This window comes from Anolis carolinensis, chromosome 2 (assembly GCF_035594765.1).
Source record: "Anolis carolinensis isolate JA03-04 chromosome 2, rAnoCar3.1.pri, whole genome shotgun sequence".
Classification (NCBI taxonomy): domain Eukaryota; kingdom Metazoa; phylum Chordata; class Lepidosauria; order Squamata; family Dactyloidae; genus Anolis; species Anolis carolinensis.
The window spans coordinates 133,192,844-133,260,350 of NC_085842.1; the positions used below are offsets into that span (position 1 = coordinate 133,192,844).

Here is a 67,507-nt window from a genome sequence, read left to right on the forward strand (position 1 = left end):
TGCCTTTTGAGTTAACAACTTTTATTACTATTAGTAAAATGGAAAACACCCCCTGCAAATTAAGTGGTTAGGATGCTGTATTAGGATTTGAGTGATTCAGGTTTTACTAGCTACATATTTGTTTTCCTGAACACAATTCAGTGTGCTGCCCATGATCTTTAATTCTATACTAGTGATTCCCAAAGTGGGCGCTACCGCCCCCTGGTGGGCGCTGCAGTGATCCGGGGGGCAAGGGCGGTGATGGCACCTATTAGGACACGGGGGAGGGCCAGTGGAGGGGCAGGGCCTCCTTCCAACAGCCTGAGACAGGGCTGAGCCTCTATACCTCTCCTGAAAGGACTTTTAGGACTAAAGGGCATGGCTAGGGGTGGGACTAGGGGCCTCTTCCCAAGAAAGCAAGACAGGGCTAAGCCTCTGTATACTTCCCCTGAGGCACTTGTTAGAACACGGGGGTGGGATATAGAGGTTCAGCCCCGTCAGGCACTTGGGAAGAGGCCCCTCCCCCTCCCCTAGCCCCGCCCCCTGTGTTCTGGCAGGCGCCGCAGGACAGGGATAGAAGCCCAGCCCTGCCTCAGAGCTCATAACTCCACCCATCTCAGTCCTGGATGCCCATTTGTGGCCCCGCCCACCTCACCCTCCCAGCCCTGGATTAGGGGAGAGGCTCAGCCCCACCCTCTTGAGCAGGAGCCACGCCCACCCCTCTAAGCCACACACCCCTTTCCAGGGGGCGCTGAGTAATATTTTTTCTAGAAAGGGGGCAGTAGGCCAAATAAGTTTGGGAACCACTGCCCTATACTGTTTAGATTCAGACTCTCTGAAAGACCATATCTCCCTATGTAGACTTGCCAGAACTCCGAGATCTATGGGGGAAGGTTTTCCTTTGGCCTCAGCACCATCACAGGTTTACTTGCTGAAGGCACAAAAAAGGGCCTTCTCAGTGACTGCTTCCACCCCCTGGGAGGTCTTTTCTTGGGATGCTAGGTTGCCCCTCCCTGCTTTTATTTTGCTGGCAGGCAATATATTTCTATTCAAGCAGGTTTTTTAATGGGAAAGCAGGAGAGCATTTTATGGCCTACTTTATTCTTTTTTACATTGAGTCTGTTTTAAAAATATTTTATACTGTTTTATGTAGTCTTAATTGAAATAAATAAACAAAGCAAGCTCGTAATAAATAATTTCAATGATTTTACGTTTCAGGAAAGATGGTTGGACTATTCCTGAGAGACTGGTCTCTTGTCACTATGACAAGGAATTATATGTTGGTAATAGTTAATAGATGACATTAACAAAGTACAGTGATTAAACCATACATTTTCTTCCTACCTTTTCTTGAAAGTGGATCTCATGATAAGTGTGTTTTGGATGGACCTCCACAACCCTATAGAGCCCTGTCCCTTCAGCATCTGGAGGGCAGTCTAGATTAGTGTCCTCAACGTGGACATCCTCTATATTGTCAGTAGATGCCTGGGCAAAAGACAAGAAATGAACTGAATTTAGATAGCATATCAGAGCAATGAGCTAAAGTTTTAAAAAGAACCTGCACGGTGAAACTGGATCTTAAGTGAGAAAACATCTGGCCCATTGGCTGAAATACAACTTTACTCTCAAATCATACAGTATAAAGTAAGATATGAGCTCTGAAATGCATTTTTAGATTTGTTCCTATTTATACAACTTCATTGTGAAGCACAAAATGGTTGATATGCCTGGAACTCTAGAGTTCCATTGATCATCAGTTTTGTTAATGTGCCACTAAGAGCAAAATCTTGTAAGTGTAACTGCCAGTGTGGGTTAGAGTCTCAACAGCATTCAAAGTTACATCATTACTGCAACCATTTGTAATACACATACAGTAACAAACATCTAACACAAGCACCTTACAATTAATAAAGGGGATGAAACAATAGGAAGTGAGAGATATCTACCTATAGGAAGGGAAATTCACTTCTGAAAGAGTTACCATGAAGAAAAGCTTTATCACAGGCATGGCTAAAATTTTTCACATTGGGACTGCAGTGCAGGACAGGCTGTGAGGCGGGGAGCTGGAGAGATTTATTTATTTATTTATTTATTTATTACAATATTTATATCCCGCCCTTCTCACCCAACAGGGGACTCAGGGCGGCTTACAATAAAACAGACATATAAAAACAGTACAATACACTATAAATTAGTTAAAAAATTAACTTACATATAACATTCATAAAATGCATTTATAAAATATAGATAGGCGTGTACAAGTTTAAAAGACTGGGTCTGTCAATTGAGTTCCAGTATACATAATAGTAATTAATGCTGCTGATTCTTATTCGAAAGCCTGGCCCCACAACCAAGTTTTTACCTTCCTACGGAAGGATAGGAGGGAGGGAGCCTGCCTGACTTCAATGGGGAGGGCGTTCCATAGGCGGGGAGCCACTACTGAAAAGGCCCTGTCTCTCGTCCCCGCCAGCCGCACCTGTGAGGCTGACGGGACCGCGAGCAGGGCCTCATCCGACGATCTTAAGCTTCGAGGTGGGTCATAGCGGGAGACACGTTTGGATAGATAAGCTGGGCCGGAACCGTTTAGAGCTTTATAGGCTAAAGCCAGCACCTTGAATTGTGCTCGGTAACTAATCGGCAGCCAGTGGAGCTGACGTAACAGAGGAGTAGTACGCTCCCTGAACGCCGCTCCAGTTATTAACCTGGCAGCTTCCCGTTGGACTAATTGAAGCTTCCGAACAGTCTTCAAAGGCAGCCCCACGTAGAGTGCGTTGCAGTAGTCTAAACGGGATGTAACAAGGGCGTGGACCACCGTGGCCAAGTCTGGCTTCCCAAGGTACGGTCGCAGCTGGCGCACAAGTTTTAATTGTGCGAAGGCTCCCCTAGCCACCGCTGAGACCTGGGGCTCCAGGCTCAACGATGAGTCCAGGATCACCCCCAGACTGCGCACCTGCGCCTTCAGGGGGAGTGTGACCCCATCCAGCACAGGCTGTAACCCTATACCCTGTTCGGCCTTCCGACTGACCAGGAGGACCTCTGTCTTGTCTGGATTCAATTTCAATTTGTTGGCCCTCATCCAGTCCGACACAGCGGCCAAGCACCGGTTCAGGACCTGAACAGCCTCCTTAGTGACAGGTGGGAAGGAGTGACAGAGCTGGACATCATCTGCGTACAGATGACACCAGACCCCGAAACTCCTGATGATCTCTCCCAGCGGCTTCATGTAGATGTTAAACAACATGGGAGACAGTACAGAACCCTGCGGGACCCCAGGTGCAGTTGGTATGAAAAGGGGAATTCGTATGTTTGACCCCTACTTTAACTGCCATGGTTCAAGGCTAGGGAACCATGGGAATTGGAGTTTTTCAAGGTCTTTAGCCTTCTCTGCCAAAGAGTGCAGGTGACTGATATGTGGTTGCCCAGAATTCTCGGGGGAGCAACATTGTAAGAATCCTGGGACCATTTAAATTTTTCAGCCAGAGAACTCTTGTGTTTCCCCAAAATACAGTGGGCGCTACGACTGCTATGTTCTTTTGAGTGTAAAATTAATTACAAATAGGCTGAACCGAATAATTCAGAGATCTAACAAAATATTAAAGTATTCAGTGTACAGTACATGCTTCTTCTGAAGAGTTTTGAAACTTTTTGGAAACTGGTGTTCTGACTGTATGGTATGAAGGAATATAGTGATTTGTCTTACCATGACTGACATGTTGATTTCTTTTTTCCTTAGCAAACATACTCCTGAAATGGGGGCAGCAGACAGAAATTAGTAGGTCAAATGGTACACAGGCACAACAATTGGTCTGAACTCTAGATTAGGCTACTGGGAGACCCAGGTTCGAATTACAACTCAAACAATGAAACTCTTTGGGTGACTTTGAGCAAGTGACACTCTCTTAGCCTCAGAGGAAGGCAATGGCAAAATCTCCTCTGGGCCCCCTAATAAATTTACCTCAGGTGGCTATAAGGTGGAAATGACCTGAAAGCGCACAGTAATAGTAACATGTTAAGCAATTGAAGAAACACACATACACATGCCTGTGCTCAAGTAAAATTGTATTACATCTACTGGAACAAAATCTGACACCTGACATGGATATCCCCGTGTTGCTAAATGTCACTCAGGTCCCTTCTACACAATCATATAAAATCCAGATTATCTGCTTTTGAACTGGGTAGTCTGGTAATGTAGACTCATATGATCTGGTTCAAAACAGATAATGCGGATTATCTGATTTGATAATCTGGATTATATGGCAGTGTAGAAGGGGCCTCAGGCTCCTTTTAAGATTCAGAGACGCTGAGGGTATGTGAATATACATTTAAGTATTGCTTCTTTCTTACCCTGTATCAATGTATGTTTTCCCTCAAATGTCATATATTTGTAGACTATAGTATGTTAGCATTTATCAGGGGTTGTGTGGTTCTCACAATGACAAATATCAAGGGCAAAGGACCTTATTTCTCCTTTTTAAAAAGCCTGTTTCACTGTCACAAGTTTGAAATGTGTTTTTGCACATTTTTTTTCTATTATGAGTTGATAGTTCTTCCCACGATATTTCACTGGCAAGAGATTGTTTTTATATCTGCAAAACATTCTGTGTATATGGGCTGTAAGGAGAACAATAAAAACCTTAGAGCTATCAGTTTCTGACACTTTCTTCTATTGGTGGTTTTGTATCTTGCAGGTTTGGGAGTACTCTAAACCCTCTGAACATTAAATAAATATAAAAATGGATTAGAATTCGCCTCTGGTTTCCACGTTATTGATGGTGTGGGACTGTTAGGCATAGAGAACCTAGAGCCCTTCCACACAGCCCTATATCCCAGAATATCAAGGCAGAAAATCCCACAATATCTGCTTTGAACTGACTTATTTGAGTCCACACTACCATACATTCCAGTTCAAAGCAGATATTGTGGGATTTTCTCTTCAATAAACTATTTATTTTTATTTATTTATTTACATCACTTTTACTCCACCTTTCTCCCCGAGGGGACTCAAAGCAGCTTACAATAAATAGGCAAAAATTAGTTAGTAATACTGGACTCTTGTGCGGTGCAAAGAGTATAACAGCAGGCAAGTATTATTATTATTATTATTATTATTATGAACAGTAGTAGTATTGATTGTATTATTATATGTGTGTATGTGTGGGGTTAAAAACAACTGTGCACTGAGTCAGCTCTTTTGCAGTTAATAATAGACACAACAAATTCAATTAAAATACTTAATTTGAAGAGTTCATAAAGATGGAAAACTTACATTCAAAATATGTTTGGAAGTACAGAAAGCTTTGTAGAAAAAGTTTTTCTACAAACATTGTTTTGGCCTTCTCATCATTCTGGTGTGTGTTGGGACTACAGCAATCTATAGGTCTGGTCAATTAGCCTTAGGACTGGCCCATCACAAGATTTCTCTGCTTGAAATTATGTTTTCCTCCCCAACAGTGGCCCAAGTACCCAAGGCCAACCAATTCATCTTGGTAGCTTTTTAATCAGGAAATCCCAGAAACACTTATTTTCATCTTCCTGGCAGTGAAAATACAATAATGTTAATAACTTTTTTAAACGTTGCCCTTTAAATACTCCAAACCTATCTCATTCTGTTCAATGGTAGGATGATTTTTGGCACCCCTTCACGTACAGAAGGGAGGTTTACCAAAGATATCTCCAGCCTTCCTTACCATTGGTTATTCTGGCCAAAGCTAATGTGATCTGTAGTCCAACAGCCTCTGGCGGGCTACATGATTCCCTAGCAGTTATCTATCAAGCCATGAAGACGTGAGTCTTCTTTCTGCTTATTTAGAAATAGGTTGAAATGTTTCATTTAGGGTTTATTCTCAAAAAAATTGCTACCATTTAGCTAGATTTTGCTCTAGTTGAATTAGAACACTTATGTCCAATGGAAATTTCTTCTCACTAAATACACTGTTCCTTTTTACTTATTATTTTTGTGATGCTATGCAGAGAGAAATGTTTTAACTTACGGTACAGGGCATGTGCTTACCCAACTGAGAACTGGAGAGAGCTCCTATACCTTTAATGGCTCTGCAGAAAAGGGAATTTCAGCAGATAATGATTGTCATGCAGCCAGGTAACAAGCAACACCTGCTGAAATTGCTTCCATTTTACAACTATTAAAAGTACAGGAGCCTATTCCAGTTTTCACTCTGGCAACACCCTACAAGAAGAAGCAGTAACAATAAGATGACCCACCAACCTCCATGATATAGCACAAACAGTGCATTATTTTACCTGTCTTCTTTTTCCTGGACATTACCACCAACACCACAGCTGCAAGTAGCAGGAGAATAAACAGCAGCACAGTGCAATATATCAACATGTTGACATATGTTTTCCTAGGTGCCCTGAGAAAAAATAAATATACACAACCAGTCAGAATGCTTATTTGCATGTCTTCCTGTTTTATGAAATAATATAAGAGTTCTGCTTTTTTACATATTCCCTTTAAATAACTATTTAAGAAACACACAGTTCTTGCATCACAAGCACCTAAGATAACATAACATCCAAATAATACATGCATTGTGGCAATGATCAGTTTTAAACTGTATTGTACTATGATTTAGCAACGTACTGACCCTGGTTTATAAATGTCATTTCCTAATTGGTTCTATCATTAAAAATGCAAAAAGGTTTATTAAACTGCAAAAACTTTGTTTTTGTGGGACATCCTTCAGCACATTTTGCTATAATTTTTCAATCAACATCTCATAGAGTCTCAACCAATTCAATATAGTTTGTGGCAGCCACAAAAATGAAGTTTCTGGAGGATAACAACTACTTTCAAAGTAAGTACCACACAATTAAATGGGAATAACACTTTCAAACCAGGAACAAAACATTTTTCAAATTTTGTTACATAGTGTAATTAGTAGCTTTATGCAGAGAGGAGTGGCAGCATTTTATTATCTTTTTAAAAGAAGAGAAGAAAAAAAAACTCACTCTGTGGGAATAGGGCTGGAACTGGATTCATCTGTGTCCTCTGCAATGCGCCCAGGGTCTGATGTTTTAGTAGATGACAGCCTTTCATCTTGTTCAGTGTTTGATATCTTTTCTGGTTGCTCAGTGATTGTTGACTCTTCTTCTGGATCTGAGATGGTTGGGAATAACAAAAAATGGACAGAATCAACAAAAATATTGGTTTTCATTATTCTTGGTAGTAAAATAACATCCTGAATTAGATCTACAGATAAAGAGAGAGAGCTATATCCCTGTGGCTGCATCTTCCAGTGCAACCCCCATCCAAAACTGACCTTTTAAACCAGTAGTTCCCAAACTTATTTGAACTACTGCCCCCTTTCCAGAAAAAAATATTACTCAGCGCCCCCTGGAAATTATTTTTAAAAATTTTAATAGCAATTAAACAGAACGATATATGTATTAATGCATATGGCAAATGCACTTGTGGCCATCACTGCCCTCCTGGATCGCTGCAGCGCCCACCAGGGGGCGGTAGCGCCCACTTTGGGAATCACTATTTTAAACAGTGTTGCATCCACTCCCCAACAAAACCATTTCCATGTTTCCGGAGAGCAGAGAGGTGATTGTTGCCATCTACAGTATATTTGGTGATGCCCACTGCAGTGCATCCAACTACGGGGAAAGAGTTGGGCACATCCCTGCTGATTCCTCTGATTTCCAGCAAAACTGAAATAGCTGTTTGTGTGTGTTGTTCACACATTTTTGGGAGAATTTCGTTGATTTTAGTGCAAGTCTGGAAGAGAATTCTGATCATAACTGTAAAAGTGAACTACAGTGGCCTGAATCAAACAGCATTGTAATTCGTGAACAGGATGCCAGCCACCATGTGCTAGTACATGAATAAGTCAACTTCATTTATCCCTTACTACACTGGAGATTTTTAATTTTTCCACTTGCACAGAAATGTACATGCAATTGCATTTTTTAATCCTTGCCTTTTTATCACTATAATAAGAGAAGGACAAATGTTTACCTTGGTAGATAATCACTTTAATATTATGTGTGGAATCAGGAAAAATCCTGTGTGTTATACCACACTGATAAAGTCCAGCATCTTTTAATGTCAGGTTGTTCATATTCACTTTAAAACATAGGGTTTTTTTACTGTCTTGGATCGAGATTCTGCTATCCTCCACTTTTTTGTCCAATTCAGATCTTATTAATACAGCACAATAGAGTTCACTGAAGACTTTTAAAAATGTTTTGAATTTGCACCAATACTTAGACTGATTTTCATAGTCTTTGTCATAACAGCATTTTACTGAGAGTGATGCTCCTACATCACCATGGACTTCATTTGGACCACTGAGAGCCCAGTAACCTGCAGACAACAAAAGAAAGTGAAGTCAATGTTCATCCATCCTATGCCTTACAGTCACACCCCTGTTGCCTCTGATCATCTAGCTTGCTCCATCCCGGGTGATCAAAGTAAGACCAGGGAATGATGCCTTTATCTTGTGGCCTCAAGTCTCTTGGCAATGTACTTTCTCAATCATTGGGCAGTTCATACCAACTACTCAATGGAGTTTTTAAATGAATTCCTGCCTTGCCCCTTGTCATCATAATTTTCTCATCCCACTAGCTGACTCAACTATGTTTGAAATTAGGAAATCCAGAGTCTAATCCCTATGAAGACTAATAATTCATGATTCTGGATCAGGATCCTACTCCACAGGATGTTTTGAGCTGATAGGGGAGGAGGCAGAAACAATGTATAAATGCAACTAACAACAAGAAGTAAATTAATACCTGGAATTAACACCCAACTCAGAAGAGAAAACATCTTCACCAGTCTCATGGTTCTGCTGTCCATGTTTGAGGGCAGTTTCAGTGGTCCACAGTGTTGAATGTAGTCTGAATGATTTTGTAGTTCAAGAATCAGATCCAATATATCAGATGCAAAAGCTGAGTAACTTAACTTTCTTTAGAAATGGTGTAGGAAAAGAAGCACTTAAAAAATCTTGATCTCCTGCTGTTGTGGTTAGGATATTTCCTCTTTTTTATTTTGAGAATAGAAGGAAGAAACAATGCTGAAAACACCAGGGGATTCTGCACTATCTTCTCCAGAACAGCTGGCAAGATGCTCAAGGGAAGCTCAGAAATGAAATGAAAAATAGAATCAGCACTAGAGCTTTCCATCAGATAATTAAACACTCCCCACCAAACTACAAATCCCTGGATACAACAGGATAGAATTTTGACAAGCAAAAGAGTCTCGGTCTGCTACAGTAGAGGGATGTTAGTAAAAGGCAAGGAAGTAGAGGAAGTGATATCTTTCTACGTCAGCAAAAGTCCTGTTTCTTAATCTGTGGTCAGATCAGTCAGGCAGGGAGAAAAAAGAGGGTTTGCATGTTTGCTAAAAGGAAACATGACCCCCAAGCCCATAACTATAGTCTTCCCCTTTCTCACTGATTTGCCCTCTCAGCTTGTCTGGAGTCAGAGAGAGGTGACCTAACTCAAGATGTTGTAAGGGTTGCCAAGCTAAAGTGGTCCAAATACTGCTAATAACAGAATGAAATAATGTCTTTTCCAAAATGTCTTCCTTTTGAGAAAAGACCTGATTTTTGTTTTCAATAACGGGTTGGAGACTAATTGCCTCTGAACAAGTATAGAGTTTTCACCTTTGGAATTCATTTATTTCCTGTTTCAAAAGTCATTGAACAAAGTGATCCTTTGTGCTCCCATTTTATGTTCTCCATTTTCTCTAATTTATCCTATGCCTACAACTATGTCCTACATGTTATGGCTTAATATTAATTACTCAGAAGGAAGCACATGGATGTAGAATGAACTAGAGCCAGAAAAACACAATGGCTTTCCAAATAAACTTTCACCTGTCAGTCGCTGTGAGTCTAAACCTGTTCAGGTGGTGGTTGGTCCATGACAATGGAATGATGGAGAGTTCTTCCACACCGACACCGTCATCCCTAGCTGCATTGAAAACCAAGCCCAATGCATGTCGAGCCATATGAATGGGCCCAGATATAATTTGGGACAGCCTCATGGTTGTCATGGCGGCCATGAAGCGCTGAGCTCCTCCTGACAAGGTAGCCTCGACATGGAGGTTAAAGTCCCCCAGCACAATTAGGCCCAACCCTAACTCTAATCCAACTGTAACCTGAACCCTAACCTGACAGTAATCCTAACCCTAAACCGAACCCAACTGTAACCCTAACCCTAACACAACTGTAACTCTAACTCTTACATTAACCCAAGGGTAACCCTAACTCTAACCCACCTGTAATCTTGACCCTAACCCTAAACAAACTGTAACCCAAACCCTAACCCAAACCCCAACCCAACTGTAATCCTAACCCTAGGCCCTAACTCTAATCTTAAACCTAAACCTAACCCAACTGTAACCCTAACCCTAATCTGACTGTAACCCTGACCCTAAACCTAACCCAACTGTTGCCCTAACCTTAACCCTAACCCAACTGTAACTTTAACCCTAACACTGTAACACTAACCCTTACATTAACCGAACTGTAACACTAACCCTGACACTAACCCCAACCCGACTGTAACCCTAACCCTAACCCTAAACCAACTGTAACCTTAAACCTAACCCAACTGTAACTCTAACCCTAACCTGACTGTAATCCTAACCCTGAACCTAACCCAACTGTTAACCTAACCCTAACCCTAACCCAACTGTAACCCTAACACTAACCCTAAACCTAACCCAATCCTAACCCTAACGTTAACCCTAATCCAACTGTAACCCTAACCCTAACCTTAATCCAACTGTAACGCTAACCCTTACACTAATCCAACTCTAACCCCAACTCTAACCCTATCTCTAACCCAACTGTAACCATAATACTAACACTAACCCTCACACCAACCCTAACCCTAACACAACCCTAACCCTAATCCTAGACCAACTGTAACCCTAACCCTAACCCAACTGTAACCCTAACCCTAACCGGACTGTAACCCTAACCCTAACTGGACTGTAACCCTAACCCTAACCGGACTGTAATCCTAACCCTAAACCTAACCCAACTGTTAACCTAACCCTAACCCTAACCGTAACCGTAACCCTACCTCAACTGTAGCCCTAACCCTAATGCTAACACAACTGTATTCTTAACCCTAACCCTAAACAGACTGTAACCATAACACTAAACCAAACCCCAACCCAACTGTAACCCTAACCCTAACCCTAACGCAACTGTAACCCTAAACCTAACACCAACCCGACCCTAACCCTAACCCTAACCCTAACACAACTGTAACTCTAACCCTTACATTAACCCAACTGTAACCCTAACCCTAATGCTAACCCAACTGTAATCTTAACCCTAACCCTAAACCAGCTGTAACCGTAACCCTAACCCCCAACCCAACTGCTACCCTTACCCAGGCCTAAGAATAACCTGGCTGGCTCAGATAGGGAGACTGTTGGACAGCGGGATGGTCAGTACACAAGCAGAATCCCTATTCTGTCCCAGCTCCCCAGTCTGAGGTAGACACATTTGAACATGGGCAATTGCGGGATGGGGCACCGGATCAGGGAGCTGGATTCCCAATAGACTACTGTGATCAGGCCTCCTTGCCTTCCAGGTCTTGTCTGCTGATGCATCCCAAAACCTGTGGAACAAAACTGGGAGAGATTGACCTGTCCCAGTTCGTCTAGCCAGGTTTCGGACATGCAAGCTAGGTCCAATCGCTCATCCAAGATCAGATCCTGGATGGCTGTAGTTTTACCATTTATGGATCTAGCATTCAACAGCAAGACTTTTAACCTGGGGGCCTGTATTGCACCACTCAAACCACTGTATTATACTGGAGCTAGGGACTGAGTGACTACCCATTGTCATAGCAAATTTTTGGATTTTAAAAACTTCCAGATATAAGAAATCAATCAGCCTTTAATTTTGGCCTTCTGCAGAATTGAAAAAAAAAATCCTGAAAAATAGTTTCCAAGAGTTTTGTTTCTTCCACAGCATATAAACTTGAACAGGAATTTACAATCTTATGTATTTATATAAAACATCAATTGATTGGCTATGAAAAACAGTGTGAAAACAGCATTGCATAATTTAGAACAACCCAAAAAATTCCAGATAACAAGAAAAATTACATAAAATTAGGGATGAATATTTTTATGTAATGAAGAATTACATATCTATCTGTCTTTTCTTAGCTGGTTTGTGTCAGGCAGAGAAAGGAATGTAAGTCTTATGAGAGGTTCTTTCAAGTTCTCTTTCTCTTCATTGTCTCAGATAACATCACACACAATATGCCTCTCCCTTTTTCCTCAAGTAGAAGAAAACCCGAGGAGCTCCTATTCTCTATTTTAAGAAATCAAAAATGCAATCTGCAGCACCATCACCATGAACAAAATATTTAATTTGATGTGATTTAATATTGACCTATCACTGAAGAATGATTGTTCATGTGAAAGATCCCCAAAACCAGACCCCTAGCAGTCTGCCCAGGCTAGCTCAGGCACTGGTATAGATGAGCCTTCAGCAGAAGCAAATACTCCTCAGTATCCTGAAGCAAGTACATTTGAACAAGCTACAGATGGGTCAACCATACCCACACGTCTAGAGCATAGGACAGAACAGGCAGGGCATTACAGGGCTCAGAGATTAGCTGAGAAACAATCTGTACTCAAACAACAGCTAAAATCTTAAAATAAAAAGCCCTCAGTGTTGGGATTCTCTGCGGAGGACAATGTTGTTTCCACGGTTGAGCCCAATGCCTGTTTGCTCTCATCCTGGGACCTGCCTCTGCTGCTGTTGGTTTGCTACTTAAGGTCTTCCGCTTTGTCTTCTGATAATCTGACTGTTGGCTCTGGTATCTTTGCTTTAACTTGGTGCTTTTGACTCTAAACCAGACTTTTAACTATCCTGTTGCTTCCTAAGAACTCTGATAATCGGCATTTCTGCCCTGGACTGTTCACCTTGGATATTGCAATGGGCTTATTTGGACTTTGCTTCCACTCAGCAACTCCTTTTACAACACACTTAAACTATGAATTCAAAACTAAATGAGCATTTTGTAACAAAAATATTTTACTGTTGTGTTTATTTTGCAAGTGAGAGATAATATTTTTATTTTGAAAGCTTTTGCGTTGAAGCAGAGCCATATATGATGCCAATGCCTCGCAGGGAAAAAAACATTTAATTAAGAGCGGAAATTCATGTCAGAGGCTTGGTTCAGCCACAGAGCTATGAAGTTCCTTCATTTTAAATATATTTTCTTTTTAAAGGAAGTAATCAGGAATAATTAGGAGGAAAGAGTTAACTTTTTGTTTTGCATCAGAGCAGAAAATCCACAACATGCCCACAGCAGTAATCATTATCCTGTGTAAAGGTCCCGGGAGAGAACTCACCACTGTGGATTATCACAGGTTCCTAGAGATCTTGGTCCGGTGGTGGCATTCTTCCAGGCAAGTAAGAAGCAGAGATTTTCATGAAGATTTATTTTCTACCTCTGATAGCTTACCAAGGCATTTGTTTTTGACTCAAAAGTCAGAGGAGATAGGGGTCAGGAAAAATACCTGTCGCAGCATGGCAGCTGTGTTAACCCACAACAAAAAGGAAGGCCTTAATTGCCATTTTTAAGGAAGAAAGAAGATTTAAACTTGTGAGATTCACTCCTGGCTATTGGAAAATTATTCCCATTGGCAGTCAGCTCTATTGTTGGAAGACATGAGTAATCTAAATTTATTATCTGGAAATGAAATAGAGCTAGATACTGACACTGCTAACTCCTACACATTACTGATGGAGTTTAAACGAGAGTTATGTAATGCCACGTTGAATACATTTTGTGAGATAGATTGATTATAAACACTAATAGCATACATACATACATACATACATACATACATACCCATCAAAGGGTTAAAGTATTGTTTGTCTTTGAAGCCACACAAAAGAAGCTTCCCAGGACATAGATACCCGAAGTATATATTTGAACTTTGTGGAGTACAATTCTCCCTTTCTAGGGAAAGTTAGGACCCATCTAGACAAGCCAATATTTATTTATTTAGGTTATTTTTATCCTGCCTCTCCCCACTTAAGGGCCCAAGGTGGCTAACAGCATTATAAAACACAACAGTACAAACATTAAAACAGTACATATTAAAACCAAATATTTGACAGTGCTGCTAAGCATAAAACTTCAATATTAAAACCCAATAGCATCCTAAAATCAAGGGTACCTAGGAGTCATCTGAATGCCCACATGTGTTTATATCAGAAAAACCAGTCAATATGTTAAATATATATGTTTTAAGACTTTTTCTGAACCCGAGTAGGGTATGGGCAGATCTAATCTCCCTCAGGAGGGCATTCCACATTATAGGTGCAGCCCCAGAGAAGGAACCTTCCCTTGGGAACTTGAGATGTAAGTTGGAAGATCTATTGTTGACACCAGGTTCTCCTCACTGGATCTAAGAGATCTCCCAGGGATGTAACAGGGGACATGCTGTCTAAGGTAGCCTGGACTGAGGCCATGTAGGGCTTTAAAGGTCAAAACCAGCACCTTGAATTGGGTCTGGAAACTGATGGGCAGCCAGTAAAGTCGTTTCAGCAGTGGAGTAGTGTGATCTTTTACATCCACTCTTGTTAACATCCCATGACTTCTCACAGATTTATCTGAGGCATCTAAATGACGCCTCAGGTAAAACTGAATTAATCCAGAGAAAACAGGGATATCCAGAGAGAACTGGGATTTTGCGCCTCAGGAGAGCTCTCTGGAAGGGACTGCGCTGCCAGCTGGCCCAATAGGTAAGCCTTTTGGACGGGGGAAGGGATAGGGGTGGTGGATGGATGTACTCCCAAGTAAATATTCCTTAATTTTTAGAGGTAAACTGGGGTTTTTTAAATTTTAAACAGGATGGCATGCAGCCACCTTCCTGGGAAAGGCCAGGTTTTTGGAGGGAATGGGGATGGGAACCCATACCAAAGTGAGTTTTTTTTAACCCGCTTTGGCATGGATTTTTTAATCCCACTTTGACACAGATTTTTTAAACCCACTTTGGCACAGATTTTTAAAACCCACTGAGTAGATTTTTAAAACCCACTGAGTGGATTTTTAAAACCCACTTTGGTGCAGATTTTGGCACTGTCTAAAAGCGCCCTTAGTTGTGCTAAGCATCAACAAGCCAAAAAACAACTGAAGAAAATGTGTACTCTACTGCCACCTTGTGTTTAGCTACAATAATTTAATTCAAAATGAGAACAATTGAAATCTCCTTGAAATTGGATTCAGTTGGATCAAGCTAAATTTTGGGTGAATTGAGATTGCTGAGGAAATAATTAACAGCAGAAATCAAAGAAATCTGACTGGGAAGCCAGCTCAGGCAAATCAGAATTTGGTGAAACTGGAACTCAGAACTCAGTATGAGGTAGCATTGTTGGAGAAAACCCTTCTGGAAGCTTTAAATAAAGGAGTCAGCAAGGAAGTTGACAAGATTTTTCAACAGGTCTGTCTTTAGGAAAAGCAGAAAAAAAACAGCAGCTAACTTTGTAAGATGGCAAATTTGTGACTGGGCCATTCTGAGGGAGACTGATTGTGAAAACATTTATATACAGTGATACCTTGAGTTAAGATTATAATTCGTTCTGTGACCGAGCTCTTAACACTCTAATCTCAAAGTGGAATTACCTGTTGAAATGCATTGAAATGCAATTAATCAATTCCAGCCCCCTAACTTCTCCCTCATTTTTGTTATGTGTACATTCACATGCAACAATAAACAAAGAAATGTCAACTTTAAAATGGTAGAAGCACAAAGTTGTGGCAAGAAAGCACAAAGTAAGATGTGAAGAAGCAGAAGCATCATTTTCTTCATACTGTACTCATTCCAGCCTCCCTCCCTCTCTTGTTCTCTCTCCCTCTTTCTCTTCTTGAAGACAAACATATTAGGAACAAAAGCCATACAAATCAACTGACCCAAAATTCCTCAAAGCGGTCAGGAGCAAAGCAGACAGCAAACTCCCAAAGTGAATCCTTGGAGCTGTGAGGGAGACCACCTGCGCTCTGGACCCTTGCCCTTCCTGGCTAGTTAAATTGGCCAGTGGTGGGTTAGTTGATTGGTTTGTGACCATCATAAACACCTCGCTGGTCCAAGGGAAATTTCCAACTTGTCTTAAGCAGGCCATAGTACAACCTACATTGAAAAAGACCTCCCTTGATTCTTCTGTCTTAAACAACTACAGACCAATCTCTTACCTTCCATTTTTGGGCAAGGTGCTAGAGCGGGTAGTCGCCTCGCAGCTTCAGGGGTTCCTAGATGACACCGATTTTCTGGACCAGTCGCAGTCTGGCTTCAGGCCTAGGCACAGTACCGAGATGGCTTTGGTCGCCTTGGTGGATGACCTCCGCAGGGAACTGGACAGGGGGATGTGACCCTACTTGTTCTCTTGGATATCTCAGCAGCTTTCAATACCATTGACCATGGTATCCTTCTGGGACGGCTCTCTGGGATGGGCCTTGGGGGTACTGCTTGCAGTGGCTCCAGTTCCTGGAGGGTCGTTCCCAGTTGGTGAAGCTGGGGGACACCTGCTTGGACCCCTGGCCATTGACCTGTGGCGTCCCACAAGGTTCCATCCCCCCCCCATGCTTTTTAATATCTAACCGCTGGGAGAGGTCATCCGGAGTTTTGGAGTTCAGTGCCATCTCTATGCAGATGACACTCAGCTCTACTACTCCTTTCCACCTAACTCCAAGGAAGCCCCTCCGATTCTGGATCAGAGCCTGGCTGCTGTGCTGGGCTGGATGAGGATGAACAAGCTGAAGCTTAATCCTGACAAGACAGAGGTCCTCCAGGTCAGTCGTTCGGCTGATCGGGGCATAGGGTGGCAACCTGTGCTCGATGGGGTCGCACTCCCCTTAAGGCACAGGTCCGCAGTTTGGGGGTCCTTCCGCACTCAATGCTGACACTTGATGCTCAGGTGTCGGCAGTGGCCGGGAGGGCCTTTGCACAATTAAAACTTGTGCACCAACTGTGACCGTACCTCATGAAGTCTGACTTGGCCATGGTGGTCCACACCTTAGTTACCTCCAGAATGGATTATTGCAATGCACTCTACGTGGGACTGCCCTTGAAGACGGCCCGGAAATTACAACTAGTCCAGCGATTGGCAGCCAGACTGCTAACTGGAGCAACTTACAAGGAGAGGTCCACCCCCTTGTTTAAGGAGCTCTATCGGCTGCCGTTCACCATCCGGTCCCAATTCAAGGTGCAGGTAATCACCTACAAAACCCTACACGGTTCGGGACCCGCCTAACTTCGTGACCGCCTTTCCCCCTATGAGCCTGCACAATCTCTTTGATCTTCTGGGGTGGCTCTCCTCTCGTTCCCTTCATTATCACAGGTTTGGTTAGTGGGGACGAGGGAGAGAGCCTTCTCTGTGGTGTCCCCTCAGCTCTGGAACTCCCTCCCCAGGGAGATTAGGCTGGCCCCAACCCTGTCTGCTTTTATTAAACAACTTAAGACTTGGTTCTTTCAGCGTGCTTTCGATTAAACAAGAAACTATAGACCCCTAGACAACCATGCTGCCATCCTGCACTTTATCTCTGGACCCACCCCATCCTACCCCTAACGTTATCTTGGAAATTTTTTGGAATACTCAGTCAGGCACTTTATGGAATAACCCAGTTACTACGCATTTTACTTCGACCCCCTTTTATTCCTTTATCCCTTGGTGGTGAAATTGATATGGTTTTTAAACTTCTTATCATGTTTTATGTATTTATGTATAATTTGTGCTTGAATTCGTTTTTGATTTTATTCTGATTGTTATGTTTGGTTTTATATTTTAACTTGTTTATACTTTGTATTCACCATGTTAGCCGCCCCGAGTCCCTTCGGGGAGATGGTGGCAGGATACAAAAATAAAGTATTATTATTATTATTATTATTATTATTATTATTATTATATTGTTGTTGTTGTTGTTGTTGTTGTTGTTATTTTTATTATTATAGCAAAGAATTTTGGAGCGTGGTGCCATCTGTATGCAGATGACACTCAACTCTATCACTCCTTTTTTCCCTAATCCCAAGGAAATGGTTCCTGTGCTAAATCAGTGCCTGGCAGCTTTAATGGACTGGATGAGGGCAAACAAATTGAAGCTTGAGACAAGACAGAGGTGCTCCTAGTCAATCGTAAAACACATTTTGAAAATGCAGGTTTGCAGTTTGGGAGTATTCCTGGATTCAGCTCTGAATCATGCTCAGTATTTCCTTAAATTTCTTGAAGTCAGTGCTTCTGAAGTCTAGAATGCATGTCTGGCTTCCCTTAGTTTCTCCTTTTCTCTGTATCACAAATTCTAGGAGAACATGGTCACTCCCACCTAAGGATCCCACCACTTCCACTCCATTTATCAGGTCTTCAGTGTTGGCTAGGATCAGATTCATAATAGCTTATCCCTTTGCTGGAGCCTCTGGTGGCCTAGGGGATAAAAGGACCCTTTGGAGGTCCCTCAACCAATCCCAAGTGTGGCTTTCCCCTTCTTGGTTCCTAAATCAGTGCAAAGTCTTGACGGTTGGGTTGCTGACTTGAAAGCTGCCAGGTTCGAATCCCACCCAGGGAGAGTGTGGATGAGCTCCCTCTATCAGCTCCAGCTCCATGAGGGGACATGAGAGAAGCCTCCCACAAGGATGCTAAAACATTAAAACATCCGGGCGTCCCCTGGGCAACGTCCTTGCAGATGGCCAATTCTCTCACTCCAGAAGCAATTCCGGTTGCTCCTGACACGAAAAAAAAATCCCTTTGCTGCCACTTCCACCTAATGGACAATAAAATTGTCTGCAAAACAAGTGAGGAATTTGTTGGACTTTGTTTTCCAGCAATATCAAAATAGTTAGTAGCTGCGGTGGCGCAATGGGTTAAACCCTTGTGTTGGCTGAACTGCTGATCTAAAGACCTGATGGTCCAGCAGTTGAAATCCGTGAGATGGAGTGAGCTTCCATCTGTCAACCCCAGCTTTCCATGCGGGGACATGAGAGAAGCCTCCCACAGGATGATAACACATTCGGACTTCCCCTGAGCAATGTTTTTGTAGATGGCCATTTTTTTCACACCAGAAGCAACTTGTAGTATATTCTCAATTCACTTTTGACACGATAAAAAAATCAGAATAGTTGAAATCTTCCATTACTACTATGTCTCTTTTTTCTTCATGTTTTGTCATCTGTTCAAGGAAGGCTTCTTCCAGTTCTTCAGTCTGGCTTGGAGGTCTGTAGTAGACCCCCCCCCCCCCACAACTACATCTTTTTCAGTTCTTGTTCCCTTAATTCTTATCCGGATGCTCTCAAACTGGTTTCCAGAATTGAAGTCCTGCATCTCTTCACAGGTATAAACATCCTTAACATATACTGCTACTCCACCCCGCTCCTGTTTGGTCTATTTCTCAGAAATAAGTTTATACCCCTCCACTGCTACATTCCAATAAATATAGGACTTGTCACACCAGGTTTCAGTTATGCCCATTATGTTGTAACTGTTTTGTTGTGCTAAAAGTTCCAGTTCATTTTGTTTATTTCCCATGCTCTGCACATTTCTGTATGGACATCTGAATGGCTGATCTGGAACAATGCTTTCTAAGCAAATGTACCGAGAAACCTCGCCTCTACCTATGATTTTTTGATGACATCTTTGTGATTCTGCCATTTAGAAACAATCCCTTGAGAAGTTCAATCTGAATTTTGACAACTTCAAACCTGAGCCTGGAACAATCCACATAAAAATGATTTTCTTGACCCCACTGTGCAGCTGCACAATAGACTTCTAAGCACCATAGTCTATTGAAAACTCACAGATCAAAACCAACTGATTATCTTGACAATTATACTTGAGAGTGACAAGTTTTTAATAAGCAAAAAGTGTATAATGTTGAGCAAAAAAGAAAGAGAAAAATCAAACAGAATTGATGGGGGAGGGGGGGGGGGAGTAACTGGCTACAGAATTAAAAATAAGGTAAAATGTCATATTTTATCTGTCTTCTTTAAAGACAGAACCACCTGAAATGCCATGCAAAGAAAACTATTCCACCTGCTTTTCCCCCTTGCGGGATGAAGTCCTTAGTTCTTGGAGCTTCTTGATTTTGATAAGTTGTTCAGAATAGATGGGGCTGATTTATTGTTTTCTTGGGCTCTCATTAAGGTTTTTCAGAAGCCACATGATCAGATGATCCTCTGTTCTTTCTATGCATGCAGAACATTGCAAAGCCCAAACACAAAAGGAGGAGCGTTTTCAAGCCAATTGAAATCAGGATAGGCAAATAAATCCGGTAACTGAATGAAAGAAACAGAATGTTATTATTTCTGCAAAAGAGAGCAATGTTATTTCTTGGTTTCCCAATAGAAAAGCAAATCTACATACTATGCATATAGAAAAAAAAAATCTGCTGCAGGTTCCACTGCTTAGCCTCCAGAATTGAAAAATTACTGTGTGTACTGCATTCCTTATTTGATAACTTTCCAAAGCTAATGATTACTGATCATGAACCAATGGAATGTAGAATGATTAGGTGATTTTTTTACTAGTTGCTGATTGGCTACTATCCTTGATTTCTAGCATCATGATCATGGACAAAGCCTTTCTTAGAGCACAGGAATATATCTAGCCTATCTTTGCTAGATCCATAGACAGTTATATTTATGACATAATAAATAATGATGTTTGCCACCAGTTGTCACATTTTCTCTAGAAGCTGCCTATCTGACATGCTCAGTTCCTGATCAATGAAACCATAAATGATTTTATTCACTTAATAGTTAACAACATCCTAAGGTAAGTTCCTTCCACTAAAATCTAAAAATAAACATTGATGTAAGAAAAAACCCTGATTGAATATGTGTTGCATGTACAAGTTGCCCTATCGTTTTCATAAGGTTTTCTTAGACAAGGAATACTCAGAACTGATTTTTGCCAGGTCTCTCTTCTGAAATATAGCCTACAGTACTTAGTATTTTTTATGCAAGTTTCCAATTGTAAGTACCATTGAATAGGCCCTAAGAATTTATTATCCTAGATTATATGGCAGTGGAGATTTATATCCAGTTCAAAGCAGATAACATGGGATCAGATCCTGGGATATAAGGACAGTGTAAGATGTTTACTTCTTGGGGAGGAGAGCGATGACCTTGATAAAATTGTGAAGAGTAGATACTTCACAATGACATCAAAGGTCTGCATAGTTAAAGCAATGGTATTCTCCATAGTAACCTATGGATGCGACAGCTGGACCATAAGGAAGGCTGAGCAAAGGGAGATAGACGCTTTTGAACTGTGGTGTTGGAGGAAAGTCCTGAGAGTGCCTTGGATCACAAGAAGATCCAACCAGTCCATACTCCAAGAAATAATGCCCGGCTGCTCACTGGAGGGAAGGATATTAGAGGCAAAGATGAAGTATTTTGGCCACATCATGAGAAGACAGGAAGGCTTGGAGAAGAGAATAATGCTGGGGAAAATGGAAGAAAAAAGGAAAAGGTGTCAACCAAGGGCAATTGGATGATGGTATCCTTGAAGGAACTGGCTTGACCTTGAAGGAGCTGTAGGTAACTACAGCCGACAGGCAGCTTTGGCATGGGCTGGTCCATAAGGTCACGAAGAGTCGGAAGTGACTGAAGAAATAAACAATAAAAGGGGCCAAATACTATGTGCTGTAGGCTGTATTTCAGAAGAAATACATTTGCTGGTACTTCCGCATCCCAAGTACTAGTTTCATCAGAATATGGTGAAAACTGATCTTTTTATCTGGTCTACTTCTTACTACAGAATCTGGAATTGGGAGGATTCTCCTTATTGTTCTTACCTATATTTAAATGCTTTTCATGCCATTATCTAATTATTGTTATATTCATTTTAAAATGTTGATTCTTGTTTCTAAGTCTTCTTCCTTTGCTTTTGCACTTCTTTGCAGAACTCCTTCTGCAGTTGTAATCACAAAGATAAAGCAGCAGAACTCACAGTTGAATATCCTCATGAAGTGTGCTGAAGAAGAAAAAAAAAAGCACATACATATATTTTTACATACCTTAGGGAACTGGAATCCAGGCTGGGAAAGGAGTAATCGATGAGCTCAGTACTATTTGATTTTTCAGTGGTTACTGATGCAGGGAAGAAAAGGAAACAAAGGTCTGAAATCCATATAGTTCACAATAAGCTGACCTCACCATATGTGGCAAATTTCAGTGGCAACTCCAGTTTTACCACGGAGCATACCGCCTCCCACTACACATGGGAGAAGTAATTCCGGGACAAAACTGTGGTGGAACTGGAGGCATTGCTGAAAAAAAAGCCGGTGGCAGCAACATGGGAGGCTTCCGGTGTTACATTGCTCTCAATGAGGCAAGCTGGCCGGCAGATGCTTCCTCCCATGTGATGAGGGAGGGAGGAAGCCGGAATGGTGCGAGGCATGGGGCGATAGGTCCCCATGTCTCCTGGACGGGCACTGCCAGGATCGCCGGGATGTGCATGTGTAACAAGGTATTAGATAGACATACACTTTACTTAGTAAATGTCTATTACTTGGTAAATGTCTATCACATTCTGTTCCATGCCTCACTTTTTGCCTCTATATACACATATTCCTCCATTTTACATGGGAGATGTAGTTTACCTTTTTTTTCCACCCGCCTTCAGTGCTCACCAATTAAGGATGCTAGTTGCAGGGCTGACACCTTAGTCCAACCTTATTTTATGGAAAGGAATGAACCAAAAGCCTTTTGTCTTCTCCCCCATTGAAGGTTTGAAAGATGAATGGTGACCACCTTTCCTGCAGCCACAGAGAAGAGGCTTCTGAGAACAGACTTTCTTCTTAACCGATGAGCTTCCTTCTCTGCAGATTAGCACATCTGTGAAATCCTAAATTACGTATGGATTTGAGCGCACACTTAAAACAGTATCACACAGCTTTTGATCTTCCAGATGCTGTTGAGCCGCAACTCTAGTCATTACTTACTATTCTGTTTAGTTCTGGCTGCAACCTAACAACTGAGGCCTACATTATTTCTCACTTCTACTTTAAACCATCAAATCAGACCTGATTGAAGTAAGTTAAAGCTTAAAGCAATTGCCCTGTAGAACAATGCTTCTCAGTCTTGGTTCCTCCAGAAACTTTGAACTTCAGCTCCCAAAAGTCCCAGCCAGAATAGCCAATGTTCAAGGATTCTGGGGGAAGGGAATGAGTGCAAGAACCAGCATGGTGTGATCACTGAATTTCTCATTTAGCCATGGGAACCCACACACTCTCAGACTCAGAAAATCCTGTGTTAATCTTTGGGTTGTGATAAGTCAGAAATGACTTGAGAGCAAACAGCTACTATCTATGATCTCTCTATCTAAAATCATAATGTTATGGTACAAAATTCCCATTTCACTGATGTATTAGAATACTATTATCTAAAAAGGAAAAGGATGAGAGAGGAAGGGAATATAATGTCCCAATATGTCTCAGAAATAAAAGACACACAGTCAAGGGTGGGAAGAAAAGGCTGTAGCTAGTGCAGTGATTTGTCAAAAAACAGTCTGGTGTGGAGATTTTTTTTAATGAACAAAACCAAGCATTACAGCAACAGATACTATCATCTCCCAATATATTTACCTCATTTGGAGGTGCTTTAGCCTGTGAGAAGAGGCAACAGGCATAGCATTTCCAAGCATATATACTATATTAATCATGTGCCATTGTGAAACATTTTTTTCATTTACCAATTTTTTTGTTGATGTTACAAAGAGACTAGATGCCAAAAAGTGGAGATTCATAAAACTTCAAAATATTCCATGCCAGTAATTGTCTCTTCTTCTTGGTAGTGTTTATTTTCAGGAGATACTCTCCTAAGAGTTGCAGTACTTACCTAGAAGTAAAACCCATTCTTAGTCAATCTGCTAGCCTTGCACTTTGGCCACAGTGTGGATAGTGTGACTGGGTCCGGTATGGGCTTGTCTGCTGTCCGCACAGGGCATGGCTGCATCCCCTTTTCCATTCAGTCATCAGCCTAGGGGACAGATTAGGCCTCTGTTGCTCCATTGCCATTGCCAGACAACCACAGAACTCCTGGAGAGTTCCTGGCCATAACAGGTGCCCCTGCATCATCCCTGGTCTGCAGATGTCAGCACAGGTCACCCATGAGGGCCAAGAGCTTTCAGAGCACTCTGTGACCATACCTGATGGTGACAGCGATGGTAAGGTGACAGTTCATACCATCGTTGGGCTGAATGGGCCATGTAGCCTGATTGGACTATGCAGGGGGCAGTAGATTGCCTCCTTCTTCTCCATGCCTTCTGCTATTGCATTTATCTGTAAATATGTCAGCTACAAAGTGTGTATTCTTATGGTGTTTATACCTGTGTCTTGTGGTCTGGTTGTAGAGGTCATCTGATGGATGATGTTCACTGTAGGCAGATCTCCTTCATCATCCAAGGATGCATTAACTGCAGAGGCTGGACATTAGAAAAGAATCTCATTACTTCTGTAGACATACTAAGGCGTCTCAACCTTCTCCTGGGTCATGTGGGCACCTCTGCCCGCAATGGTCAGAAGCTCTCACAGAGCTCTGCAACCACCCAGCAGTGGCGACAAGGATGGTAAGTTGATGGTCTAGCAGGACTGAATGGTATCAGCATACCTGGACAATGTAGTCTCTACCTCACTGCCATAGTGGTTTAGGCACAGAGGATGGAGCAACCTCTGGGCCCAGTCCAGTTGTGTTACTGCTCTGGACGGGGCACAGATTTAGACATGCCCTAAATCAAGTACCTTATCACACTAGAGCTGAAAGAGTAGGCAGATGTTCTACTCACATGCTAATGGGTGGAGCCCACTCAACACATAAAAATCTACCTTGCTAATTGCACCCTTTACACTTGCTTAACAGACAATGGTTCTTTCCTCCCATCCTGGACATTTCACAGGCATATACACACCAATTGCTTAACTACCATCAGATCCTCTGAAGATGCCAGCCACAGATCCAGGTGAAATGTCAGGAGAAAAGCATGACCATAAAGCCCGGAAACCATACAATACCTCAGTGATTCTGGTTGTGAAGGCCTTCGACAATATATAACATGAATACTCTAGCAATGTTCTGTTTTCCAGTTTTTGGCAATGTCCACATGGCTGCATCAGCTTCTGTGTATGGGATGGATCAGAAGGAGAAGCCATCTTGTTCTTGACTTCAGCAGCAAAGTGTCCTGGGCCAACCCTGATCAATAATCATGCTGTCTGAAGTAAGGCTCAATATAACTTACAGGTTTTACTGAACTTTGCTTTTCCAGTTATCAAAGAATACTATTCAAAAAGGATAATTACTGAATTATCGTATGCCTTTCCTTTCTTTTATATGTATATAATTTGCTAATATTGACATCATTTCATTTTCATGCAGCTTAATAATTCCTGGGAAGATAACAGCTTATCAAACCTGCGTATCTACCCAGCATTGCCCAGGTATTGGAGGCACTGCTGTCCCTCTGCTTTCATGCCTTCTTTCTCATTCCCTCTCCTCATACCTTTTCCCTTCCCCTCTCTTCCTTCCTTCCCTCTTTCTTTTTCTCCCTTCCTTCCTTCCTTCCTTCCTTCCTTCCTTCCTTCCTTCCTTCCTTCCTTCCTTCCTTCCTTCCTTCCTTCCTTCCTTCCTTCCTTCCTTCCTTTCTGCATCCCTCCCTTCTCCCTTTTCTCTTTCTATCTTTTTCCTTTCCTTCCTTTCCTTTCCTTCCCCTCCCCTTTCTCCCATCTCCAGCTTTGAGAGGGTCTCACAATGTCTCGATGGTTCTTTTTGTGGCTCTTTCTTTCCTTATTTGTTTCCCCTCATGCATGTCACTTTTCTTTCTGAGTGACATCACAAAGGGCTACTTTGCCTTACATCAGCCAATTCAGTGACATCACAAAGGGCCTCTGGATTGTCACCTAGCAACACCCTTTGAGGTACAGACAAGTGTGTGTGTGTGTGTGTGTGTGTGTGTATATATATATATAACAGCCGATAAGCTGGATGAGATTTCTGGGAGTTGAAGTCAAAACACTTGGAGGGTGAAAGCTTACCCATGTGTTATACACACACACACACACACACACACTTGGAGGGTGAAAGCTTACCCATGATATATATATATATATAACACATGGGTAAGCTTTCACCCTCCAAGTGTTTTGACTTCAACTCCCAGAAATCTCATCCAGCTTATCGGCTGTTAAGAATTGTGGGAGGTGAAGTCCAAAATACCTGGAAGGCCGAATTTTGCCCATGCCTAATATAGATATATAGATGTATAGATATGACTGACATCTATTACCTATTATCTAACAAATCAGAGATAAGATAAATTAATATTTTCTGTAAGATGTATATTCCAACTATTGCGCTATGTAACAAAATTTGAAAAAAAAAATCTGTTTCTGGTTTGAAAATGTTATTTCCTATTTAATTGTGTAATTTAATTACTTTGAAAGTAGTTGTTATACTCCAGCTCTCAATTTTCTGGCTGGCTCATATGGGTGAAAGTGGCCTTTCAGATATCTTGGTCCTGAACCATTTAGGATTTTGTAGGTCAACACCAGCACCATGGACTGAACTTGAAAACTAACCGAAAGCCAATGTAGTGCTTGTATGACCAGTGTTACATGGTCCCTTAAATGTATGCCTGACACAGTCTGGCTACTGAATTGTGAACATGTGAGCCACATATGTTAAAATAGGTATTTCTCTTTTTGTAACACTGCCCACAAACTTGTGCGGACAGGGCTGTCCCCAGATATTTTGTTAACTGAATCAAACTATATGACAATATCTGTTTCTCTTTCTCTTTCGGTATCTCTTGCCTTTGCTCCAATGTGCTCAGGGCAATCTGCATGACTCTTTTATTCCCTTCTCTGGAATCACAACCCATGAAATCTGGCAGCCCAAGAATGACTGGCCCTGGGTCACCCAGGAAATGTTGTGGCTAAATGGGGAATTGCAGCTGGATGTCCTAAACCCCAAATCCCTAATCCAATGTTTCTCAAACTGTGCTCCTCCAGGTGTTTTGGACTTCAGTTCCCAGAAATCCCAGCCAGCCAACCAGCTGTCAGGAATTGTGGGATCTGAAGTCCAAAACATCTGGAGGAGCACAGTTTGAGAAACTCTGCCATAATCAATATATCAGTCCGGTTCACTTCATTTAAATGATGCACACCTTTGGTTATGAATGAATGCATTCTATCTCTTGATCAGAAGTTTGCCACTTAAGACTAGAAACTTCAGTAGAAGTAGCCATATGATTGGATACAGAGAATAAAATTGTTCTTGTTTTTATAAATGCTCTGCACCTTTCCTCCAATATGCTCAAGGCAGAGTACACATGCCTCTCTTTCCCCCTTCATATCATCACAACTACCCTATGCTATTATTTTAGCAATATGTTTTTTTATGTAGCAGCTACAAAGAACTCTTTAGCTATGTCTCTTATATTACCAAATGATTGCAAAGAAAGACCACAGCTTGATTGATTGTTTCGATTTGTGTTCATTCCTCTTTATAGGTTTCACATCTGCTTTGAAAGGCCCTAAAAATGGTTGGATTTTTGACAGCCTGTGATTAGAGGCAATTCAGCATATTTGGATTTTCTTAGTGTATATGTTAATATATCCATATCCTGTGATGTTATAAAACAACTTTTTCTCAGGCACATCCTTTTTTTGCTGGCATTATAAAAAGACCAGATTCCAAGAAGTACAAAATTATACAATTTAGAACAATTCCTTTGCCAATAACTGTCGTATGTTCTTAGAAATGCATATTCTCAGTAGATGCTCTCTTCAAAGTTGTATACCTAGAAGTAATACCTATTCTTAGTAAGTGTACTAGGACCAATTATTCTTCTTCTCTCAGGCTGACTCTTTTTAATTGCATTTGTTTTTTTATTTTGCTGCAAAGTTTGGGAAAGGGAACTCACCTGTAAGAACTTCAATAGATAAAGGGAATCCAATGTCAGCTCCTATTTTTTCTATAACACACCAGTACTTCCCAGCATCTTTCTCTGTGAGGTTCTCTAGGGTGACTGTGAATTCAACATTTGTATGGTTGTCCTTGATGATGGTTCTGCCATTCCTCACCGCTTGCTCTGTTCCATCAGTTTTAACAATATTCATACATGAACTCCATTGAGCTCCTTTGCACCAACATTTTATGTTGTTTTTAAACTGTTCTTCATATTTACACACCAGAGACAGTGGGTTGCCAAGAAATCCAGACACTTTTTCAGGGCCTACCAGAGCAGATGTAAAACCTGAAAAGCAGAATGAATGCACATTAGGACAGTTACTTAATCTGTGAAGCAGAAAGTTGTCAAGTTACTTAGAAGGATAGTTCTATTGAAGCTTCTAGACTTAAGTGACAAGATTCTGATAAAGGGATTTACACGAATTCATTCCTAACCGGAGTTTCTGCTTATATTGGAGCCCGTGATTAATGAGCCCTACCACCAAGCAGCACAAGGCAGCACAGAAATGGTGACAAAGTGTTGGAAGAGATACAGAAGTCTGGGAAATGTTGTTTAGGGAAGCCGAGGACCTCTCTAGCTGAGAATTCCAAAGTACCTTTCCCAGAATTCTGCAGGAAGTGGCCACATGATAGGAAAACGGGAGTGCCTGCTTTATAATGCTAATGACTTTAAGATTGTTTTTTTGGTGCCTTAAAGAATGCTTTAATGTGTTTAAATGTGTGTGTGTTTTGATTGAGTTTTATTTGTTCATTGCTTCAGCAACCCATGTGACACAGAAATAAAGTTCAATAACAAAGAAGTTGTGGGAAATAAATTGAAAAGATAACATATTAAACTTTCTCCAGCAAACTATAGCCCTAATGCAGAGTTAATATCATACATAACAGCTGGAATATTGATGTTACATAAAAATATTGGAAGTATATTTAATTTATTTCAAATATGTGCTTGTTAGTTTATAGCTAAAAGCTATCAGGGTCATTTACAATTAACAAGTTGTTATCTTCCCAGGTGTATGAATAAGTTGCATAAAAATGAGATGATGTCAACATTAGCAGACTATATAACATGCAGTCCCTAAGTTACAGACAAGATAGAAGGAGTCCCGGGTGGCGCAGTGGGTTAAACCCTTATTCCAGCAGGACTGATGACTTGAATGTTGGGTTGTTGACCTGAAGGTTGCCAATTCAAATCCAACCCAGGGAGAGCATGAATGAGCTCCCTCTATCAGCTCCAGCTCCATGTGGGGCATGAGAGAAGCCTCCCACAAGAATGGTAAAAACATCAGAACATCTGGATATTCCCTGGGCAATGTCCTTGCAGACGGCTATTTCTCTCACACCAGATATGACTTGCAGTTTCTGAAGTTGCTCCTGACACGAAAAAAATACAAGATAGATTCTGTAGGTTTTCCCTTAAGTTGAATTTGTATGTACATTGGAACAAGTACATTTTAAAAGAGTAAATATAAACAATTTTCATTTTGGATAGCATGGGGAAGGGTTAACATTCCTGAGACATTCGTTTATTGCAGCAGATAATGTAAAGAAAAGAGGGGTAGTTTTATATGTAGATGATAATTTTCCAGCTAAAGAAGCATTTAAAGACAATGAAGGTAGGGTAATTGCGGTAATCATAGACTTTGGAAAGGAAAAAATATTGATTTGTAATATCTACGCACCCAATGGCCCCAAAACAAAATTTTCCAAAATATTAAGAGAAAACATTGATAACACAGAATTTGACCATATGATACTTCTTGGAGATTTTAATGGAGTTTTAGATACTGAATTAGATAAAACAACTAAATCAAAGACAATGAAAGGTACATCTTCCCTCCCAAAAAATCTTATAGCAGTAAAGGATGAATATGATCTAATAGATCCGTGGAGAGAATTGAACCCAAAGAGAAAGGATTACACACATTTCTCAAACAGGCATCAAGCATGGTCCAGAATCGATATGATCTGGACCTCCAAATCATTGCTGACAACAATATCCTACATAGACATACTAGTTAGAGAATTATCAGATCACTGCCCATTAAAAATGGTAATAAACAAGAGGTATGTGCCCAGAAAATGGAGGCTAAATGAAAACCTACTCAAAAAGGAACATGATATTGACAAAATTAAGGCTATGACAAGAGAGTATTTTAGTATAAACGATAATGGGGAAACAAGTCCCCAAACGGTGTGGGATGCATACAAAGCAGTAGCAAGGGGTTTTTTTATGCAATTAAACTCCAGCAAAAGGAAGCAAAAAGATTTAGAATGGAGCAGATTGAACAAAGAAATTGAGGGAAAAGAAAAAGAATTAAAGACCAACCCCAAGAATCAGGAGTTAAAAAAAAACCTAGCTCTCTTACTTAAAATGAAAGAAAAACGGGGTCTAGAAGAGGTGGCAAAACAAATTAAATGGGTAAAGCAACAAGCGTTTGATAACGCAAATAAACCAGGGAAATGGCTCGCCAGATTAATAAGAAAGAAGAAACAAAATAGACAAATCACAAAAATCAAAATTGAGGGGAAAATAGTAAATTCGGATAAGGAAATTAGAGAGGCCTTTCAAAAATTTTATGAGAATCTATATTCCAAAGATAGTATAAATCCAGAATCCATAACAGAGTATTTAGGTAAACAAAAACTGGAGAAAATCTCAGATGAACAAAGATTGGACCTTAATAGGGAAATATCAGAGAAAGAAATCTGCAAGGCAATAAAAAGCTTAGACAGTAATAAAACGCCAGGCCCAGATGGCTTCACAGCAGGTTTTTACAAACTAGAGCAACCGGAAATGATCCTATTCCTAAAAAAAATAATGAATCAGGCACTTCAAGACCAAGTCATTCCCGAATCATGGAAGGAGGCAATTATAACAATGATACCCAAAGAAGGTGTAGATCGATCTGAGGTCAGGAACTACAGACCTATATCGCTTTTAAATACTGATTATAAAATTTTTACAAAAATCCTGGCCAATAGACTCAAAGTTTTTTTGGACGGATGGACAGGAGAAGACCAAACAGGCTTCCTACCTTCCAGAACGATTAATGATAACGTAAGAATAATTATAGATGCCGTGGAATTCTATGAACAACACAATCAAAGAGAAGTGGGTTTTCTTTCTGTTGATGCAGAGAAAGCCTTTGACAACCTGAATTGGACATTTTTTAAATTGTTATTTCAAGAATTAGACCTAGGTATCCAAATCCAAAATGCCATCAATAGTATCTATGAAGACCAATGGGCGAGAATACAAATTAACGGGCAAGAAACGAATAAAATTAAAATCAGTAAAGGAACAAGACAAGGTTGCCCCCTCTCACCGTTAATATTTATTATGGCCTTAGAGATTCTCCTGAAAGCAATTAAAAAAGATACAAATTTGCAAGGCATTAGATTAGATAAACAAGACTATAAATACCGGGCCTTTGCGGACGATGTTATTTGCATCATAGAAAACCCAATTCAGAACACTCAAAAGTGGATCTTGAAAATTGAAGAATTTGGAAAAGTTGCTGGCCTTAGAATCAACAAAGAGAAAACAACAATTCTCACTAAAAATATATCGAAAAAGAGACAAAAAGAACTACAGAAAAGTATAGGCCTGGAAACACCATCTAAAATAAAATATCTAGGGATTTGGATATCAGCAAAAAATAACCAGTTACTCGATTTAAACTACACCAGAATTTGGAAGGAAATTAAAAGCGATTTGGAAAAATGGAAATATTTAAATATCTCATTAATGGGACGAATAGCAGTAATAAAAATGAATATTCTCCCAAAATTACTTTACCTCTTCCAAAATATACCAATTATAAGAAGCACAAAATTATTCAAAGATTGGCAAAAAGAAGTCATGAGATTCGTTTGGAAGAATAAAAAAGCAAGGATAAAATACAGTACGATGATCTCACGGAAGAATAGAGGGGGATTAGAAGTACCAGACCTTAAATTGTATCATGACGCATGCGCTCTTTGTTGGTTAAAAGACTGGGCTAAACTAGAAAAACTTAAGATTCTAAATTTGGAAGGCCATGATTTGAGAAAGGGATGGCACGGGTATTTATGGTATGAGAAAGCTAAGATTGAGAAGCAATTTGGCAATCATTTCATAAGATCTGCACTTCTGAGAATATGGGAAAAGTACAAATGTAGGTATTATACAAAAACCCCGCTCTGGCTATCTCCAGTAGAAGCCAACCACAGAAGATTATTAGGGTGGAGAAAGTGGCCCTCATATAAAGAATTATTAATTATAGATAAAGAGAAAAAAAATCCCCCAAAATTAAAGGAATTAGCATCGATTCAAGAAATAAACAAAAACGTGTCATGGTACCAATACTTCCAAATTAAAGAGGCCTATAAAAGAGACAATCTGGTGGGCTTTGAGCAAGATCAGGGATTCTGGGACAAATTTATGCTTACAAATAAGAAAAACATAAGTATAATGTATAATAATTTATTATCTTGGGACACAGAAAGTGTGATAGTAACAAGTTCAATGATACTCTGGGCAAGGAATATAGAAAGGCCTATTCAGATGTATGAATGGGAAACCATCTGGAATAAAAAAATTAAGTACACACACTCTGTAGATTTGAAGGAAAATTGGCTCAAACTAATACATAGGTGGTACCTAACACCAAAAAAGATCGGCCTAATGTACAAAAATATGAGTAATAGATGTTGGAGATGTAAAACCCAGATAGGATCCTATTTCCATATGTGGTGGAAGTGTAAGAAATTAGAAAAATTTTGGAATGTAGTCTTAGAAGAGAGTAATACAATACTGAAAACCAAATTTGATAAAAAACCAGAATTGCTCTTACTAGGTTTATATGACTCGTGTGATAAGATTGACCCCAATACAGACAAACTCTTTACCCTCTTTATTACCGCAGCAAGACTGGTGGTCGCTAGACTTTGGAAGTCCGCCCAAATACCAACAAAGGAACTATGGTTAGAAAAGCTACTGGAAATCAAAAATATGGACCAACTATCCTTCTTGATCAAGAACACGAACGGAACAGCTGTGAAAGCTACTGATTGGACTAATTTTGAGGACTATTTACAGAAAAAGATACGAATAAGCTAAGATTGATTAATTGATGGAAGAAGGCTCAAAAATGGAAGTCAACCCACGCTCCCACACCCCCCCCCCATCCCCCCCCCTCCCCCACAACCTGCCAAATCGGCTACCCACACGACTATGGTGGTAGGATCACAGTGTTTTGTTCTTGATGTAAGTTCGTTTGTTTATTGTTTACTTGTTTGTTCGTCGAGAAAATCACAATAAAAATCATTTGAAAAGAATGTTGGGTTGTTGACCTGAAGGTTGCCAATTCAAATCCAACCCAGGGAGAGCATGAATGAGCTCCCTCTATCAGCTCCAGCTCCATGTGGGGCATGAGAGAAGCCTCCCACAAGAATGGTAAAAACATCAGAACATCTGGATATTCCCTGGGCAATGTCCTTGCAGACGGCTATTTCTCTCACACCAGATATGACTTGCAGTTTCTGAAGTTGCTCCTGACACGAAAAAAATACAAGATAGATTCTGTAGGTTTTCCCTTAAGTTGAATTTGTATGTACATTGGAACAAGTACATTTTAAAAGAGTAAATATAAACAATTTTCATTTTGGATAGCATGGGGAAGGGTTAACATTCCTGAGACATTTGTTTTGCTGTCTGTTCAGAAGATTTCACCTCACTTTCTGTCCCTGTGATAACTGAATTTAAAATTTTTGGCTTGTTGTGGAGACAAGGATTGGCGATAAAGCTTCAGTTGAAATACTTTTTCCTCATAATAACTCTTCCAGGAGTGAATTTTCTTTCCTGGGGTAGATTTCTCTCACTTTCCATTGTCTCACCCCTGTTATTAACTATGAGTTGGGAATTAGATGTCTGTTACTCCAGGACTACCTGTATATAAAAGAAAGAGATGATAATCTAGTAATTATCCTTACTGAACAGTACTTATTGATTGTTGGAAAAGCAAAGCTCATTTAGGGCGGTTCTGCTCATAAACACTCCCCCAACAGTCAGTGTGCAGTGTAGCCTGAAGCAGTGTGCTTAAAAATCCACAAAAAAGTCTGGCATGAGCCAGATAACACACTGCTGCTGATCAGAGTACATCCCCATGTGAGCCACTCCGAGTCCCCGTTGAGGAGATGGAGGTGGCATACAAAAATAAAGTTATTATTATTATTATTATTAGTAGTAGTAGTAGTAGTAGTAGTAGTATTTTATTATGACACAGCAAACAAGATAGATATGCTGGATTTCGTATCACAAAATCACAAGTCGAACACTTCCCAAGTGTCTAGGACTGTGTGATGTATTTTCAGATGATGCATGCAGATCCCAGTAGGGTGGCCTTTTGCAGATGGCAGATCGTAATTTTGTCAATGTCTATTGTTTCCAAATGCCAGCTGAGATCTTTTGGCATGGCACCCAGTGTACCCATCACCACCGGGACCACCTGCACTGGTTTCTGCCAGAGTCTTTGAAGTTCAATCTTGAGGTCCTGATAGCGGCCGAGTTTTTCCTGTTGTTTTTCGTCAATGCGACTATCACCTGGGATGGCAACATCATTGATCCAAACCTTTTTCTTTTCCACAACTGTGATGTCTGGTGTGTTGTGTTCCAGAACTTTGTCAGTCTGGATTCGGAAGTCCCACAGTATCTTTGCGTGCTCATTCTCCAATACTTTTACAGGTTTGTGATCCTACCAGTTCTTTGCTGCTGGGAGGTGGTACTTGAGACATAAGTTCCAATGAATCATTTGGGCCACATAGTTGTGCCTCTGTTTGTAGTCTGTCTGTGCAATTTTCTTACAGCAGCTGAGGATATGATCAATGGTTTCGTCAGCTTCCTTGCACAGTCTGCATTTTGGGTCATCAGCTGATTTTTCGATCTTGGCCTTAATTGCATTTGTTCTGATGGCTTGCTCCTGGGCTGCAAGGATCAGGCCTTCTGTCTCCTTCTTCAGGGTCCCATTTGTGAGCCATAGCCAGGTCTTCTCCCTATCAGCTTTTCCTTCAATTTTGTCAAGGAACTTTCCATGCAGTGTTTTGTTGTGCCAGCTGTCAGCTCTAGTTTGCAGTGTGGTTTTCTTGTACTGGTTCTTTGTCTGCTGTGTTTTGAGGAGTTTCTGATTTTTGACTTCAATCAAAGCAGGTTCTTCACTTTGCTTTACATATTCTGCCAGGGTATGTTCTTCTTCTTTGACTGTTTGTTTTACTTGCAAGAGTCCTCTGCCCCCTGATCTTCTAGGCAGATATAGCTGGTCAACATCACTGCGGGGGTGCAGTGAATGATGAATGGTCATGAGTTTTCTTGTTTTTCTGTCCAAATTGTCCAGTTCCACCTGTGTCCAGTTTATGATGCCAGCAGTATATCTTATGACAGGTATGGCCCAGGTGTTTATGGCCTTGATGGTGTTGCCTCCATTGAGCTTGCTTTTGAGAATTTTTCTGACCCTTTGTGTGTATTCTTTGCTGACCACAGTTTTCACATGTTCATGCTTGATGTTGTCCAGCTGTAATATGCCCAGATATTTATAGGCCTCTGGTTGGTGACACTTTATTGTTTGGCCATTAGGCATATTTATGCCCTCACTTTCAATGATTTTTCCCTTCTTCAATGCCACTGTCGAACATTTGTCCAAGCCAAACTCCATGCTGATATCAGTGCTAAAAATTCAGACAGTGTTAGTCAGAGACTGGATTTCAGTTTCCGTTTTCCCATACAGCTTCAGGTCATCCATGTACATCAGATGCAAAATTTTGTGAGATTTCTTAGATGTTTGATAGCCGAGATTTGTTTTTTGTAAGATTGTTGACAGAGGGATCATGGCAATAATGAAAAGCAGAGGGGACAATGAATCTCCCTGGAAAATTCTTCTTCTGATGTTGACAAGTCCATAGCTTTCATTTCCAATAAACAGTTCAGTTTTCCAGTGCTCCATCATGTTTTCAATGAAGGTGCCAACGTTTTTACTAATCCCGATGGCGTCCAGGCACTTGATGATCCAGCTGTGTAGGAGTGAGTCAAATGCCTTTTTGTAGTCAATCCACATCATGTGAAGATTATTATTATTATTATTATTATTATTAATTATTAATTATTATTATTATCCCATGTAGGGCTTGAAACTGGGATAGGAAAATGCAGAGCACTTGTCAGGATACCTCTAGTACTAATGTACTTTAAGTAAAAGCAGCAAAACACAGTTGGCTGGAAGGTAAATGGTTATTTCCCAGTGATAGCAACCACATAATTTCCATGGAGATGCTCACTTTCTGCCTCTTGGTTCTCCTGTACCCTGCCAGGAAATTATTCTGAATCGACTTGGAGATGCAATATATCTCAGCAGACAGGTTAAGATAAAATTTCTGGGTTCAGTTCTGATCTGCGATCAGAAGACAATGTCATCACCATCCCAGCCACGAACTGGTTCCCAGGTATTTCTGTAGAAATTGCACAGGGAAACCGATTCATTTTAATCCACTACCAAAATGGATTATAGTGTTTGTATTGAACAACCCTCCAATAGTGTGATTTATGCACAGGATTGGTTCAGGGTACTTTACTGTGAAGGACAAAACAAGAATGAGGTACGATCTTTCACCACACCAGGGGCAGCAGGCTACTTTATAGCACCCAAGAGATGTGATTAGCTATGTTGCTTCAGAAATCAAAAAGCAGACGTTCTACTCCCACCACTTCCAGTTTTCTTTGTTTCTTAAAACCCCATCCCCTCTTTGCTTTTGTAAGAAATTTCTCAAAAGTTCAGGCTGTGTGGAATATATTTGAAAAGCTAGAATAGAATAGAATAGAATAGAATAGAATAGAATAGAATAGAATAGAATAGAATAGAATAGACTCAATCAGACAGCAACTGTTTCTGGTCTGACGTAGCCAACATTTTCTCACTATTCCCATTCACAAGCTATAACATGGAGAAGTGGTGAGAATCAAGATATGAAGATATCATGAAGGAGACCATTTCTCCTGCATCAAAGCTCCTTTTGTTATCGAGGACCCCATACCACCCCCCAATAAAAGATACACATAATGTGGATCTCACGATGTATAGTTCTCCCAAGGATGGAGGCCATAATGAATTGAGAACTGCCTCTGTCTCCCAACCCCCAGATCCCCAAACACCCATCTCAGCACCCACAGCACGGCTGCACAGCTCAGGCCAGTCAGCGCCGGCAACCCTCCACAGCTGCGGAGGAGATTCTCCAGCTGATCCTCGCCCCCCTCTCCACTAGGAAGCCTGCCACACAATACTCAAAACACCTGGGCCCAGCCACTTTGTATCTCCTTCATTCCGTCCCTAGCTACTATGTATCTCCTCTCACTTCTCCCCTTCTACTTCTTGTTTTTTTAAAAAACATTTTTCCTTCTTCTGCAAAACTATGCATTATTGAATGAGCTAAAAAGTTAAGAGAATACTAAAAATGACCTCCTCAGCTGCTGCTCGGCCTTGGCAAGGCCCCCACTCTTTCCCCTTCTTTCATATCTCTCCATCCCTCTTCCCCACCCTTATTAAACATCATCCAAAGACTGTTTCTCTTCTATTTTTATTATTTTCATTACTTTTATTAATATTTTATTATTAAATTTCATAAAAGGAAGGCAAATGTTCACAAACTCATAAATGTGAACTCCAGTAACCTCTCCCCTTGGACCCACCACCTTTCAGCCAATCACAGGCCAGGAAAAGCACCATCCAGCTCAACTAGCTGGCCAATCAGGTTAGAAGGAAGGAAATTTCGAAACAGGGCAATGTCAGTGAATGGGAACTTTTGTATATAAAGATGTCTGCTTGTGAATGTACTTTTACACTTGTACCATTCAAGCACCTGTGCTGTACAAGAGTCCATTTTGCCCAAATTTAATAAAGCCTCTATCGTTTGCCTTCAAACCGGTGGAGTCATAGCTGGTGCCATTGTGCTAAGGAGGGATTTACTCCAATCCCTTTCAAATGGGTTTCCTGCACCAGTGTTGGACCAGCAAGGTTTACTTTCAGGCTGAGGAGTGACTGTGTCGATCTATTACAGGAAACACAGTACATTTTCTAGCATTTTAAAAATTAACATGTTATATTGGGCTCAGGCTTTCTTGGCCTCTTACCTCCATTTGAAATGCATGAAGTATAAACTAGGCAGACAGACATGCATACATAGAAGTGTATGTGTTTGATGTAATAGAAATAGTCCTCTGAATCTACAAATTCAATCATCCATGGCTTGAAAAGATTCTTCGCCCCCCAAAAATTGTTATGTTTTGACATTCATAAAAACAAGATGTAGAACAAAGAACATTTGGTCAAAATAGCATGAGCCTTGAACCGGAAAAACAAAAAAAAATCATCATGAAAATGGTACTTAGTTGGTAAATCATACTGATGGAGATGATTAAGAACAGAGCATGAAATTAGGATGAGGCCCTTATCCACATGGTGCCCTCCAGGCAACTGCCCAATGTGTCCATGTATTATTAAGATGGCACTGCTTGAGCCATGCATTTCCAATTCTCTCAGGGTTCTCATGTCCCCTAAGGCAAACTAGACCAATGCAGCCATCTTACCTGTTAGAAGAAAGAGGACTCCTGCTATCAAGTGCCATTGCAGAAGGCTGTCCATCCTCACAGGCTTGTATTCTCTTCTACACCTTGACTAGATTAGATGTTGATTTTGTTAAACACTGTCAGAAAAATCTACATTCTAAAAGCAAGTGCTTTGTAATAATATTTGAATATCACATACTTTGCGATGAACAGATCTCAAACACTTCTCTTTTTGTTGGCCAACTGGGAGATTTGGCAATTCAACTTCCTTCTTAATGTCATAGGCAGTGCAGGAAACTGAAGTCTGACTGTTGTTGAAATCCTGTTGTTTTTTTCTATGCACAATATTTTTCAGAGTTAGTGGAATCAGATTAAAGGCAGGGGAAAATTGTCACAATATGGAAGATGTATTAGAAACTGCCTCTGCTAGTATATGTGTGAGTGTTTTGGGTTTGCTGACTAGTGAACAGAACTAGTCAAAGCCAACATCCTTAACTGGAGAGAAAGGTGAACACTGACAGAGGAGGGAAGTACACTGCCATATAATGCCATTTGAATCTACATTATACGGTCACTGTAGACTGATATAAGGAGCCCCTGGTGGCACAGCGGATTAAACTGCTGAGCTGCTGAACTTGGTGTCCGAAAGGTTGGCAGTTCGAATCTGGGGAGCGGGGTGAGCTCCCGCTGTTAGCCCCAGCTTCTGACAACCTAGCAGTTTGAAAACATGCAAATGTGAGTAGATCAATAGGTACTGCTCTGGTGGGAAGGTAACAGTGCTTCATGCAGTCATGCCAGCCACATGACCTTGGAGGCGTCTATAGACAATGCCGGCTCTTCGGCTTAGAAATGGAGATGAGCACCACCCCCTAGAGTCAGTCATGACTGGACTTGATGTCAGGGGGAAACCTTTACCTTTACCCAGACCCATATAATGCAGCTCAATGCAGTGTCAATTCAGTCAGAGTCGTACTTCAACACATTAAGACAATAACATTCCTGCCATTTTGAAGCATTGATGCTGTTGCTGTTTTCTTCACATTCAACTGTAAATCTGTCTGCATTTTGCAAAGCCTTTGCTATATAAAAGCGTTTACTATTTTCTGCCAGTAGAATGATGCTCTCTGCGTATCTTTAGCTTGGTGTAAATGTGCACCTTGCCAAATCTGAGCCAATTGTTCATAAGGCTGTGGAGTGCAGCTGTTCTGCGGGGGCAGTGTGCATCTCATCTCCTCCACGCTGCTACTGATTCTTGTTTCGATTTAGACTATCCCATCATATGGAGGGTGTTTTTGGCAAAAGACATCCAAAAGGAGTTTACTATGCCTCTTACTGTACCATACTAAGAAACCTTGACTATGGTGCCACTGCAGTTATTTCTGAGCGATCTTCTGCTGTTGTCACCCATCCACTATAGCTGCTGCCTGGTAGCTGTTTAGCAGGTTTAGCTGTTTAGCACATCTCACATGGGAGATCCTGTTTAGCAACACTGCTGCCATCAATTTAGCCTCACGGTAGCATGCAATCCCATCACTGTGAATAGACAGTGCCATTGCTGAGCAGCGTCTTCTAAGGGACTACCGTATATACTCGAAGATAAGCTTGACCCTACTTTTCCGCTTATAGAGCTAGTTTACTGATTTTCTTTGAAATATGGTAAATATTCCAAAATATTTAACCTACTGATGTCTCAATTAATGTAATTTTATTGGTATCTATTTTTATTTTGAAATTTACCAGTAGCTGCTGCATTTCCCACCCTCAGCTTATACTTGGGTCAATAAATTTTCCCAGTTTTTTGTGGTAAAATTAGGTGCCTCGGCTTATATTCAAGTCAGTTTATACTCGAGTATATACGGTAATCCTTCTCCTTGGGAGTTATTGAATCAATTGATCTTACTTTATAAAACAGGCAATCCCCAAGTTACAAACAAGATAGGTTCTACAGGTTTGTTCTTAAGTTGCATTTGTATGTAATAGGTATGTTTTTTAAGTGTAGGCGTTTGCTTTGCTGTCTGTGTCCCTGTTCAGGAGATGTCACCTCACATTCTGTGGCTTGTTGTGGAGACAAGGACTGGTGAGAAAGCTTCAGTGGAGGCACCTTTCCCCCATGATAGCTCTTCCAGGAGTAGATTTCCCTTCCAAGGCTTAGATTTCTCTCACTTCCTGTTGTTTGTAAATCGGATGTTTGTAATTCAGGGACTGCTTGTATACGTGAAATGATGAAGGGTTCAGGGTTCATACCTTTGTACATCAAGCCTTAACTGCATGGGGAAAGTGAACATTTAACATTTTAAAAGGATGAATACAATATCCTCAATAGAGTATTTAACTCTCCCCGCACATATTGGAAGGCAGCTTAAACAGGAAGGTCTTTGCCTGCCAGTGAAAGGACAGCAGGGAGGGGGCCAGCCTAGCCTCCCATGGAAGAGTGTTCAGAGGATGGGAGCAGCCACGGAGAGGGCTCACTCTCTCATGTCCTCCCAAAGAAGACTGTGATATTGGCAGGACCAAGAGATAACCTTTTCCTGAAGATATGTTTTGGCAGGTTAATGTGGGGGCCTGCTTTGTGTATTCCTTTTGCTACCCTTTGATGAAGGAACTATCTCAACCTGAATAATTGTAGGGCTAACTCTATGTGGAGGCTTATATTTAAACTTAAAGCTGTTGCTAAATACAACACATTGTTGTTAGCCATAGGCAACTGAAGATGCTATGGTGTAAATGCCATGATTATGGTGACTGTTGGTACACTGCGGACTCATGATCAAAAACAAACACTTGATGGGTGGCTTCCTTGGTTTTCCCATCAATTAAAGGGTGTCTAATACAGTAGAGTCACTTATTCAAGCTAAACTTGGATAAGCGAATATCTTGGATAATAAAGAGGGATTAAGGAAAAGCCTATTAAACTTCAAATTAGGTTATGATTTTACAAATTAAGCACCAAAACATCATGTTTTACAACAAATTTGACAGAGAAAGTAATTCAATATGCAGTAATGTTATGTTGTAATTACTGTATTTATGAATTTAGCACCAAAATATCATGATATATTGAAAACATTGACTACAAAAATGGCTTGGATAATCCAGAAGCTTGGATAAGCGAGGCTTGGATAAGTGAGACTCTACTGTATATGTGCCTTCAAGTTGCCTGTCTATGAATGGTGACCCCCATTAATTTCATAGGATTTTCTTAAGCAAGAAACACTCAAGAGTTTTTGTCAGTTTCTTCCTCTGAATACCGCACCTGATATTTGTTCATTGTCTCCCATCCAAGTGCTAGGAGCCCCCGTGGCGCAGTGGATTAAACCGTTGTGCTGGCAGGACTGATGACTTGAAGGTCAGGTTGCTGACTTGAAGGTTGCCAGTTCAAATCCAACCTGGGGAGAACTCAGATGAGCTCCCTTGGCCTCTCACAAGTGTTGCATGAGAAAACCAGCCCTGGGTCCTTGGGATGTCTAATTTACCTGGGCTAAGTCCCCAGTCACTGAAGTCTCCTTTTTTTCTCTTTTTTCTTCCTCCTTTCCCCTCCTTTCCTTCCTTTCTTCCTCCTTCTTTTCCTTACTTTCTCCTTTCCTCCCTCTTTTCCTTCCCTTCCCCTTTTTCTTTCTTCCTCATTTTTTTCCTTTCCTCCTTTTCTTCCACTCTGCCTGCCTTCCTTCCCCTTTTTCCTCTGGGAAGCCTGGCTTGTTAAAGGTACTTTGGAAAAATGTCACTCATGTATATAATTTGCCCTAAACGCTCCATTTTTTCCCTATGTGTTCCTATTTTGCCTATATGTTGTGTTAACCTAATGTTTTATGCTCCTGAGATCCCCATTCCTTCCCTTTGGGGGAAACCTTGTTCCTGAACCCAAAGATGTCTTGTCTCCCACACAATTGTATAGCCTGGGGAAAAGAAAGTAAGCTGGGGACTTCCTCATCAAGTTCCCAGTTTCATCTATATTGTTGGACTTTACCTGGACATTGCAACACAATACTTCTATTCAGGCGGGGGAAATCACCTCTCTCCACCCTTGGGGAAAAAGCAATTTTACCACCTGTGCCTTTGATGAACGGGGCCTCTCGCATCAGAAGGAAATCAGCATTTCTACAGCCAAAACCCATCCTCTGTCATTTTTGCATGATTGTATTAATATATTATGTTTTGTTTCTCTGGGGTCTGGAATCGCTAGGCCAGCCCTCTTAATGGGCCATGCTATGTTCATCTCATAAGACAGTAGCATTCCTGGGTAGGGTCAGAAAATGCCCTCAATCACTTTGTTATTTTTCCTGTTTAGTAAAAGGAATCCCATTTATCGACACTTAATCATCCCTTGTTCCCAGCCCATGCTGGCCAGTGAGCCAAGCCCCTTTCTGTGACTGGTCAGAATTAGAGGCTTGGCTGCAGCCTATGTATAAAAAAGGCTATGGAACTGTATTCTGTATGCTATCTACTTTGTGAATGTATCACTAGCTAGCATCTTCACTGCAGATAATAAAATCTTCCTTAGCTGAAAATCACCTTCTCTCCTTGCTTGCTGGCTAATTTCAATTGGGCCTAATCTGTATGCTCGCCATAGCAGGGACTAACTCAAAATGGGCAGCTCAGGCAAATCACTTGCCTGGGTTTCTGCCAACAGGCTTCTCCCTGGTCTCACTGCCAGGGATTGCCTCCTAAAATGGGGCCAACACAAGGATGGTAAAAACATCAAAACATCTGGGCGTCCCCTGGGCATAGTCCTTGCAGACAGCCAATTCTCTCACACCAGAAGTGAATTGCAGTTTCTCAAGTCACTCCTGAAACACACACACAAAATTAAAATTAAAATTCCAAGTGCTAATCAGACGTGAACCTGCCTAGCTTGTACAGAGGTTTTAACTAAACCAAATAAATACCTATTTTGTATTTTAAGAAAAAAAATTACAAAATGAAAAACTATTGGAAAAGTTGCAAAATGCTAGCACAAACAAAATGTTTTTATTTTTTATTCTTGCATGCTTGAATAATGGAAGCAAAGATTTATATCCTTGTGCCTATCTCCAGACCAGTCATATTTTCAAAGGCTTTTTCTTCCATGTCTGCTATAAGGTTGTATTATTCTTGCTTCCAGACCCCCCCTTTCTAAACAGAATCCATGGAGGGTACAATTTATGAGGGAACTCTTTCCACAATGCAGGGGAATTTCCCATCAGCTCTGCCATGCTTCATTAGGGAAATGGCTGAATCAGTCCAAAGAAAGTGAGGGAGGAGAAGATGGTCAGAGATTGACTTCTGGCCTCAGTAACCTGGATATGTATGGAGAAAACACTCAAAAACACAAGGGATAGGAGATGCTAAATTTTCCCAGGTTGGATCGCTTTAGTGACAGGGAGTAAGGGGTGTTCTTGTGGGTGGCTCTCTACCAAACAGTGATATTTATCTCCCAAAATCCTGCTTCATGACCCTGGGATGGTCATTTTTTAAAAATTATTGAAATAATTTGAAATACCAACATTTCAAAATATCTTTGTTTTTTCTGTACTGCTAGCTTCTTGGACTTCTGCAATGGAGAGTATTGAGAAGCCCAGTATTTCTAAAGTGTTTTCTCTTTAAACCTGTGCCTCTGTACTACTGCTGAACAGCAGGATGGGAGGTGGGGGAAAACAGATCTCCAGAGTTTTTTCTCCAAGTTTTTCTTCTTTCAAAAAATGGAGAGGAGTAAGGATTGCATTTGCTAGTGTGATAAATCTGAAAATGAATTATTTTGAGAGAAAAGGCAAGAAAGAACATGTGATAAGTAATGACAAATGGCACTATGTGCCTTGCAACTCTACAGAACTAAACACCATGGCAATATGATCCTCTCCCCCCCCCCCCCCATGGTATAGAGTCCACTGTCAAATTTAAGGGCCATTTGGTAGCCGTGTAACCTATGCTTCCTTCTACCTCCCTCACATTGGAAGAACAAAAATGAACTCTTTTTGTCCTAGTGAGTTAAATATTAGTTTGACCAAATAGAGACTAGACCCAGCATCTGCTTTTTTAATTGTCAGGGGAAGAACTAGAATTATCTTTCTTCCAGAGTATTCCTGACTACAGCATCTGGTATTTTTTTGTCATCTTCCAGCCAAGAACCAGTGCAGGTACTGTTTAGCTTCCAAGTTCAGACAGGATCTGGTCCTTTGGGTTATTTACACACCCATCAAGTTAACATTCAATTTATTATTCAGTTTATTATCGTAATAAAAATGGCAATCTCTCTTTCACACACATTACTGCACAATGATATCCCACTATCCCTGAATGTTTCCCATATATACCCTGATAAATGTACGCCCACCGCTGTTTCATTTGCCTGTTATCTCCATCTTGAGACCGAGTATAAACTGCACATTTCCAGGACACAAAATCTGGCCCAATATTGGGATTTTTTTTGTTTCTTTCTGCATACCTTGCTTTCTGTATTGCTAGCCTGATGAATAGTTCTGGGAAAACTTAACCCTTCCACTAGCTTTCGTGCCAGTCTCTGACTAATAAGACTATTATTAGTCAATTTCTCTTCCCCCTTCCTCTTTTTTTCTCCAGAATGAAAATGTGAGTAGAGGAGTGAAAGGGAATCCACTTTGTATGTTTAGTTCTTGTATCTACTTGTTTTGATGTGCTGTTCAAAATAAACTCTGCAGAGTTGGAGGTCTTGGGGCTCTTATGAAGGCGTCTCAGATACAACCTGAGCAGATGACTGCCTGTCCCTTCTATACATCCAGCCCATTGCAAAGGCCAGACAAAGGAGGATAGGCATTTTCAAGCCAATTGACACCATGAAAGACACATAAACCAGGTAACTGCAACAAAACAAAACAAAACACAACATTATTATTTTTACTGCAAAATAAAGCAATGTTTTATTATCAGTTTTCTAATAAGAAAATTGATCTGCATAGTATGTGTATAAAGAAGCATTTTCTACTGATCCCAATATCTGACCCATGGAATTAAAATATTACTGTGAATTTTCCTTCCCTTATCTGATGCCTTCACAATGCAAAGTATCTCTGATTATGGGCCAATGGAAGGTGCATATGCAGGGATAATCAGAAACTTTCTACTGGTTGCTGATTGGCTGCTAATCGTGATTTCTAGCATTGCAAAGAATAGTGAGAAATGATGACATTTTTGATGTAATGGAACTTCCGATCCATCATCTTTCATCATGATCTGTGCTTGCTAAGGTTGATGGGAGTTGCTATCCAAACTCATCTAAAGCGCCTCATGTTTTCAGTTGTGTTATTGTGAGATGAATAGTCTCCCTAGATCTCTTTCCGTTGCAACCCAGTGATCATCATCCTGGTGTGTAATGTGTGTCTTCAAGTAAGCTATTGACTTGTGGTGACTCCATGAAACTCATACGGTTTTTATAGGCAAAGAATACTCTGAGGTATCTTTGCCAGTTCCTCCCCCTGAAATGTATCCCACACCTATACTCATCCAATTAGTAACCAAGACTGACAATTTCTAGCTTCCAAGAGTACTGTAAATGGGATATGGTGAAAATCGAGCTCTTTATCTGTAGTACTTGTTATTACAGAATCTAAAATTTAGAACATTTATCTTATTGCTTCTACCTATAATTGTATGCTTTTATACCCTTTATCAATATCGAGTCATTTTTATTTTCATTTTGAAGTTTTGATTCTTTTTTCCAGCTCCTCTCCTTAGCTTTTGCACTTCTTTTGCTGTTATAATTATATAGATAAATCAGAAGGGAGCGAGTGGCTCACAACTGAACATCCTGTAATCGATGCTGATGAAAAAATGCAAAAACATCCTTACACACCTGATGGAACTAGAATCCAGGCTGGGAAAGGAGTCATGCTTGAACTCAGGGCTATTTGATTTTTCGGTGGTTACTGATGCAGAAAAGAAAAGGAAACAAAGTTGTGAAATCAGTATAGTCCACAGTAAGCCCCAGAAAGACAAAAACTCAACTTGGTAATTGTCCACTATTGTAATTTCTTCAATTGTAAGGTGCCATTGATTGTAAGATGCACCATAATTTCAATACAACCACCACCAACCTATGACTCTAAGAGATGTTTTTAAAGATGCTCATATAGGGAAACTGTGTGTCTTAAAATTATTTTAAGTACAGTAGAGTCTCAGTTATCCAACACTCGCTTATCCAACGTTCTGGTTTATCCAACGCATTTTTGTAGTCAATGTTTTCAATATATCGTGATATTTTGGTGCTAAATTCATAAATACAGTAATTACTACATAGCATTACTGCATATTGAACTACTTTTTCTGCCAAAGTTGTTATCTAACATGATGTTTCGGTGCTTCATTTGTAAAATCATAACCTAATTTGATGTTTAATAGGCTTTTCCTTAATGCCTCCTTATTATCCAACATATTCACTTATCCAACATTCTGCCGGCCCGTTTATGTTGGATAAGTGAGACTCTACTGTAATTATTTTAGTCCATGACCAGGAAAAGATTTTCTGACTCCTGCCTAATTTTGATTGTAAGCAGTTGACCTCTACATCTAGATATTTCTCCATTTCACATGAGAGAGGGAGTTTATAACTGTTTTATCTTCTTTTAATCCTCACTAATAAAAGATGTCAGGTATAAGGCTGACGGTTTCCCAAGTTTGTTTTATGGAGTGGAATGGGCCCCAAGCCTCCCCTGAACAAACCCCTTTAGCCTTCTTCCCCACTGGAGGTTGACAGTGGAACAGCAATGGTGATCTATCTTCCTGAATTTCCTTGCCTGAATTTCCTTGCCTGAATTTCCTTGTGGTGCCACTGCTAATAGGGAAAAGGTGCAGTGAGCTACAATGGGTTATAGGGCAAATACTGTTACAGTATTTCTGTCTTCCACACAGGCTTTGATACTGTTACTTTATCATCTAAAAAGAGCTCACACATTTTCAAGGAAACTTTGGAAATTGTGATATGATTTGACACTAACTTTTGAAGCCAATGCAAAAATTGCAGTGGGCTTCTTTGGAACTTTGGGAAAGGGCCATGGGTGTTGTCATACAAATTGCTTCCACAGAGAGAAGGCTCCCATTCGAAGGAGGGTTGGGTGTGACTGAGTTCTCTAATCTGAATTTTTGCATGTTAGCATAAATGCTTGCCAGGCAGGACCCTGAAAGCGGTGCATAGTCTACATTTGACTTCATGACCAGTCACAAAATACCCATTTCAGAGGAAATCAGAAAAACATAAAGAACTTGCCAAATGGGATAAAAACATAAAGAACTTACCAAATGAAAGCCGAAACTTATTGCTTTGAACCTGCATTTCTTTCTCTGATTTTCATTTTCCCCTCCAAACTATCTGTTTTCACACATGCACATGCACACCATGGAGGAGCTATCTGGATAAAGATTCTAAATTAACCTCCCAAAACTATGAAGTTTTTTACTCACAGAAGTATGATGACATCATACTTCAAAGGGATTACCCTTTACATGGGTGGAGTTTTATCTGAGTTGGGCACAACAGGATTTCTTTTATTTCCTTGGCAGGCCAGTTTCAAGTTGACAGAAGACAACCCCTTTTAAGCTTTGAACATGTTCTTCTTAAAGAATCTAGTTTAGCTACTCTTGGCATGTCTGTTGACAGTGACTACGCCATGATACCATCAGGTAAAAGGACATCATCCTGTCCTTCAGGGAGAAGAGGTTGGCCTGAACATATGTATAATGGCTTCCTGGGTTTATTTGAGAAATTGTGTTTCTGTCTTGCAGGCCATATTGCAAATGTAGATACCTAATTTAAAGAATTTTGAATCCACCTCACAGAGCAGTGACCATCTCACCTACCTGTCACATCAACAGGAGCTAATTGATTTGGGCCTCCATTCACATTCACCCCACAGTTGTAGGTTCCAGTATCCATGCTGGTTAGGTTATCCATTGTAACAGTGAACTGGAGTAATGCATGGTTGTCTCTAATGGAGATTCTCTCTACTTTCTCCAGTTTCTCTGACCCTGAAGTCTGAACAATGATGGGACAATCTCTGTTCATTCTTCTGCACCAATATTTCACATTTGCTTCATACTTTTGATCGTAGGTGCAGTTTACATATACTGAGGTACCCACAACTGCAAACACAGTTGTTGGGCCATTCAGATCACAGAAATACCCTGAAATATAAAAAGAAGCAGACTAATGTACACCACTTCATTCTGATGTAAACATTGCTACATGCAGGGATTCAGTTGGGTGGGTTGGATTGAAGTAATGTAAAGGTTTCAGCATTTGACTATGATGCTGGAGACCAGGGTTAAATTCCCCAGTTGGTCATGGAAACTCACTGGGTGACCCTGGGCAAGTCACACACTCTCGGCCCCAGGGCGCTTTTGGGTTGCTTCAAGTTAGAAAATATTTGAAGGCACCCAGCAGTGGTGAAGCACAGATATTGTTACAGATATTGCAGGAGTAGTAGCTGCTGCTAAGCCTATTTTGCAGGTTTGTTGTAAGGATGATTGAAATATGTGAGAAGCACTTCTAACACTTGGAAAGTGCTATAAATTAACTTTCATCATCTCCACTAGCAGAATAACAATGTTAAGATTTATCAGATACCATAGCATAATCCATCCTCACTTCAACACTAATATATAATTGCCAGAACCTGTAGTGTCACCCAAGAATATCTCATAGTGTCTACTAGGATATGTACTGAAGCTTTTAACTCTTATAAAATCAAACATTTCTAATACTTAACAATTGATTTCAATACCCAGTCTCACATCTGTTTCCCAACAATAACTTTAAAATCTTGAGACTTGTTAAACATTAACTTTGTGACATTTATTATGTTCAGAAGCTATTATTTTATTGTCATTTGCAGACTGAGCATATTTTAGCAGTTTAGGTTAACCAACAAACTATTTTCCGACAGAGATTATTGGCATTGAAACAAACCTACCAGGAAGGAGGAAGAGTGAACCCATCAAAGACAACAAAGCCATTATCTAAAACAAGCAGCTTCTCCCTTTCCACTCCTTTTTTTTCCTTTGAAGAAAGCTCACTTGGGGACAATCAGCAGCTATGCTTGGTGGCATCATCCGGCAGATGTTGTTGCTATGATGCTGATAAGCAAACACTTTTTTGCTGCTTCTTCTTTCTGAAGGTTCTTTCATCACTTCCTCTTGCTCTTTCTCATTGCTTTTAGACACTTCAAAGTTGTAAACAAATTGTAAATTATCTCAGGAGAAGGGAGATTGGTTTTAATTGCAGGGCAATTTCGGACAGAAGTTTTGTGACTGGCAATAATAGCTTAACAATGAGAAAGATGAGGATGCACACTAAAAAGTAGAACTTGACAAAATTATTTGGAGAGGAAACTATAGTTTCCAGAATTCCCCAAGCAGCATGTGGCCATTTTATTCCTTTTGCTCCTTGGAACAAAGATGTGAAAATTATGTAAGAGCAAATTATGGAAACAAGACCCTGCTATAGCTGGGTTTCTGTAAGTCTTTTGGACTGTATGGCCATGTTCCAGAAGCTGTATGGCCATGTTCCAGCCCGAAAGACTCTCAGCAACCCAGTGATTCCAGCCATGAAAGCCTTCGACAATATACTGTTATTGCTTCTTCTCCATAGGAAGGGGTAGGCTGACTCCAGATTGCTGCAAAGGTTTTGCAGCTATAATGTTCTGCACTCAAGAATAACCAAAATGTTTCTAAGTAGCAATGAATTAAAATGTACGTATTTACCATCTTTCATTGCGTAATAGTCACATCCCCATTTTTAATCCAAAAATCAGCATTTGCTGTTATCATATAAAATAGTCACATTGTTGATTCATTGCCCCAATGTTTTGTTGGCAGACAACGGTAAAAGCATGTAGTCAGCTGAGGAAGACTAATTCACCACAGTAAAATTTAGCTAATTCTTTTCCATATATATATATATATATATATATATATATATATATATATATATATATGGAATACCTCTGCTCTCCTGTCCACCCCCTTTCAGCAAAGGCACTTCATTCATTCACTCACTTACTTGCCTGCACTCCTGCCCACCTTTCAGGCATGGACCATCATGCAGCTGAGTGTGAGCAGGCATGAGAGTGAGTGAGTGAATCTCCACTTGGAGATGCTAATCTATATTCTTTAAAGAGTTTAAGAGTTTAAATAGAAAAAGTATTCTTTCATCCCTGTGACAAGTCGTGATTGATTCCAGTGAAGACACATGGGGTGGAGGGTAGAGTCAGGAATTGCTTTATTTCTCCTGCTGGCCAAGGAAGGATGTCAGGGGAATTCTCTCAGATCCGACATGACCCATCTTTACAGACATTGACATTTTATAGATATTTGAAAATAATAGATATTGCTGTGATTGGTACAAATTATGATTCACAGTCTTATTGGTTCAAAATGCATTCATTGCTTAAAATTTAGTTTGTGATTGGTGTACAGTGCAGTGGGAAATGTAATAAAGCCTTTTATTGGAAGAATTCTTGAGTCTGCCTTATGTATCTGCATCACTCCTTTCTGTCTATGGGAGCTCATTAGCATAGAAAGTGACTGTTTCAGGTGAAACAATGTTTGCTGATTAATATCAGGGTTGACTTGTGAATAAACAATAAATGACCTGAAGAGAAATCAAAGTTTCCCACTATTCAAGTCGCTAGAAGAAAAGATGGTATTGGCACAATAGGACGTGATGGGCTCCGGTATTTTTGTTTTTCCTACTTCCTCTCCTTGAAATGGGGAACAGAAAATGCAATAGGACAAGCCCTGAGTCAACAACACACCATAAGGCTTCTAAACAACTGAAAATTGATGAACTCTTCGGGGAGAGAACTGTGAGTATACTTGACTTAAATGCACTGTACAGTAGAGTTTCGGTTAAATGACTTCCGGTTATCCGACCTACCGTATTATCCGATGTGCCAGGCCCTTTGGAGGTGCCCCGTGCATGTTGCTAGGCAGCAACGCTCATGGGGCTCCCCTAAACCGAGTGCTCACCGTAGGGATGAGGCTTGTCCCTCCAGCGAGCACTCGCCCCTTTGGAGGTGCCCCGTGTGCATTGCTAGGAAAGGGGAAGCTGTCAGTGCTACTCAGCTGGGGATTATTTTCTGGCTGTTGAAGCCAAGTGTGGTAATTATAAATAATTCTTGAATCCCAAAAGCACAAAATTGTTAACTTTATATCTCCACACATTTGCAACAGGAAGGTGTTGATATTTCCTGTTTCTTTTTTATTATTATTATTTTAGCATCAATACTATAATCCTATCATATACCCATATACTGATGTGAACCATGCTAGGTTTTCTGCCTGCTTGGTTATTCCCCATTAAATGATAGATGGAGGCAGCTAAGATACTTGTGAGCATCACACCATGCCACATTTCACAAATGAAAACTGGAACTCATGTGGCCCAGCAACATCAGAGTGTGGTGAGGAAAGCAAAAGCTATTGAGAAACTGACAGATACTGAATCAATTTGTTTTTGCCTGAGCCTACTGGAAAGGGCAAACTTCTAGCCTTCCCTCTCCTCATCTCTTGCTGAATTAACTGACTGCAAACTACTTATGCATGTTCAGAGGAAGGCAAAAACAAACTTATTTTAAACAGATAAGAAAGCCTTTAACCACCCTGAGTCACCATGGGGAGGTATAAATAAAGTTTTATTATTATTATTAAGATTGCCACAGGCCAGAAACAACTTGAAGGCATACAGGAACAAATATTCACACAGAAAAGCATTCCTCTTTCATGAATTTCATTAGTATTATAATTTAAACTCTTCTAAACATAGGTGTGTCATTGCCCAGCTTTGTTTAAGTCAGGGGCTCCCAACCTTTTTTTTTTTTTTTTTACCAGGGGCCACTTTGACCAGGGACCACTCTCCAACATTAGTACCAAAAGGATTACTAATCACTTTTTGATCAACTTTAGATTTGGTTTAGTTAATTGGGGTGCTGATTCAGAAAATTGCATTGGATAGACCACATCAGCTCTAGTTTCTGATACAGAACATATGCCATCCAGTAGTTGCCATCTGCTCACCCACAGAAAACCATATTTAATAATCTAGAGCTAATGTGGTCTAGCCAATGCAATGTTTTGAATCAGCATCCCAAATAATCCAAGGAACAGGCCTACAAACAAAAACACCAAGGTGCCTCCACTTCCAGACGCCACATAGAACGGCTCCGCTAAGGGGGAGGGAGGAGGAGAAGCAGCAGTCTGAGGGCTAGTTGTTGTCAGCCTCTCTGCTCCCGACACCCCCTTGCCTTGGTACCATAAGAGGGTTTCGCGAGACCAGTCGCTCTCGTTACAATTGTGTAGTAACGGTGAGGCTGCAGACCATATTTTAATTTTTGGGGACCACTGGTAGTCCACAGATCACAGGCTGGGAACCACTGAAGCTTGGCTTTCTTCCCAAATGAACTCAGTTTGATCACATTTGTTATAGCGGTAAGTGAAAGCTTTTATCCAGTGGCCAATGAGTGGTACAGTTGTGTCCATCTGCAGTTAACCAACTTCTATGAGTGGAAGTGGAAGGTAGTGTTCATGCCATTGTTCACTCCTAGGCAAAAACAAGATAGTACATTAAATGAAAAAGAAAGAAAATGATTACCAAGAATATACTCATTATTAAAAAGGTAACATGTGAATTGAGCATTTAGCTAGATCCTTCTTAATTGTCTTGGAATGTGTGTTGTACTTATTCTAAGAATAATCTTTGTAGAAAAAGAAAGTTTGACAAGAGATCCTACATAAGGGGTTCGCCACTCTTATCGTGCTATTCATTCTATTATTATTCAAATAAACAATCTAGCTATAGTTAATGATATCAGAGATACCTTGTCGGTGTCTTGCTTGCAAAACATCCAGGCTCTTTCACACATTTTGACAAACAATGTGAATCTTTTTATATAGAATCACTAGCTGTGCCCGGCCACGCGTTGCTGTGGCGTTGTCTGGTGGTGTTGGTGAGAAATGGTTGAGGTAGTGGTGGTATTGAATGTCTGTTGTATGGCTGTCTTTATGTTTAGTATGCATTTGGTTGTTTGTGTACTGTGAAAGTGGTGAGGATAGAGGGGGTTTATGTCCCTGTGTAGTATTGTATAGTATTTATACGTTGTCCATGTGTTGTGAATGCTTGGATTGTGTCCTGCTGCATAGTAGAAAGGGTTGGGCTGGATGGCCCTTAGGAGTCTCTCCAAACTCTTGTGCCTGTCCCCTGGGCTGAGTAGTCTGCTAGGAGACCAACTGGGCGGAACTTAGCCTTGTAACTGGCAGCAATTGGATAAAAACAATTATTCCCTCTAATTAGGACTTTATTTTTCTTTTCTTTTTGTTGTATCAACCTAGAGCCGTGGATGATGGGTTGTATTGTCCAATTTCGAGGTTGGGGGGCCTGTAGTTTTGTTGTTTTGACTCCCGCCCTGATGCCTCACCCTTTTATATATATAGATAACAGAGGAGGAAATGTTGGCCTGACCAATGTTGTTGAACTCCAATCAAACCTCACGGAAGATGAAGGTAGCTGTAGTCCAAAAACATCTGGAGGGCCACAAGTTTTCCACCCTGTCCGACGCATACAAAAGGTTGGCAAGTATATATTGCCAAGGTTATACTACTGATACAAATACTAAAGATTTTGAATGGGCCAGATCTGTCAGTCCTGTCTTGCATGATTGGTATGGGTATGAGCTAGCTTGAGTCAGGATAATAGTTCAAGAACTGATGCAATGTTAGGATCCCTAACTGTGCCAAGCCAAGCTGTATGCTGAACTGCATAAACTATCTGTTGCAGACAAACAGATCAGAATACTATGGATCTGGGAAGGAAAATAATTTTCCCTATTAGGGGATCACCTTCCTTATAAAATCTCCCTCCCTAAAGAATTAATGCTCTAATGTTCATAGTCAGGATGCATTGCTTTGCACATTGCAGTCTGTTTAACCACTTGGGGAATTTCTAGGTTATATTTGCCAAGGACTTTTTCCTCCAGCTTAGCTTTAGGTAAAAAAGGGGGAAAGTGCTTTTAGATTTGTTGCTCAGAAATGCAAAATAGATGTTCACAATGTATTTAAAAAACAATAGGTTTGCAACTGTGCAATTCTTCATATAGGGAAAGTTACTAGGAAATTCCTCCTTTGAAACAAAATAAATAAAAAATATCAAAATATTTCAAAAAATGAATTTATCAAGGGGGAGGGGTGAGGAAAACAACCTGATGAAATTTAAACCAAAACCAACAAAGTCACTATTTGAAGAGTCTTGGATTTCAGAGCATGCAGAGATTTTCTTGAAGAGGATAATCTGAGAGACAGCATATCAACCTTCAAACTGATGATAACAGAAAGATAACCCTTCCCCACAAGAATGATCAAACACCTGCTATTGTAGGTAAAAAAAAATTGCCCTTATACAGAGATGGGCTATTTTCTTTTATAGTAATGTGATTATCTTTGATTCCTAGTGTAAGTAGCCTGGCTAGCAAATTGGAAAACCTTGTACAGGTTGAGAATCCCTTTTTCGAAATGCTTGGGGCCAGAAGTACTTTGTATTTCAGATTCCCCCCCTCCCCCGAATTTTGGTATACTTGTATTTGCATTTACATTCATAATGGGACCCAAGTCTATATGCAAAATGCAGAGCCTAAAGGTAATTGTATAGAATAGTTTTAAAAGTTTTGTCAATGAAACAATATTTATTTAAATTGAACCATTAGAAAACAAAGGGGTTGCAATGTCAGCTACTCTTGTGGACAATTTTGATCTCAGAAATCTGTATAAAGGATGGTCAATTTGTAGAGGCTGAATGCATCTTCTTTGGAGTCTTAAATATATGTCACAAAAGAGCTGACTGTTTAGAACAATTTTTTAAAGGCTTACGTTTGAGATGTGTTGAAAGACGAAACACAGGTACCTAATTTTATGCCATCTTATCACATGTTCTTTTGAGATACCATAGAGATATATGAGAATAAATGGGCTTTTCACATATGGCCTACAGTGTCTATTAATGCCTGGTTGGCCTCCCAGCAGCTATTGTCCTGTATCGTATGGGGAGGTCTGAGAGTAAAGGAAATGAGTGAAAAGAAGTTGCTAGTTACCTTTTGATGTGACTACTTGAAGTTGCTCTTCTCATTTTGCTGTGTCTTGGTTCTGGGGCATCTTCCTTTTTTGTACCATATGTTTACCCAAACTACAGCAGCAATCATGATCAGACAAATGGGAATTTTCAAGATGACAGTGAACAGGAAATCAGTATTGCTGGACTGGATACTAAGAAAGTACATGTTTCATTAGTTTGTTTGCTGAACTTCATAATGGCAAGCACATCATGCATACAGAAATGTACCTTACACTTATTTAACTATCTTTGGGACTCTTACCCTAGTGATATAAAAACAGGTTAGAATAGGATGAGCAAGTACATGAATGACTGAATATGTACTACTATTTTGGGATGAGGATGGCAGAGGGGTTAAGAGTAGCAGAACACTCTTAAACCCAGACTTTTCTATCTGTGCTAGACAAGAGCACCCATCATCTCCAGCCAACACAAGCAATGAGCTACAATTCCCATGCTGACTATTGTAGCTCAGAATAACTGAAGAGTGCCCATGTGGAGAAAGCAGAAGTAGACTACAAGCACAAACACAAGCCACTAGTTGGCATTAGACTTATAGAATAATAGAATTGGAAGAGACCACATGGGCCATCTAGTCCAACCCCCTGCCATTAAGGAAAAGCACAATCAAAGCACCCCCTACAGATGGCCATCTTGTCTCTGTTTAAGAGCCCCCAAAGAAGGAGCCTTCACCACACAGAGAGTTCCACTGTTGAACAGCTCTGACAGTCAGGAAGTTCTTCCTAAAGTTCAGGTAGAATCTCTTTTCCTGTCATTTGAATGCATTACTCCAAGTCCTAGACTCCAGGGCATCAGAAACAAGCACGTTCACTCTTCTTTATGACATCATTTTAAATATTTAAACATAGTTATCATGTCTCCTCTCAACTTCTTCTGCAAGCTAAACATACCCAGCTCTTTAAGGCACTCCTCATAGGGCATAGTCTCCAGGCCTTTGATCATTTTAGTTGCTGTCCTCTGGACAACTTCCAGCTTGTCAATATCTTTCTTGAATTGTGGTGCCCAGAATTGGACACAGTATTCCAGGATAGAGCAGAATAGAGAGGCACAATGACTTCCCTCGATCTAGACACTATATCCCTTTTGATGCAGCCCAAAATTCAATTGGCTTTTTAAATCTTCTGCATCACATGTTGACTCATGTTCAACTTGTTGTCCACTAAGGATTTCATCACACGTGCGACAGCAGCAACAGAAACCACTGACGTTCACTCTCCTTAATGGAGGTGACCATTAGATTTCAGTAAATGTAGTAATCTGGATTTTATATAGTAGTGTAGAAGCTGCCTAAGTGATTTCCAAAATCTTTCCTGGTATAGATGTTAGGCTGAATTGATTGTTTGGGTCCTCTTTTTCCCCCTTCTTGAAGATAGCAACAAAATTTGCCCTCCTCCAATCTGCTGGGACATCTCCTGTTCTCAAGGAATATTCAAAGTTTATTGCCAGTGGTTCTGAAATTACTTCGCCTCGGTGGCGAAGTGTGTTAAAGCGCTGAGCTGCTGAACTTGCAGAGCGAAAGGTCACAGGTTCAAATCCCGGGGAGCGGAGTGAGTGCCTGCTGTTAGCTGCAGCTTCTTCCAACCTAGCAGTTCGAAAACATGCCAATGTGAGTAGATCAATAGGTACCGCTCCGGCGGGAAGGTAACGGCACTCCATGCAGTCATGCCAGCCACATGACCTTGGAGGTGTCTACGGACAACGCTGGCTCTTCGGCTTAGAAATGGAGATGAGCACCAACACCCAGAGTCAGACATGACTGGACTTAACATCAGGGGAAACCCTTTACCTTTACCTTTTAATTCCTCCAGTACTTCTGAATGTAGTTAATCTGGCCCTGGAGACTTGAATTCATTTAGATAGCTACATGTTCCTTGACTACTTCTTTACCTATTTGGGTTGCATTTCCCCTATTCCCTTGTTCACTCCATGTTGCTCAGGTTGAACACCAATTTCCTTTTGGGATAAGACTGAGGCAAAGAAGGTGTTGAGTAATTTTGCTTTTCCCTATTCCCTGTTAGCATTTAACCATGCTCTCCATGCAGAGGCCCGATCGTTTCATTATTATTCCTTTTTCTACTGACATAACAAAAGAACCTGGTTTCTTTAGACTTCTCCTATTTTCACTCCTTGTTGGCATTGTTTACATTGTGCCTTGCTTTTAAAACACTCCTGTACATCATTAACTATCTTTATATTCTTAATTATGGGATCACATTATGTTTACCATCCAATCCTATTCAAAGGCTACTTTTGAAATCATTCTGGGAACATAAGGGGTGCAGGTAGAGATTGTACCTTTCAGGAGCTATAGTAGATCCACTTGAGTGATTTGTTTCTTGTTCTCTGTTTCTAACAAGGACTGAAAAAGGGGACAAAGAAGCTGTAGAGAAGAAATTGTACTGTCAAATCTTGATCTAGGAATTATGAAGTGCATTCACATTTCCTTATTGATTGAATTTTTAAAATATTTCAGAGTGGGCCCAAATTGTCCTCAAGATGATGGTAATAAGTCAACTACAAAAATATCAGGAAATAAAAGTAAAGACTATTTCATAAGTGAGAAACCCATGCTGTGTGGCCTTTAATATTATGATGCCAAACTGTTCCCAAGGGTTCCCCACTCATTCTGCTGAATTTGCAATAACACTGATAAAAGCTTCTTAAAGATAGCATGCCTGTACTCAGCAGCTCCCATTTTTCCTGTCTTTTCTAAGATGGCACTTCCATACTTCTTTTGATTTACTTTGTTTCTATTAGGCACACAGCTGGCCAAAATGTTATATTGACCCTTAGATGTCCACCTCCCCTTCAAATGCAGAGACATCACCAAGGTTATCACGGCATGCTTTTGAATTGTCTGTCAACTCATGGCGACCCCATACATTTCTTAAGTTTTTTTTGTCATTGTTTTTTTTATAGAAATATAGCCTATGGCACTGGTATTCTTCAGAAGTTATCCTTCCACATACAAAAGAGGACCAACTGTACGTTTTCAAGATCGGATCGGATCTGGTACCTTAAGAATATTTATACCCTGTACCTTTAAATCCATCTACAACTAGAAACATTTCTTCATTTAAAATTAGAATTTGGAAGTCTGAACATAACCAATACCCAAATACAGCACAGACCTGTTTCTAGCTTGAAGAAACACAACGCACAGGCTTCCTATGGAAGTGATTGGCTTTTCTCTCTACAGTTTACCTGTAGTAATGATAATCTCCACCTGGTGCGAGATGTCGTAGTTCCACCTCTCAACCCCACAAAGATATGTCCCAGCATCTACTTCAGTGACATTCTCTATTGTCACCCTGAATTCGTGAAAGATATGGTTATCTTTTATGGATGTCTTGTTCACCTTAACTTCTGCCTCTGACCCCGTTGTTTGGACAAGGTGGCTGTGACAACAGAATCGATGACTTTGCTCTCTGCACCAGAACTTCACATATTCTTTATCCTCTTTTGTGTATTTACATTGCAGAGATATTGAGCTACCGTGAGGTGCAGAGACTCTTTGGGGACCCTCCAATGCCCAGCAAACTGTGGAAAATAAAAAAATGGAAAATCAAAAGAAATGGAAAAGAATTTTCACATCAAGCAAAATTGAGAGGCTGTGTGACGCATTTAGGACTACCCCTCAAAACTCTGTAAGGCAGTAAGGCAGAATGAAATAAAGTGCATACTTCCTTTTTTCTGTAAAGTCTTTGTCATCCCACAAACAGGCCAGCAACACCAAGGTCCCCTTCTCATTTTATGTATATGTATCTTTTATTAGGGTTGTATATGTTCAACTATAGCAAAATGTGCATATTATTTCTGCCAAGGTCAGACACCTTCCACTGATCCCAGAGAGGAATTCCCTGAACTCTTAAGGGTGGGTTAATCCTCAAACAAAAACTTATTGTGTAGGTCTTACATGGACACTGAATTAACATCCAAAGCTTGGTTATTAAAAACAGCAGCTAGTACCATATTTACATCTGCTTTTTAGGATTTCCCATATATTTTTTCTGTATACTCTATCTATTCCATAGATTTATAGAATGTACAAACTATACTTTTATTCTACCTTATTCTTAAATGCACTAAGTATATGAAACTAACTGAACTGCCTGACTTAAGGCAGGGCTATCAGTCAGGAATGTCTCAGTCTCAGGCAAAAGTTTAACAAAAGCCTATCATTCCATAGATAGAGTTTCTTAAGAGCTCAACTATAATAACAACCTCAACAGACATCCTGGAGCCTCTGGTGGCCTAGGGGATAAAAGCCTTGTGACTTGAATGTTGGGTTGCTGACCTGAAGGCTGACAGGTTCGAATCCCACCCGGGGAGAGCGCAGATGAGCTCCCTCTATCAGCACCAGCTCCATGCGGGGACATGAGAGAAGCCTCCCACAAGGATGGTAAAACATCAAAACATCTGGGCGTCCCCTGGGCAACGTCCCTGCAGACGGCCAATTCTCTCACTCCAGAAGCAACTCCGGTTGCTCCTGACATGAAAAAAAACAACAACAACAAAAACAGACATCCTGAGACCCTCCCTTTGTTTGCCTAACCCAAACCGGATTACAGAGATCAGCTCCATTGTTCTAAGGAACCTGGGTTTCATAATCCCATCATCCCTACCCTGGACCCCTGCTGGCCTGGAATGCCAGCACTTCCAGAAAACTCTTCCTTCTTGGCGAGTATCCCTTATGCTTGTACTTTTGGGCAGGAGCCCATATGCATCCATTCTTGGCCAGTATGCATTAAAAGCCTCTGTCTTTTGCCTTCATGTCTGGCTAGTCTTTATTCTGGAACTCTGAATATTAATTTTGGTTAGCATAATACTTGCCAGGCTATTCCTTCATATAATTATAGTCTAAATTCCATATCACAGTGAATCAATTGGAAGAAAAAATAATGGTTGGAACAGCCTTTCCCAATCTGGTGCTATCCAAATGTTTCATTGTTCATGCAGGCTGAGGATGACAGCATATGGGGAACAAATCAGCTAGCTCTTGCATCTGCATAACTGAATGAGGAAAAAATACATATACATAATTGGCATAACTTGTCCATGTTTATATTACAAGATGATGTAAACTGGGAGAAAATCCAGGGGAATATTTGTTTTAACTGTTCTGATTATCCTTTCCCAGGCATTCTGTGATACGATAACAGTCCATCCAAATTAAATTAAGATATTACAATCAGACAACATTAAAACCAAGCAGTAAATCTGAAACAATAGATATTGAACAAATGCATATCAACTGCCTGAAAATCATCAATACAATATCTCTTGGGAGGGAATTTCTCAAATAGGGCAGCATGAACTGAGAAGGTCCAGTTTTTTACTTTTGCGATCCACCTACAACACAGTTCTCATTCTTTCAGATTTCTGCTCATGATTTGCTTTCAAGATATTAGTCAGAGGAAAGTCAAAAGTAAAAAAGAAATGTGCATGTTGAGCTCAAAGACACTTGCCAACATGCCTCTCACCATCCCTTTCTCAAACTGATGTCAATTATTACAAAGTATAATCCACCTCCGAGCTACAGTTTTAACTCACCTTGGGAAAGAGTCCAAATTAAACCACATAATACTTTCATTCTCCTTGTTCCGTTGAATTACTTCCCTGAGAAATTTGGTTTTTCTGAGTTATTTCCAGAAGCCTGTTTTGTATTGTTTGCATCTCAGGGCCAAATCCTGCCACTTCTGTCACTGCTTGTGTTTTTCTACAGGGGAAGGAGAAGTTGGGTGTTATTCACTTGGTGAAATCACATAATTATTCATCTACAAGGGGCAGAAGTAAATGATAGATAGCAGAAACCTCTATTTCATAGCCAGGTTTATTTACTTTGAAGAAATATGGGAAATTTCTGAAATGTGAGCAAATGTGAAACTAGATCTCTTCCTCCTTCCCCATCTGCAAAATAGTTATGTTCTCAGAATGACCTTTACTGTGTTGGAATCATTTAATAAAACTTGATGCTGGTATGGATATGCTGAGATTATCTAATTACATGTATAAGATACAGTATATATATACTATGAGAAGAATATATAGATTTTTATAATTGTGGATGTAGTGTGTTAGTTGCCAATTAATCTAAATTTGCAATATTGCTTAATGTATCTAGATAGATACATTGATAGATTTGACACTGATAGCTGAAATTTAATTAGGCATAATTTCAGATCTGAGATTTTCAATGTATTTACAGTCTTCGCTGTATTTGTTGACAGTGATGGTTTACAATTTCTTATGTTCCTTATGATTAAGGATCTCTGGTTTTAATGTAAGGTAAAGGTGAAGGTTTCCCCTGACGTTAAGTCCAGTCATGTCTGACTCTGGGGGTTGGTGCTCATCTCCATTTCTAAGCCGAAGAGCCGGCGTTGTCCGTAGACACCTCCAAGGTCATGTGGCCGGCATGACTGCATGGAACGCCGTTACCTTCCCGCCGGAGTGGTACGTATTGATCTACTCACATTGGCATGTTTTCGAACTGCTAGGTTGGCAGAAGCTGGAGCTAACAGCGGCTGCTCCCGCCGCTCCTGGGGTTTGAACCTGGGACCTTTCGGTCTGCAAGTTCAGCAGCTCAGTGCTTTAACACACTTCGCCATTGGGGCTCCTTATAACACTATATACATAGCTCTTATTAAAAGATTCTGAATAACAGCAGCAGCAACACCACAAGCACAACCACAACAACAACAATGTGATAGATGTCTCTGGGAGAGATGGGTACTCTGGGGACAATTCCAAATGGACTGACAAGAATTACCATAGATAATATCACAATAACACAATTACAATATGTGATGCAACTTGGAATGCAGCAAGTTCTCTCACAATAACTCACTGATTCCTACAATGTTGTCTAGAATTTGAACCCCTCAGGGTCCCAGTCCAGATAAGACTGCAAAACCGAAATAATTATAGTAACAACATCAACAACAATGTGAAGAGAAGAAGACTGGAATCTGGAAAGAAGTTTATGAAGAGTGAGGTTGTGAAAGTAAGACTGCCTTAAAAATTAAAAACTTCTTTCTTGAGAAAACAAATTTCAAGTGTATTCACCTAGAGCTAATGACAACATTTGAAACCAATAAATAAATGACTGAAAGAACATTATTTTTATTATGATAGTAAGAATAATAACACCTTTTTAGCACCAACAAAAATGTGCAGGCTTTCAACTATTCCAGAATTCTTTAGCACAGTAGTAGCACAATTAACTAGGGGCCCTTCCACAAAGCCATGTAACCCAGAATATCAAGGCAGAAAATCCCAAAACATCTGCTTTGAAATGGGTTATCTGAGTTCACACTGCCATATATTCCTGTTCAAAGCAGGTAACGTGGGATTTTATTTAGCTGTGTGGAAGGGGCCTGGGAGATGGAAGAAAAACAGAAATGTTGTTTTCAAAAGTTAAATATTGTAGCTGTGAGGTCAATTAGATTGAATCCTCAGCTTTCACCTCTTCAAGCTCCTGCCCTCCAACAAAAAGGCACAATCTGATCTGCCCAGGCAGAGGCTCTGGATGCAGTGAAATGTCGGGGCTTTGGGAAATGTTCATAGCCATTTCCAAGCCCTGAAGGGGGGAATGTGATCGAGATGACCCCCCAGGACTTTGTAAAAGATAGTTCAAAAATCAAGGATTTATGTCCTATATTTCATATATTTATAGCAGAAGGTGATTGAGATCTTTTACTGGAGTTTACTGTGATTTACTAAAATCCCTGCACAAAAGGTGTTTGACCTTTTAGCCTGAGGCAAGAGGTAACAACTTCCCTAATCCTTTCCTTAACCAGTGACTCACGAACAAAAGCACTCCCTTTTGTTTATCCAGACAAAGGAGTTAGCAAAGGAAAAAAGCCAAGTTTAAACCACATGCTTTACAATCTTTTCCCTTGGATTTTGGACTTTCCTATGAAACTTTATGAACTCATTCTGGACCTTTGGGTGTCTGGGAGTGGGCAATATGATTTCTGATTCTATGAATGTATTCCTATATGTCTCCCTTCCCAAAATGCCTCATATGTGAACTTTTAAAATATGAAAAATAGAGTGACTGAGATTTGACTCTGGCTACGTACAGACAGCCCCCCCCCCCTCCCCCCCCGGGATGGGCTGGAGTACCCTGCCCAGAGGAGATTATCACCTACTCTTGCATGGACAATTATTCGGGCTTTTCCCCCTACTGAGTTCGGAGCAGGCTATCAGAAGGGAAATGGCTCACCCTTCATCCACACATCTGGCAGGAAGAGCCAAATTATTCGGGAAACAGCTCGTCCTTTGTCAATAAACCAGACCAGCGTGTCAGACACATATGTAAATTGGACATATTGACTCATCCATCCTTTTCATAATCTGCTTGGCTCTCCATTGATCGCTGCTCAGCCCGCCCATTGTCTCTGATTGGTAGAGACGCTGGACCGTAGAAAGTCATCTGATTGGGGGGATTTCGAGCCACCCAGTCAAAGAGCCAATCAGAGTGGAACTGGGCGGGGAAAGGTGGGGAGGGAGATTTGAATTGCTCCACCTGTCATTTTGCTTATAAAAATTGCTGCACTGTATTATGTGACATGTCATCACTGCGAGCAATTGCGTCTTGACATCCGCGTCAGCTGATTCGAAATAAAGACAACTCAGTTCTCTGTCTTCAAGATCTGGGTGAGATTATTGTGGGAAATAGGATTTTTAATTCACAGTGCCCCCCGCTGGCCAGGATCGAATCCTGCGGTCAGAGGGCATCGGTTCGTCCCTGCTCCAGGGACGAACCCTAAATTTGCTTGACAACAATTAGATTGAATCCTAGCATGGAGGTACAACCAAAGAATAGGTCTGATCTTTACCTGCCACCTGCTGCATCTTTAGTCTTGAAGGCGTCCAAAGTAAAGCATATAATGATAATCTCAGTAAGAGTGGGCAAGATGATACAGAGGCAGGCAGTTCTTTAGATACTCTGATCCAATTCTGTGACAATCTTTGAAGGTAAGCAACTTCAACTCAACTGAGCTTTAAATGGATCAGAAGCCAATGTAGATATTTTAAATTACTTATTTCACAGGGAAATAGATTTTAAGCATCCAGTCTGAGTTAGCAATTGTTCACTGTTGCTTATGTTGTTTCAGTTCCCATGTATGAACGCTACAATAAACATAATGAGAAAACACTGTTTTATAGAAGAGGGAAGCTACTGTCTTCTGAAATAGCTGGAACTTCCAGACTATCTCCTGCAATACTCCTACACACGTTGTGCAATACGTTACAGTAATCTAACCCAAAATTTACTAGGGCATGATTACTCAGGCCAGGCTGTCTGGTAAGCAAGAAGTCCGCTCCTTTGACTTTGTCAGTTGCACAAACACAGGACTGAACTATACACGCCTAGAAATGCTTACTCTGTGAGTACTGTTAAGATCAACAAAGGGCCCTTCCACACAGCCAGAATATAACCCAGAATATAAAGGCAGATAATCCACAATATCTGCTTTGATATCTGAGTCCACACTGTCATATAATTCAGTTCAATGTGGATTTTATACAGTTTGCTTTACACTTTCCTCTCCTCACCCAGGGCTAGATTTGCCACATGTCCTTTGATACCTTCCAACATTTCTTCAATGCAAACCACGACACGTGAGGCCATACAATACCCCGGAGTGTTATCAAGTTGGCAAAAGTTATGAATAGGGATGGTTGGAGGCTATGGTCCTTGTATTGTTTTTAAGGGCTATCCTTCTCCAGAGTTCTCTAGAATCCTCCTTTAAGGTACCTCCATGCACAACCTGTAAAGGATATGTCCTTATACAACCAGCAAAGAAGTATTTCTGCTGATGTAACTGGAGTTTATACTAGTGTAAATCACCAACAGGATACTGACCTGTTGAGATGAGGAAGGACAAAAGGAAAGCCAAAATAACAGGATCTGGTTGAATCAGAAAAGGATGGCAACCCTGCCTTAGGACAGTTGGAGTAGGGATCCCCTAGGTAGCTGTGCCATTTAACCCTTTTAAATGGCATTGATTAAAATGCCAATTTTGAACAAGTGGATGAGCCTTGGCTGCTCTTAAAAAGAAACATATTGAAGCAGGAGTGCAGAGCCAATGCAGAAACTTGGGGCTCTTCCTCACAGCCATATAACCCAGAATACCAAGACAGAAAAATCCTAGAATATCAAGGCAGAAAATCCCTCAATATCTGCTTTGAACTGGGTTATCTGAGTCCACACTGTCATACATCCCAGTTCAAAGCAAAAATGTGGGTTTTTATTCAGCTGTGTGGAAGGGGCATCAGTAATCGTTTTATCCATCCATTGATATCAGTGGAAAAGCAGAGTCTTGGTTGGGGTGAGCCAGGTCTGCAGGGATCAGAAGAGAATGGTGGAGCATGGGATAGACTCAGAAGAATGCAGACAGCTGCAGTGGAAGGCTACGGGGTTGATCTCTGCTGTGGTGGGATAGGTCCTCAATGAACAACTATCCAGATTCGTCAGGAACAACAGATAGACAGAAAGTGAATGAAAAGAATCGTAGAATCATAGAGTTCAAAGAGACCTCATGGGCCATACAGTCCAACCCCCTGACAAGAAGCAGTAAAATCACATTCAGAGGGTCATCCAGCCTCTGCTTAAAAGCCTCCAAAGAAGGAGCCTCCACCACAGTCTGGGGCAGAGAGTTCCACTGCTCTCACAGTTAAGAAGTTCTTCCTAATGTTCAGGTGGAGTATCTTTTCCTGTAGTTTGAAGCCATTGTTCTGCTTCCTAGTCTCCAGGGCTCCTTCCTCCCTATGACTTCCCCTCACATATTTACACTTGGTCCTCATCATGTCTCCTTTCATCCTTCTCTTCTGCAGGCTAAACATGCCCAGCTCTTTAAGTCGCTCCTCATAGGGCTTGTTTTCCAGGAACTTGATCATTTTAGTCACCTTCCTCTAGACACATTCCAGCTTGTCAATATCTTACTTAAATTGCAGCGCCCAGAATGGACACAGTATTCCAGGTGTGGTCTGACCAAGGTAGAATAGAGAATAGTATAAGTTGTGTTGTTAAAGGCTTTCATGGCCATGCTCATTGGGTTGCTGTGAGTTTTTGGGCTGTATGGCCATGTTCCGGTGGCATTCTCTCCTGACATTTCACCTGCCTCTGTGGCCAGCATCTTCAGAGGTCTGTTGGAAATGAGTCCAGTGGAGTATATATATATCTGAAATGTCCAGCGTGGGAGAAAGAACTTTTGTCAGTTTGAAGCAAGTGTGAATGTTGCCATTAGCAAGCTTGATTAGCATCGAATAGCCTTGCAACTGCAAGGTCAATCAGTGGAGGTATTTTTATAGAGGTAGCCTGCCTGCTGTTGGCCTGGAGGCCTCTTTGTTTTGATGGCACTTGATTGTTTGCTATCTGGAATTCCCCTGTTTCTATGTGGTGTTCTTTATCTTGGTGGGTCTGTAGATTGTTTGTAAGTTGTGTTTCTTTGTCAGTTTCCCTATGCGGTCTGTGGTTTCCTTGATGTATGATAAGAATGCTTTTCCTCTAGGTATATCTTTGTCTTTATTCTCATGGCTTGTTCTTGGTCTTGCAGCTCTTCTGATGTCTGTCATAGAGTACCCATTGGCCTGTAGAGCCCAGTTTAGGTGGTTCAGTTCACCTTGGAGGAGGTTGGGTTCACATATTCAATTTGCACTGTCTACCAGGGCTTTAATTGTGCTTCTTTTTTTGACCTGGATGATGGTTTTTAATGTAGGTATCTATCAGTGTGCATAGGTTTTCTGTAAACTGTGTGGCCCAGTTGTTGATTTGGTCTATAGATGATGGGTGAAATGGTGTCTGCTATAGGGACCTTAGTGAATAGAGAAACCACATTGA

General features: G+C 40.6%; 4 protein-coding genes and 1 long non-coding RNA gene across 6 annotated transcripts; 1 reads left to right on the forward strand and 4 right to left on the reverse strand.

The window, feature by feature from the left end:
* Window positions 1-6,787: 6,787 nt before the first annotated feature.
* LOC103277839 (CMRF35-like molecule 6) lies at window positions 6,788-10,807 on the reverse strand. Of its 2 annotated transcripts, XM_062970581.1 has the most exons (4): window positions 10,338-10,807; window positions 8,740-10,306; window positions 7,964-8,311; window positions 6,788-7,099 (listed from the first exon to the last, which is right to left on the reverse strand). In XM_062970581.1, the coding sequence occupies exons 2-4, from the start codon at window positions 8,801-8,803 to the stop codon at window positions 6,948-6,950; spliced, it is 564 nt and encodes a 187-aa protein (XP_062826651.1). In that variant the 5' UTR covers window positions 8,804-10,306; window positions 10,338-10,807; the 3' UTR covers window positions 6,788-6,947. The 2 variants fall into 2 exon arrangements, with proteins under 2 accessions (XP_062826651.1, XP_008102701.1); XM_008104494.3 differs by having other exon boundaries at window positions 8,740-10,807.
* Window positions 10,808-19,812: 9,005 nt separating this feature from the next.
* On the reverse strand, window positions 19,813-38,780 carry LOC103277838 (CMRF35-like molecule 1). Its single transcript, XM_008104493.3, has 5 exons — window positions 38,559-38,780; window positions 27,900-28,232; window positions 24,312-24,407; window positions 21,778-21,956; window positions 19,813-20,254 (listed from the first exon to the last, which is right to left on the reverse strand). Exons 1-4 carry the CDS (start codon window positions 38,611-38,613, stop codon window positions 21,823-21,825), a joined length of 618 nt encoding a protein of 205 aa, XP_008102700.2. The 5' UTR covers window positions 38,614-38,780; the 3' UTR covers window positions 19,813-20,254; window positions 21,778-21,822.
* Window positions 38,781-44,717: 5,937 nt separating this feature from the next.
* LOC100567574 (CMRF35-like molecule 1) lies at window positions 44,718-50,258 on the reverse strand. Its single transcript, XM_016991360.2, has 4 exons — window positions 49,451-50,258; window positions 48,339-48,662; window positions 46,339-46,411; window positions 44,718-45,346 (listed from the first exon to the last, which is right to left on the reverse strand). Exons 1-4 carry the CDS (start codon window positions 49,491-49,493, stop codon window positions 45,208-45,210), a joined length of 579 nt encoding a protein of 192 aa, XP_016846849.1. The 5' UTR covers window positions 49,494-50,258; the 3' UTR covers window positions 44,718-45,207.
* A 996-nt stretch (window positions 50,259-51,254) lies between these two features.
* Window positions 51,255-59,348, forward strand: LOC103277836 (uncharacterized). The gene is made up of 3 exons (XR_505709.3): window positions 51,255-51,343; window positions 53,967-54,100; window positions 59,138-59,348. It is a non-coding gene; the product is annotated as an uncharacterized LOC103277836 (long non-coding RNA).
* Window positions 52,153-61,391, reverse strand: LOC100567382 (CMRF35-like molecule 5). The gene is made up of 5 exons (XM_003217226.4): window positions 61,210-61,391; window positions 58,861-59,196; window positions 57,952-58,036; window positions 55,616-55,787; window positions 52,153-53,076 (listed from the first exon to the last, which is right to left on the reverse strand). The coding sequence occupies exons 1-4, from the start codon at window positions 61,247-61,249 to the stop codon at window positions 55,628-55,630; spliced, it is 621 nt and encodes a 206-aa protein (XP_003217274.2). The 5' UTR covers window positions 61,250-61,391; the 3' UTR covers window positions 52,153-53,076; window positions 55,616-55,627.
* Between the last annotated feature and the right edge of the window lie 6,116 nt (window positions 61,392-67,507).

Excerpts from the sequence above, each read along its gene's own strand:
- LOC103277839 (XM_062970581.1), bottom strand. The coding sequence starts at position 8,803 with ATGGACAGCAGAACCATGAGACTGGTGAAGATGTTTTCTCTTCTGAGT. Across the intron at positions 8,312-8,739 it reads GAGTTGGGTGTTAATTCCAG|GTTACTGGGCTCTCAGTGGT; the intron begins GTATTAATTTAC and ends TGTTGTCTGCAG. Across the intron at positions 7,100-7,963 it reads TAAAGTGATTATCTACCAAG|ATCCAGAAGAAGAGTCAACA; the intron begins GTAAACATTTGT and ends CAACCATCTCAG.
- LOC103277838 (XM_008104493.3), bottom strand. The coding sequence starts at position 38,613 with ATGGACAGCCTTCTGCAATGGCACTTGATAGCAGGAGTCCTCTTTCTT. Across the intron at positions 24,408-27,899 it reads ATCTATTGAAGTTCTTACAG|CCTCTGCAGTTAATGCATCC; the intron begins GTGAGTTCCCTT and ends TCTAATGTCCAG. Across the intron at positions 21,957-24,311 it reads AACCAGACCACAAGACACAG|CACACTTCATGAGGATATTC; the intron begins GTATAAACACCA and ends TTTCTTCTTCAG.
- LOC100567382 (XM_003217226.4), bottom strand. The coding sequence starts at position 61,249 with ATGAAAGTATTATGTGGTTTAATTTGGACTCTTTCCCAAG. Across the intron at positions 59,197-61,209 it reads AATTTGGACTCTTTCCCAAG|TTTGCTGGGCATTGGAGGGT; the intron begins GTGAGTTAAAAC and ends TATTTTCCACAG. Across the intron at positions 58,037-58,860 it reads GGAGATTATCATTACTACAG|CTTCTTTGTCCCCTTTTTCA; the intron begins GTAAACTGTAGA and ends TCTTCTCTACAG.
- LOC100567574 (XM_016991360.2), bottom strand. The coding sequence starts at position 49,493 with ATGGCTTTGTTGTCTTTGATGGGTTCACTCTTCCTCCTTCCTG. Across the intron at positions 48,663-49,450 it reads TTCACTCTTCCTCCTTCCTG|GGTATTTCTGTGATCTGAAT; the intron begins GTAGGTTTGTTT and ends TTTATATTTCAG. Across the intron at positions 45,347-46,338 it reads CTGGATTCTAGTTCCATCAG|TTACCTGGTTTATGTGTCTT; the intron begins GTGTGTAAGGAT and ends GTTTTGTTGCAG.